This window comes from Neomonachus schauinslandi, chromosome 1 (genome assembly GCF_002201575.2).
Source record: "Neomonachus schauinslandi chromosome 1, ASM220157v2, whole genome shotgun sequence".
In the NCBI taxonomy this organism is placed as follows: Eukaryota; Metazoa; Chordata; class Mammalia; order Carnivora; family Phocidae; genus Neomonachus; species Neomonachus schauinslandi.
In genome coordinates this window covers 144453698-144525264 of record NC_058403.1, presented here as the reverse complement: position 1 = coordinate 144525264, position 71567 = coordinate 144453698, and the positions used below count along the sequence as shown (strand labels likewise).

Sequence of the window (71567 nt, the reverse complement as noted above, 5' to 3'; positions counted from 1 at the left end):
TTTCCATCCAAACCGGTCAAACTCGAAAGTGCCTGGGTACTTCTGGAAGTATAAATCCTGTGGTGGGGATTACCCGACAGAAGGAACTAGGTGCTGCCCACACCCGTATATAAGAGAGAAAGGCGAGAAACACTGCCGAATCATTTCAGCTGCTCCCAATTCTAAACCCGCGCTGTTTTCTAATCCCTAACTGGCGGGCTTAGCTTTCTTGGAAGAAATTTAAATTCCGTTACAGATGCTTTATACAGGGCCTGGGGCCTTCTTACCTTCCCAGGGTAGGAGGAAACCCGGGGTCGTGGAGAAGAGTAAGGTCGTGTGGTTTTACGCCCTCAACCTTTCGAACCGCCCCCCCTCCCGTGACCTTGTCGGGACTCCAAGGCCGGAGCGCTTGCCCTCCCAACCCTTCCCTCCTCACCCACCGCGCGGGCCCGCTCTCCGGAAGGCTCCCGGCTCCGGGTACTATCCGCGCTACCGGCTCCCTGAGGTCGGCCCCAGCCCCCTCCAAGGCTCTCTCGTTACTGCCCCCTCCGCGAGTCTTCCCTCTCGGCCACGATTCACTCCACAAGCTTCTACTTCATCCCCTCACCCAAAGGCCATCAGACCCCCCAACTTTCCCTGAACCACGAGGTCGGGCCCGAAACCCGCCAATTCCACCTCGCCCCCTTCAACCCGGGCATCTCCCCCCTCCTCCCAGCCCCGCGGACGCCACCACTCCCAAAGCGCTCTCGGCCCAGCCAAGCGCTGCCCGGCTTCTTGCCGCTCCGCGGTCGGGTGTCGTCCACTCCATGACTCCCTCAATCTTCACTTACCTACAAAGCTAAGACTTCGGCTCCAGCTGGTTTCTGGCTCTCTCCCATGCTCGTCGTCCAGCCGGCTTCTTCTAGTCCCGCCCACACCTGGCCCTAGCCAATCAGAAGCCAGCGGCCCGCAGGCGAGGGTCCCGGTGGGTGCGTGCGTGTGCGCGATGGGTAAGGCGGGTCCCGGATTGGCTGGGGCGACGAGCGCGGGCGGTGGCTCCGCGTCTCCGGCTCCCGCGTAGGGATCTCGTCATGGGTGAGAGTTCACGGGCAGGGCTTCGGGCGAGCCCTCTTCAGCGCCCCTGGCTCCGACCAGGCCGAACTTCGGATTCCCCTTGGCTCTTTCTCCTCGTGCAGCGGCGGCGAGCACCGCGAACGTTGCGTGCTCCGAGCGCGGGTGGGGCGGGGCCGGCCATGAGGGGTTTCGGCCGCAGCCGGGCCTTGGGAGAATCGAGGGAGGACGTTCCGGCCTGTTGGGGCGCCGGCGGCGGTAGGGCGACGGAGCCCTCGTTCCGTTCCGTTCCGTTCCGTTCCCCTGGTGGTTATGTGCTGCCACGAACGTGCGCTGTCGGGCCTCTCGTGGAGCCTTTCTTGGAGTTTACATTGTGGTGAGGGGCAGCCATTGGTCGCAAGCATGGGTTCGCTAGAGGAGACCTCACCCAGAATGGGGCCGGGGGTGGTTCTCTGAGGAAAGAAGTGTCAGCGGCCCCTGGTGACAGTGAACTTCCGGAGACAGAGGCCCCAGGCTCGTTGGTATGACAGATAATCATTCAGTATGGCGAACTGATGCAAAGCATCAACGACAGTGCCATAGGGAATATGTCTGCGACTAAATTACAATCCCTTAGTAGAATCGCGAATTGAGGCATATTGCCAACGCTGTATCACACAGGTTGGAACTAAGTGCCATGAGCTCCGGATTTTGAAAATCTTTTGTCTCATAATTAAGACACATGTAGAAAACATTCATGCTACACTCGATCTTAGCCAAAAGGCCGAGAAGCGATGAAAACATTCATGCTATGGATGATGAATTAAAAACCCCATACCTTGATTATATGGTATGCTTTCACCTACTTGAAGGCACATATTTTTTTCTGGTTCATGCCCATCTCTCCCAGAACACTGTCTTTGAGCTCAGTAGGAGCCCGGTGATGTTAAATGAAGAAAAGACATAACCGATGCAGTAATTGGAGGGCTGCAAAAATAAGTAGGGATGATCAGGGACTTATTTAGGATAATTAAAATGACAAAAGAGCCTAAGAGACTTGAATATGAAAGCAAGTCATTAATAAGTCCTGTGATTCTGGAAATACAAAGGCTAACAGCAGTAGTGAGCATATTCATTCCTGAAGGGGATTTCTATAAATCAAAATAATGTTAGCTAATTTGCTCATTTCCAGAGAATGAGATTTGGGATGAGGGAAACTTGGGTGTTAGCCCCAGGCTGAACACGTAGTAGTCATGACGGAGGGTTTTACTTCTCAAAACTTCACTTTCTTCATTTGTAAAACGGAGATAACAGTGATGCTGGTTAATGAGGAAATACACGTGGTGTTAGCACAGTGTCTGGCATGAAAAGTGCTTTAGAAGTGCTATTGCTTTAAAAAATTACTGTGCTGTGAATTGTATGGAAAGAGGCAGACCCTGCCCTATTTGTGTGAGAAATTATCTCTTTCTGATTGGTATATAGAAACCAAAATCTTGGTAAATTATAATGATAAATATCTGAAACAATCAGATAATGTAGAAGATTTTTTTATTTTTATTTTTTTTAGATTTTATTTATTTATCTGACAGCACACAAGCAGGGGAAGGGAGAGGGAGAAGCAGGCTCTCCACTGAGCAGGGAGCCTGACATGGGGCTCTATCCCAGGACCCTGTGGATCACCGACAGCCACCCACGTGCTCCTGTAGATTTTTTTTAATAGAAATTATTCTGCTGCACTTTATTCCATATTGTGTTACAAGAAAAGGACAGTGACAACTGACAAACCACTACATCTTTCATAATGTAGACATAATTGGTAACAAATGTACATCATGTATTATTTCATTCTCCTTACTCTGTCATTTAGAAGTATAATTGATGCAGAAGACATTAAAAAATTATTTGGTTTCTCGTGTATTAAACTAACCCACTTGTAGTTTATGGAAGGGAAGACAGCACAGAAGTATCTGCCTATTTTGTTAATTTCTCCTCTTTAAAGAGCCTTTGTAACTTCTCATGTTCCAAGTAGCAGTCTACACATGATCATATCTACTACAAGAGAAATGGGATTCTAAACTCAGATGTCTTTTTAGGCTGAGGCCCAGCTTAAAGGTACATTACCTTGTACCTTTATCCTTGTATCCTTCTTAAAACTGCTTTGTGATCTTTGTGGAATTTTGTCTAAACCAAATGTTAAACCTTTTGAGCAAATTGGTAATATCCGCAGATATTTTTAAAACCAGAGTTAAAAGTCCCCTTCAGCAATCACTGGACATGTATATTGTGTTGGGTACTATACTGGATTCGGAAGTTAAAGACTTAGTCCCTTCTCTGAGATGATTTATAATCTTTTTAGGTAGAAGGAACAGGTATAGAAAAACATCAAAGACAGTTTGTGGTAAGTGCTTTGAACGCAGCTTCAGGTAGATATCCTAGTGAGTACGCAGTTTCAGAGAAGGCTTCTTGGGACTGGGGCTTGGGTGAGTGAACTTTGAAGAATGATTAGCATGTAAATAAGTTGGGAGACTATTCCAGAAAGAGGAAACAGTGGGCAGAGGAATAGCAGTAGACTATAGGATTGTAGCTCTAGCATGGACAATGAGTGGGGAAAAGGCAAAAAAAAAATTGTGACTAAAGCAGAGTCAGAATAATGGGAAGTAGGTTTAAGCTACATGGGAGAGGACTTTAAGCGCTAATTAACTTGCACAGTATTCTATTAGGTGGCCCTTGAAGGTTTTGGAGCAGGATGTTGACAGGAATACATTTGAGGTCATTTGTAGTGAAGTAGAATGGATTAGAAAGGGAATATCAGTATTACTCAGCCAGAAAAAAACTATTCAGTATATAGTTCATTGTATTATTCATACTGAGTCCACATCCTTTGTCTCAAGGATATGGAAGGAAGGCTGCTACATGCAGGGGCGTCATCCCTCTGTCCTGGACAAGGACCACTGCTTTGAAAAAGCAATAATTCTTACAAAGCAATTCCCAGGGAGAACTGTCAAGGCCCAGACCATCATAAAATTACATGTTAGAGGACCGCCCTGCTGCGCTACTCATAATATACAGTTTTGTACCTTTACACTTTGCAGAGTCATGGAATAGTACTTAAGCTATTTGTTTTAAATAAAAACTTACCAGGCACATTAATAGCATGTTTTAAAGTTTTATTTATTGATTTTTTTTTTAAGATTCTATTTATTTATTTTGACAGAGAGAGAGAGAGCACAAGCAGGGGGAGCAGCGGAGGCAGAGGGAGAAGCAGACTCCCTGCTGAGCCGGGAGCCTGAAGACCCTGGAATCATGACCGGAGCTGAAAGCAGACACTTAACGGACTTAGCCACCCAAGTGCCCCTAAAGTTTTATTTAAAACTAGCCCACAAGGTAGGAGCTAACAAACAAAAGAATCTCCTGTGGCAAACAAACAAAAAAAGAATCTCCTGTGGCAAAAAGTGATTGGGTCCCTCCCTGGACTGCTTATGCAAGTCTTTCAAGAGTTTTGTAAGAAATACTATTTTTTTTTTCCCCAGAAGGAGCAGCTGCTGATCATGTCAGACCACCATGTTCTGCTCGGGTATGACAGTTTCTCTTGTTTACAACTTACACATTTCAGAACGTTAAGTCTGAGGTACCTAGTCCATCGCTCTGCCCTTTAGGAAGTATAGTTCTAAAATGCAATCTCAGAACTCTCCAGAGGGAGGAAAGTCACAACCACCTTTTAAATTTTATGAGAGGCAGTATAATAGTGTTTAAGACCACAGACTCTCGAGCTTGCTTTGCTGCTTACAAGCTATGTGATACTGAGCAAGTTACTTAATCATTCTATGCCTCAGTGTCTTCATTTGTACAATAATAGGACCTACATAATAGGACTCTTGGGAGGCTCAAATGATATGTAAAACTGCAACATTGCCTGGCACATATAATAAGTGCTATATATGTTAATTATTATGACATTTCTGGTTTTGTTTTTGTGTGTGAATTCCTGTCAGTTCAGCTTATCTAAGCTGTAAACACAACTAATAGTTTCACTTGTGTGTATGTGTTTGCGTGGTTTCCATTTTTTTTTTTTTTTAAAGATTTTATTTATTTATTTGACAGAGAGAGAGAGAGCACAGGTAGGCAGAGCGGCAGGCAGAGGGAGAGGAAGAAGCAGACCCCCACTGAGCAAGGAGCCCGATGTGGGGCTCGATCCCAGGACCCTGGGATCATGACCTGAGCCGAAGGCAGACGCTTAACAACTGAGCCACCCAGGTGCCCCGCGTGGTTTCCATTTTTAAAAGTCTTTTGGTTACAGAGGATTTGCATAAAAATCATAACTGGATGCACACAACCAGACTTTAGGAGAGCAGAAGCAAGGAACTATCAGACGCCTTTCATCTCTTCAGTTGACACTGTCTCCTACTTTTATATCATTGGTTTCATTCAACCATGTAAAATATTTTTCCTATTAGTAAGCAATATGGCAGTAGGATTTGTGTGTTTAGATAGTGATATTTTCTGTAGTGAACAAACATATATTATACTTTAAACATTTTAGTCTTGAATTGATTTTTCCACTAATGCACTTAGTATTATTTGTTATTGTTGTTCCAGGCAGGAACATTCTTCTTAACAAGTACCAAGGGGAAAAAAATGTGGTGGAGTGGAAGGGGGACTGGCCTGTCCCCCCAGGATTGCTACATGCATGTAGTCAAAAGACATGGATTTGAATGCTGACTTGAATGCTTCTTAACATTATGACCTTAAACAAGTTACTTAGCCTGTTGGAACCTCAACTTTTCATCAACAAAATGGAGATATTGATAGGTACCTGATAGGATTACACTGTGTGATCTAAATAACCCTATATAAGATACCAAGAACAGTGCATGAAATATAATAGACACTCATGAGTTCCCCTCTCTAAACTAGCCCCCTTCCTCTTGCTGCCATATTCCTCAGCAGTAACCAGCAAAGCATCTTAAATTACTTCTCTAGACCTCTAAGTTTCCTGAACCATGCTACTAAGTCATCCTTTTATTTATCTTTGCTCAGCCTCACCTTTCATTCCCCTACTAACCATTTCCACATAGAGCACTGAGAACTTCTCTCACCTGTCCCTTTGCCCCCACCTCTGGACTTACCTGCATCCACCTCAGTCATTTCTCCTGGTCTTGGGCGCCTTTCTCCCACTGAACACCAATCACCCCGGTACTGGATTCCATAATTTCTTGCCACCTCAGCTGTCAACTGTTTGCTCTCTCATCTGTAATTTTGCTTGTTCTCTCTTGTTACAGGCTTCTCATACCCAAGATTCTTCTACTTATAAAAAGCCTCTTCGTAGCTTCTTAATCTTTTCTGTAGTTATTGCTCTATTTTCTCTCACCCTGGCTTGGGAGAAAAAAATATATACATATTATTTCCACATCACTCTTCGCTTGACCCACTGGTTTCTATTCCTGTCACACTACTAAGACTACAATAGTGAAGGACATCATTCAGTGGATATAATTCAGTTTCTCCACGCATATATGACTTGACTACCATACTTGATACCATGAATCTTCTCTTGAACCTTTCTTTTGGTTCTTGCAATCTGGCCATTCTTTCTTAGTTCCTATCACTGAATTCACTTCCTCTGTCCCTTAAATGTTGGTGTTTTCCAGGATTCTGTTCTCACACTTTCCTTCTTACTCTCTTTTCTCCTCTTGGGATGATCTCATGTACCCTCATTGTTTTTCATTCTCATCTATATACTGATGCTCTCTTGTCCTCTCTCTGCCTGAGCTCTAGAACTCTAGATTCAATTGTGTGTTGGACGTCTCTACCTCAGTAGTCCACAGATTCCACAACATGCCCATAAATGAATTAATCATGTCTTTCCTCTCCTTCCCCCTACTCTGGACACTCCCCTCCTGATAAGCCTATACTTTCTCCTAAATTTCCTGACTTGGTTTGTGGAACAGCTATCCATCCCATTAACCAAATATGAAACCTGGATAAATCCTTTGTTGACACAACTTCCTCCTTTCTCCACATCCAGCCAGTGACATCTGAGCAGAGAACTGAATGACGAGGGGCCAGCCCTATGAAGCTCTGGGGGGGGAATATTTAAGGCAGAGATGAGACTCTGCCTTTACTGTCATAGTAATGTGCTCTGACCAAACTGGCCCAGGTTTGCCTGACTCCTGTATGCAGTGATGTTAAGAGGATTATTTATACAGGAAAGCTCTTAAACAGATCAAATAAGGAAATGCATTTACATCATCTTAGGGTAGAACACAAGACTGTTTTCACTGACAATATTTTCAAACAAAAAGCTGCGAGGTTGTCACTAAAAAATGGATCTTAGATTCATTGCAGCTCCTCAAATTCCTTTTTTGTTCTTTGGGGGAGGGAGCAGGGGAGATGGGCAGGTGGGGTGGGCAGGCACAGACCCTAACTTAGCTATATCTCTCCTGCCTGTTGGCTTTGTTTTGAAGACACTTGGATTTGGGATTAACAACACAATCATTCCTTCTTAAAAATTTATATAATTTTATATTCCATATATTTTGTTATTAAATATGCCCTTTAATAGAAAATATTCAGTTTTGTGTTTTATATCCTGATTTTTTAAATTAGAAAACTTATAATCTTATATAATCTATATAACTAAAAAGATTGCCTTATTTTTATGATCTGTATTTTGCACAGATATGGAACTAGGTTATACGAAAACACAATTGATTACTGGAAGGAAAAGCTTTCTGTTTATCATAAGCAAATAGCTCTTTCCATCAGAAAGGATAAACGTGATCTTCTCCCTGGGCTCCCTCCCTAGCTGCTTGCTGGCACTTGATACGATGTTGAGTACTGTGGTTATATGTGAACGTTGGGTTGCCAGCACCATGGCAGCAGAGCCTCTGTTACAGAGCGATCTTTGTATCGCCCATGGCGCTAGCCTAGTGGTGTCCTGCACAAAGGAGGCCTCCAGTAAGTACTGGCTGAATGACTCAAGGTTGTCTCTTTGCAGAGGTGAGTACCTGAGTTCAGTCACACGAGCTGCATTTCAGCTACTGGGGCCGCAGTAGCCAGGTGGGGCCTGTGGGCTCCTATGGCTTCTGAATTCTCTTGGTCACCCACCCTTTACACGGTCGTCCTGTCACAGCCCCCCTCGCTTCTCCCCCACTGCCTTGGATACTGATTGCCTCTCGGCTTCCCCTCACTCTGTCTCTCTCTCAACAATGATTTAGGGCTATTTTTATAGTCTGCTAATTCTGTGAGAATGAGGTGCCTCTTCTGGGAGCCACTGCCATCCTCAATGGCACTGCAAATAGGTTTTTGTTGACTGATCTCCAGGCTCTCCAAGTCATTTTGCCCTCACCCTGATTACAAGGCACCATCTGTTTGCCTCGATGGCTTAATGAATCAAGGGCTCATAAATGTATCCGATATCTAAAATGATCCAAATCACAGTGAGGACAGGATAATGGTGTCCTTCACCAGAGATGGATGGACAATTACTTTTATAGCTTTGCAGAAAAATGGATATGCAGACACTTCACCCAAATTGGTGGCCCTGAGTTACTCTCCCTGTGCTGATGCTTCTGCTCAGGGACAGGAACCTGCCTGCCCTGTTTCAGGAGACACAAGAAGAGAAAGATTATCTGTCTGACCCATGTTCACTCAGTGAATCAGCAGTCAAGTACTAGCCATAGTCCTTCTGCCACTTTGGTTTGTAAGGGTCAGAAGAATTTTTCAAGCATGAAAAATATTAGAATAACCATTAAAAACGTGAGCTAGTAACCTTGGCCTGTTGCCTAGTGTAATACGGCTGTTCAGAGGGAAATCCCGTGCAGTGAGACAGCTGATTGTGGTTGTGTGTACTACACAGTGATTTCTGTAGAAATTGGGTGGGTTGTTAGGTAGTTTTAAAAGATTTATTACCACTTCTGGCTAATTTGTTCTTACAGTTAGCTGAGATCTGGAATCCTTGTGATCCATGGGGTACAGTGAGTGAATTGTCTCTGACTCCCTATCACCTGCAACTATCTCACACCAGAAGCAAGCAGAGCTATGGTTTCACTTTGCACAATGTTTTCAAGGTTCATACATGTTGTAGCATGAATAGGTGTTTCATTACTTTTTAATGGCTAAATAATATTCCACTGCATGGATATTCCACATTTTTGTTTATCCATTCATCAATTGATGAACATTTGGATTGTTTCTTCTTTCTGGCTATTATTAATAAAGTTATTGGGAACACTCATGTACATGTTTTTTTTTTTTTTCCTCAGGACATATGATTGCAATTTTAGGGGGTATATGCCTAGGCGGATCATATGGTAACTTTATGTTTTAACTTTTTAAGGAACTGCCAAATTGTTTTCTTTTTTTTTTTTTAAGATTTTATTTATTTATTTGACAGAGAGATAGAGAGAGAGCCCAGATAGGCAGAGTGGAAGGCAGAGGGAGAAACAGGCTCTCTGCTGAGCAGAGAGCCTGATGTGGGGCTCGATCCCAGGGCCCTGGGATCATGACCTGAGCTGAAGGCAGACACTTAACCAACTGAGCCACTCAGGCGCCCCTAGGAGCTGCCAAATTGTTTCTAAAGTAGCTGCATCATTTTACATTCCCAGAAGCAATGCATGAGGGTTCCAGTTTCTTCACATCTACACCAACACATGTTATCATCCTTCTTTTGATTATAACTATCCCAGTGGGTGTGAAGTGGTATCTCATTGTGGTTTTAATTTGCATTTCCCTGATGGCTAATAATGTTGAGTTTCTTTTCATGTGTTCATTGGTCATTTGTTATTTGGGGGGGGGAAAATGTCTATCTAGTTTACTGCATATTTTTCTCATGTGTTAGAGGGTGAGGGAGGAACAGTAAAGTATCCTTCAGATTGATACTGGTAATTTGTGCCCTTCCCATACCAGCAAAAGGCCTATGTAATCTATTTGCCAGTGAGACACAGGGCATGTAATCTGCCCAGTATGCCCCGGGGGTATTGGCACAACAGCCCTTGCCTGAGGTGGCATTGGGGGCAGTTTGTCAACAACTCGTAAGTTGGAATATTTAAAAGGCCAATGTAACCTTTTTACTATTTCCCAAGTAGTTTGGGGACCTCAATGCCCTGATTTACAGTGGACCCAGGCTACTGCATCAGACAGAGTCAGCTTTCCCTCCAGCAGAAGGGCTCTTGCCCAGGCTAGCGCATCTACTTCGTGATTGCCTGGCAGTGTGGGTGGGGAGTGAGCAGACACGTGCCATACTTGGACAGCTGCATCAGGTTTAGTGTTTACACCCCAAATATCTGTCCAGAGGTCTGCTCCCCACAGGGCTCTATTTAATACAGCCCAGCTTCCTTTGTGCCATTGCAGCATCCACGTTGTCAGCCTTTTCCACACTGCCCAGCTGTCAGTAGCCAAATTGCAAATCGGTGGGCATGGGTTCATGTGTCAACACCATCCATAACACTCTCAACTCTGCCCACTGACTACTTTGTTTAGTTCCTTCTTCAAACCAAAGTACATCAGAATCTAGTTGGATGGCAGAGGAACGCCTAATAGGCAGGTTTCCCTGGCATCTGCCATTAGTATACCATGTGTCCTCTGCAGGTGAGCCTACTCCTTCCTTTGCTTGAGGGTGGGGAGGCATAATGTCAGCAACTTCTGGAAGTTGGGCTGAGTTGACATACGTGACCAGCCCTTGTAATGAGCATGGTTCATGAGATAGCGGGCCGGTATTTTAAGTGCTCCTATGCTGTAGGTAAGTGTGCCATTTTTGTAAGGTGCTTACCTGGGCACAGGCACACTTATATTAGCTGAACATGTCCTTAATCCATCCTCCTATCAGCAGAGAGGTTCATATCACCTCTGGCAGGTCAGCAGTCAGTCCTTTCCTGTGTTGTGGCACAAGATAGACAGCATCTGGTTTCTTTTAAATTTCTTGAGACTTGTTTTATGGCCTAACATGGTCTGTCCTGGAGAATGCTTCATGTGCACTTGAGAAGAATATGCATTCTGCAGTCATTGAGTGGAGTGTTCTACTTATCTGAGTTTTTAGTTATTCACTTTTCACCTGTTAAAACACTAATCATCCTTTGAGTCCCAGTCCAAGGGATCTCATCTGTCAAGTCTTCCTTAATACATCTTACCAGCTAAAAATGTACAGTTTCCTTGTTTGAACTTCTGTCACCCATAACTGTGGTATATGGGTAGGCCAACACCCATAACAGTGTTATAAATTCTGTTATTACAAGTCAGTCTTGCTAAACTCTGATGTTTGGGTTTCTTTTGTGTAGGGACCATGTCTTAACTTTATCTCCATATCCCTGAAACCTTACTTCTAATAGTAACTTTAAAGCATGCCATTGAAAGGATGAAATAATATGGTGGCTATTGAACCCCTCTTAAATGCTAAGCTCTAGGCTATATACTGTAGAGACTAGAGCAGAAGAAATGTAGTGTGCTCTGCCTCTGGAGAACCTGAAGCTTAGTTAAGAAGACTGCACCTACACGAGAAACCTTTAACACAGAATCTGACCAAGTGCCAAGACAAGGGCTCTAGGAGTTTGGGCTTGTCCTCTTTGTCTCTCTCCATGCATAGGAAAGAGTCTCATAGAGTTTTGAGGTTGGAACAACCATCCGGACTGCTGATTTCCAGCCATCGGTCAGCGTAGAATCCTCAGGCAGCTGATCATCCAGCTTAGACATGCCTCCACTTAGACACTCTCACCCACAGAGAGAGGCCTCTACACTCCCCACTCAGGACTTGATGATGGTTGTTTGCCAACTTTGGGCAGTGAGAGAAAATCAGATTGCTTTTTAGTTAGATGTATGTACCTTTCCATCTTTGCCATAGAAGAAACTATAAGCCTGAAAGAAGGCATGTAAAGTCAACAAGGAAAGGAAAGAGCTCTCATCAAAAGCTTGAATCCCCCATCCAAGTACTAACCAGGCTTGATCCTGCTTAGCTTCCGAGATCAGACGAGATCAGGCGCGTTCAGGGTGGTATGGCCTTGGGGACGGTATGTGCTATGGTGAGCGCTGTGAATTGTGTAAGACTACTGAATCACAGACCTGTACCTCTGAAACAAATAATACATTATATGTTAAAAAAAAAAAAAGAAGAAGATAGCAGGAGGGGAAGAATGAAGGAGAGGAAATCGGAGGGGGAGATGAACCATGAGAGACTATGGACTCTGAAAAACAAACTGAGGGTTCTAGAGGGGAGGAGGGCGGGGGGATGGGTTAGCCTGGCAATGGGTATTAAGGAGGGCACGTTCTGCATGGAGCACTGGGTGTTATATGCAAACAATGAATCATGGAACACTACATCAAAAACTAATGATGTAATGTATGGTGATTAACATAACATAATAATAAAAAAGAAGATTTAATGAGCTAAAAATGATCTTGAAAAAAAAAAGCTTGAATCCCAGTAGGATAGGTCAAAGGATACTTACATGCTGACTTAGCTAAGGAAAGTCAGATCAAGTTCATCCTGAGAGGATCACTTTTGGGGGGAACAAAATGAATTATTTTGAGGCCTGTTATCCTCCTAGAGCCCACGTGTATGTGAATGTTCTGGGAAGGTCTGATGGTATGAGATTTGGAGAGGTGAATTCATTCCACATACCAGTTAGACATTTTATTCTATCTAATTCAGGATAAAGACTGATAATTTCTGGGGCTAAGCAGATATTCCTGGAGGTTTCTTGTCAGGAATGCAGTGTGATAAAGAAGGTTTTCAAGCCAGAATGTAAAACTCTTCTCTAGTAATCTTTGAAAATAGAATTCTATTAGGAGATAAAAGTATATTATGAAGTACAATACTTGCAGTTTTGGTGGAGCAAGTTAAATAAAGCAGGAGGATAATACAAGGGCTGGCCTACAGTTGTATATAATAGTGGACAAAATGAATGGTATCTTTATCACAGTCATGGTCCCATTGATTGACAGCCACTGAACCATCTGATGTTGGAAAGTTAGAGAAGGGACAGAGCAGGTCTTCTGGTGGGTAACAGACGTGGACAGGGTAGAAGAGAAGAGATGAGGTCAGTGAGAGAACCATAGGGGTTAGAATGTATAAGATATACTGTGACCGATGCAAAGTACCCAGAAAGCTGCGAACCTGGGCTTTGGTAGAGGCAACACACAGAAAATTGCTGTCTCTGTGTCCACCTAGGTGTGTCAGGACTCTTTATAGCTTTCAAACAGATTAGCTCACTACGTGCAAATAAATCACCCACATGACTCCTTGTGCTCCAGGCAATAGCTCCTATTGAACTGATGACTAAGGCAATCCATCTGTGACTTACCAGAAATTCTCTTCCCAAGGAGGCCAGGGGAGAAAATGGGTGTGGGGGCCAGGAATGATGGGCAATTCTGGGTGGCAATTCTGGGTGGGCCAGAGTGAGTCACCTTCCCCAGGGATAATAATACTAGAGACCAGGCCAAAGGCTTTTGCCTTTGCTGCTCGTTCTCTTCACCTTTTCCCCAAATCCTGACCCGGTCAGCTCTTTGACTTTTTTGATTCAGCCCTGGAGCTGCAACCGCTTTAACTTTATAGATAGGGACCTTGAGGCCCAGAGAGGAGAAGGGATTTACCCTAATACCCTAATACCCTAATACATAACACATGGATTTCAGAGTTGAGAGTAGAGGGCCTCCTGACTACCAGCCCCTTGCACTCTGTCCGCTGCCACATGACTTACCTCTTTGAGTCTTTTCCCCATTGTGCCAACTGAGAAGCAAAAAGGACATAGACAAGATATGGCAGAAACTTGAAGGGGTTATCCCTCAACCGTAGTGTCCCATGGAACAGGAGGAGTTTGGGAGCAGAGGCTCATCTTCTGTGACCCTATTCTCAAGGGAACAGCTGGTTTCAAGTCACATTTTCTAAAATTTAAACTCTGGAAAAAAATAAAATGTAGACTCTGAACTAACAAACTCTGTGATGCTTTCATCGATTCTAATATTTTTCTGAACAAATATTGGGATCTCTTTCCAAAATTTTGTTTTCAGTACTCCCCCAAATAGCTTTTTAAAAAATAATAACTTTTTTATCCAGGTATAATTAACGTACAGTGTTTATCAGTTTCAAGTGCACAATATAGTGATTCAACAATTCTATACTAACTGCTCATCATGATAAGTGTACTCTTAATCCCCTTCACCTGTTTCACCCATCCTCCCACCCCCCTCCCCTCTGGCGACCACCCATTCTCGGTATTCAAGTTTTTTCAAGTTTGGTATCTTACAACAAGGTCCATATTGCTCTCCCCTGATAAATGTCATCTTTCCTGCCTGAACGTCCCCAAGGCCTCTCTTCCTCCAGTGACCACAGAGCAACCCTGGAGGGGCCTTAGGTTGAATCCAGCATCAGAGGAAGCATGTAATTTCCATATGTAAAGAACTGGAGGTGCTGGTCTCACTCTGGCTGATGAGTGAGACCACACTCCTCTGCAGTGAGGTCCCTACAAAATCTTGCCTTTAAATCTTTTCCGTACCCCCTTCCCCCAATAATCTGGCATAGTCCACAAGGTATGGAGCAACACAGACTCCAAGAGGAGCTGAGGTGTAATGCAGGATGAGACAAGTGCCCGCTAGTGAGACCCCTTAATGTCTTAGTGTCGTTTCCTCCTCTGGGCCTCTCGGAGCCTTCCACTCCGGGGGATGCTGCGTCTAAGTTCTATCTCTGGGCTGGGTTTCTTTTCAGAAAGGCATTGTTGTTTCAGGCAAGCATCATAAGCTAAACCTGGCTATGTATCTGTTTGACTATCTGGCCTTTGTTGTACCCTTCAGCTCTCAGACCCCTCAAAATCAGGTGTACCTATTTCTCTCCGTAGGCTAGATAATTGTTCTATGGATGCTCTTATCTGGGTCAGGAAGGGAACTCCAACTTCCCCCATATCAGTTAATTTTAAACACTTTGGTTCCTCTTATGTATAATTAAGGATTGGTGTACCAGAGATGACCCAAAACTTCCAAGATTGATCCTGGGACCATAATTTCCTGAAATGTTTAAGGAAAAAAAAAAGATATTCTCATCATGGCCAGATTGAGTCAGAGATCTGTGAGAAAAGGAGGCTTAAAAAGTAAAAGCCTAAATCCTTAATTGCCACCCAGAAGTTACAACACCTCATTAAGGATATTGGTAAAAGTCTTCTCTGGAAAGTCTTTTATGTACCTGAACAAAGTGATAGCAAAAGATCAAGCTCTCCTACCCTTAGAGGAGGTGTGCCAGTTATCACTTAATACCTCCTCATTCCAGATCCATCCTTCATTGCCTTGCTTTGGATACTAGGACATTTCTTCACCAGGAGGCTCAACGCTGAGCTTTATCAGTAGGGCGTGCTGGAGGGCAAATTTCATCTACATAAGCAGGTGGTTTCTAGGTTCTGCCTACTAGCACGCCAGCTGTGGGGGCATCCTGCTTGCCAGCCAAGGCCCACAGTTTACTGCCTGTCGGCCTCAGCTGCTGACTGTGTACCAGTTCTGGCCCAGACAATCCAGTGAACTTCTCTGCCATAGGGTGGCCAGTGGCCCCAGTCATACCCTCTCCATGAGGTCTGTGTCCTAGCCTTAGGGAGGGGCTCCCACCTCTTCCAAGTTGGTTCCTTTGGTTACCCTCCCTCTACTTTAGGGTATTCTTTGAAGTTCTCTTCTATTCCTTCCTAGTAGTTAGTTCCCCTTTATAGTTAATAATTCTTTATATTAAACTGTCCCTGCTCAAATTACTGTGGTTATTGTCTCCTGAATGTCCTTTCATGGGCCTTGATGCTGAAAATGTAATTACTAGTAAACAACAGTACCCACTTAGGTCAAGATTTTGATAAATTCAAAGTTAACTGAACATGTGAAAATACATGGGTCCTAATATTACTAGAAACTACACAAAATGGGTCAGAATGAGTTTTATTCAGCCAGAAATCATATCTATGAGTATTACACTTAGAATTCGTATTAAATAATTATGTGGTTTAATGGTAGTGAAATAAAGCTCTTACAAAACTTTGGAGACGATGATTTCTGGAATAAGAGAGCAGATTCTCCCTTTTCCTTGAGTAGCATTGGCACCTAGAACATTCAAATAGCAGAAAGCCTCCATCTCTTAAGACCTTAGGACAGTTAACTGTTAGATATCCAGTGCCATCAAATTGGAAAAAACCTCACCAATCCGTCTGTCAGATAAAGGAATTCCGTTGCCACCCACAGAACGTGTATGAGTGACTCTAGACCAGGACTGTCCAATGAAATAGATGGTGGACCACAAAAGTAATTTAAAATTTTCTAATGGTCACATTAAAAAAAAAAGAGAGAGAAACGGGTGAAATTAAATTTAATTATATACTCAACCCAAAATATTGAAAATATTGTCAAGATAATAATCATTATTAAATTATTAATTAATATTAAATTGTTAATAAGATATTGACATTCTTTTTTTTGTACCAAGTCTTTGAAATCTGATGCGTGCTTTATACTGGGAGCACTTCTCAGTGTAGACTATTCAGATTCCAAGGACTCAATAGCTGCATACGACTAGTGGCCTCTCTCTTGGACAGTGTAACTCCAGAACATGGTTTGACCATCATGGGAGGTCATGGGAGCAACTTCATGGGAGCAACTCTTTGGGACACAGTTTTTTTTTTTTTTTTTTCTAAATAGGGGCTCCTGGGTAGTTCAGTTGGTTAAGTGTGATACTCTTGATTTCAGCTCAAGTCATGATCTCAGCAGAACACAGATTTTTTTATTTTAAGATGAAATCTTGCTAAATTATTCTTAATATTAAAACATCTAAGATACCTTTGGATTCCTAGTATTTATACATCTAGGGTATTGGATTTACAAGTATGAATTTCTACCCAGAAAGTTTTGTTTATTTAAAGTCAAAGCAGTTGAAGTGCATAAAGGGAAATGCTTGAGATGAAGCAGTCCACTATGTAAAGTGGAAGCACCCTCTTCCAGTCCCTAGCCCCTTGTCACTTTCCATTGTAAGAACAACCACAGAGCCTACAAAATGGGGCCCCAATAAAGAAAAGCTGCCTGGACACTAACAGGTTGCAATCCTGTCTTATCTATTTATAGCTTCCACCGAGACTGGCGACTTATGTTTCCCAAGTCCCTCCTCCCCTCCCTGCTCATCAGAGCCAGCATCTTAGCATACAATTGGATGAAGGAGCATGACAGAATAAAAAATGCAGGCATGCACCTGGGTTTTGCAATGTATTGATTTTTCACTGTGTGCACTGCCTTTCTTCTGCCACTAGTAATGCGGGAAAGCACCCTAGAAGCCATGTCCCAGCGTTCGGCACATCCACTGGGTGAGAGCTGTTATGCTTATTCTTTGGGTAGCCTTGTGGCGACCCCTACTGGAAGGCAGATGCTACCACAATCAGAACTCCAAAAATGCATTACTTCCTGGGGAAAAGATACTCATATCTAAACTCAGACTAATGTTCTCATTTTATGGGACAACTTTTCCAACATATGTATAAATTACGAACTACACATCCCTCCCAACTTCCAAAGCTCTGATGAATAGAAGCAAAACTATGGCCCTAAGCAAAACTATATAAAACTTTCAACAAGTGGGCTCTATGTGGCCTGAGGCTCTACTAAGGATCAAGGTTAAGGGGGTCTGGGTGGCTCTGTCGGTTAAGCATCTGCCTGCGGCTCATGTCATGGTCCCAGGGTTCTGGGATCGAGCCCCATATCAGGCTCCTTGCTCAGTGGGAAGCCTTCTTCTTCCTCTCCCTCTGCCTGCCGCTCCCCTGCTTGTGCTCACCTGCGCTCTCTCTCTCCGTCAGATAAATAAATAAAATCTTAAAAAAAAAAAAAAGATGAACTCAAATGCTACAATTCTACAATCCACCAGATTTTGGGACTCAGCCCATTTCAATATTATTATCTAGCTGGCATTCCAATGGTGTCATTCCAACCCTGAGGACTTTCTTAGTTGTCTTTTGCTTCCTTATTATCAAGTACTCATGTCCTGGGTTCCTTTGCAGCCCAGGCCACCCTGGACTCCATATAGTGCATATGTTCTAGCAGGATATGAAAAGGAATTTCAAGAAAGAACCCAGTTGGAAGGAGACCTATGACATCTTCTTGACCATCCCCACAGCTGCGTGGGGCTCTAGATGATCCTTGAGGATACAAGAGTGACAAGCCACAACTATATCAAAATTGGTAGCAAACAAGGTAAATCTGTTTAATAGAGACCCCAGAGCCCTGTGGAAGCTTTATCCTAGAAAGGAAAAGGGTTGCTGGGTGGCATCCAAGATGGACTAAGTGAAGACCACAAAGAAGTTTTGTAGGACATATGGAGAGGCCAGATAAACAACCTCAAGTCTAGTCCATAAAGTGGGAGACTGCTGGTCTAATATTAGGATTCGTAAGTCCTCACCTTGCTTACCACCATAGTTTACTGCTGCATATCAGGAAGATCCTTCTTCCCTGTCCCTTTCCACCATAGCTCTCTCCTTCAAATGTCTCTTGCAGTGGTGACCCATGGCCACCAGTAGTTGGTACACACAGATTTTAGCATTGTCTGTAAAGTTCTTGGCTATATCTTTGGGACGCAATGTGCTAGATACTAAAAATCCCCCCACCTAAAGACTAACTACCTAAGACATGGATCCTCCCTGACATAGTATGTGTGTGTTGGTCAGCTGCTTTGGAAAATAGAGAACTCCTCATCTTTTTGGAACATTTGGTTTTATATCCTTTTTCTAGCTCTGATCCTTGGAGCTGGGATTTTTGAACTAGAGAGGCCCATTGTAAAACCTGTGGGGATTCTAGAACAAGGCCTACTGCAACTAAGGATGCCACTGGGGCTCTACAAACCAAGGAGTTGTCTCTTGCCTCTGTAAAGGAAGAATAAAATAGCTCAGGAATTTTAACTGTGACTCAAAGTAGATAGAAAAAGATACCCATAAAATTAAAGAAGTATTCCAGTTTCTTCACTTTATAAGAGAGGAATAGTACATCAGTTGGTTCAGGTAGATCCTGGACATTGGTGGACAATTATTAAAAGTTATTAAGTACAAATGAATTATCCTGATTGCAAGATGAACTTTTATGTATTTGTTATGCTACTTAGGATTTGCTTGTCATATTACATTAAATAAACCTCACTCCCACTTCTTAATTTTTGAAAGATGAAACACATGAGCCTCTGAGGAGCAGAGGAACAAAGCCAAGATTAAATGAAATTATTTATAGTCTAAAAGGACATATTTATGACCTATTAAATATATACTGTGGATGTACATCTATCAAAGGGAGGATGCAAAAAGGAAAGCAGCTCCCATCATCTCCAGAATCTCATGTCATTTATTCTGAAAGATAAATTCTGAATCAGCATGAATCTTTAGCACTGACTCCATGCACAGAAAATATGACCCTCCTTATATAGCTTAAATGTTTTACTACCAGTAAACTATGACCTTTTTCAAAATGTACATTATCAGAGCCCCCTTGTAAATAGCCTTCTGAAGTTTGCTAATATAGGTTTATCAATAATAGGCCTAAATATAAAACTAAAAATTATAAAATTTCTAGAAGAAAACACAAGAGAAAATCTTTGTGACTTTAGGGTAAGCAAAGATTTCTTAGGTAAGACACAAAAAGTACAATCTATAAAAGAAAAAAATAAATTCTTTGGACTTTACAAAAATTAAGAACTCTGCTCTTCAGAAGATACTGTTAAGACAATGGAAACTAGGAAAAAATATTTACAAATCATATACCTGATAAAGGACTTGTATCCATGATATATAAAGAGCCCTGCAGGGGTGCCTGCATGGCTCAGTTGGTTAAGCATCTGACTCTTGATCTCAGCTCACATCTTCATCTCAGGGTCATGAGTTCAAGCCCTGTGTTGATCTACACCCAGTGTGGAGCCTACTTAAAAAAAATTTTTTTTTAAAGAGCCCTCTATAGCAAGAATAAGAAGACAAACAGCTCAAATTTTTTTCTAATGTTAAAAAAATTTGAAAAGACACTTCACCAAAGAAGTTATATGAATGGTAAGTAAGCATATGAAAATATGTTCAATATCATTAGTTTTTAAGGAAATGCAAATTAAAACCACAATGAAATACTACTTCACATTTACTGGAATGGCTAAAAGTAAAGACTGACCATACCAAGTACTTGGGAGGATGTAGAACAATTGGGACTCTCATATATTGCTGGTGGAAATTCAAAATGGTACAGCCACTTTTGGAAAACAGATTTCCTGGTTTCTTACACAGTTAAACATATACTTACCATATAACCCAGCCATTCCATTCCTAGTATTTACCCAAGTGAAATGAAACAAAACCCCGCATAATATTGTTTATAGAATCTTTATTTGTAATCACACACACACACAAAAACTGGAAACAAACCAAATGTCCTTCAGCTGTGGAGTGGATAAACATCCGTAAGTGCATCCATAAGTGTTGTTAGAGAGAATGTGATTTGGTACAATCACTTTGAAAAACTGTTCCACAGTGTTTACCAAAGTCAAACGTATATCGCAGCAATTGCACTGCTAGAGACCCAATAGAAATGCATAATATGTTTGCCAAAAGGCTTATACCAGGATGTTCATGGCAGTACTACCTGTAATAACCCTGTGATAGCCTAACTCCATTTTTTATGTTTGACCACTGATAGCCTTCAAGCCCATCACTCTCTTTTTCCTTCCTGCTCCACACCTGAACATGCTGCTAAGAAAAAACCAGGTTTCCTAGGTGTGGGTGGGAATCCAAGCCACACAAACCCCAGCCTGTGGAAGAGGGAGTCTTCATCCGGAACTCCTCCACCCCAAACCACTATGAAAACCAGAGCCACTTGCCCCTTCTACTCAAGCCAAACAGACTGGCTTGAGTGTTGTCTGTGCTCTCCCCCGAAAGCCTCACTATGTGAGTAATAAATCTCTCAGACCCTCTGGGTGAGTGTATTGTGTCACCAGTCTCCAGCTCCAAACAAACTTTGGGTGGGTGGATACCGCCCTCCATGGAGCAACAACAAAGCAAAGCTCAAAGTAGAAACTATTCAAATGCCCAGTGACCAGATAAACGGATAAATAAATTATTGCATAATCACCCAATGGAACTTATATGGCAATGAGAATAAATGAACTATTTCATGTAATCTTATAAACATAATGTTTAACAAAAGAAACCAACACAAAAGTAATTTGGTGCAGCCACTATGGAAAACTATATAGAGTCTACTCTTATAAACATAATGTTTAACAAAAGAAACCAACACAAATGTAAATTGGTGCAGCCACTATGGAAAACTATATAGAGTCTCCTCAAAAAATTAAAATAGAGGGACGCCTGGGTGGCTCAGTTGATTAAGTGTCTGTCTTCAGCTCAGGTCATGATCTCGGGGTCCTGGGATACAGCCCCGCACTGGGCTCCCTGCTCAGCAGGGAGTCTGCTTCTCCCTCTCCCTTTTCCTCTGCTCCCCCACTCATGCTCTCTTTCTCAAATAAATAAATAAAATCTTTTTTAAAAATTAAAATAGAAATACCATATGATCGGGCGCCTGGGTGGCTCAGTTGGTTAAGCGACTGCCTTCAGCTCAGGTCATGATCCCAGGGTCCTGGGATCGAGTCCCGCATCGGGCTCCCTGCTCTGCGGGGAGCCTGCTTCTCCCTCTCCCATTCCCCCTGCTTGTGTTCCCTCTCTCGCTGTGTCTCTCTCTGTCAAATAAATAAATAAAATCTTAAAAAAAAAAAAAAAGAAATACCATATGATCCAGTAATTCCACTACTGAGCATTTACTCAAAGAAAATGAAAACACTAATTTGAAAAGCTTTATGCAGCATTATTATTGCAGCATTATTTACAATAGCCTTAATATGGAAATAATCTAATTGTGCATGATAGACAAATGGATAGAAAGATATGGTATGTGTTTATACATGTATACACACACAATAGAATATTAGGTAGCCATAAAGAAGGATGAGATATTGCCATTTGTGAGAACATGGATGGATCTAGAGGGTATTATGCTAAATGAAATAAGTCAGACTGAGAAAGACAAATATCATATGATTTCACTCATATGTGGAATCTAGAAAATGAAACAAATGAATAAACAAACAAAAAGCAGAATCAGACGTATAAATACAGAGAACTGATGGTTGCCAGAGAGCAGGGGAGTGGAGGATGGGCAAAATGGGTGAAGAGGAGGGGGAGATCCAGTTTTCCAGTCTTATGGAATGAGTAAGTCACAGAAATAAGAGGCGCAGCATAGGGAATAAAGTCAATGGTACTGTGATAGTGTTGTATGGTGACAGAAAGTAGCTATATTTGTAGTTAGCATAGCATAATGTAGAGAGAAGTTGAACTTTCAATACATGTTTTACACTTGAAAATAATGTAACATTGTGTCAACTACACTCAAATTAAAAAATTATAATTAAAATAATACAATAATATATTCTTTTGTATTATATTGGGACTCTCATATATTGCTGGTGGAAATTCAAAATGGTACAGCCACTTTTGGAAAACAGATTTCCTGGTTTCTTACACAGTTAAACATATACTTACCATATAACCCAGCCATTCCATTCCTAGTATTTACCCAAGTGAAATGAAACAAAACAACAAAACAAAAATCATATGGTATTTCTATTTTAATTTTTTAAAAAGATTTTATTTATTTATTTGAGAAAGAGAGCATGAGTGGGGGAGCAGAGGAAAAGGGAGAGGGAGAAGCAGACTCCCTGCTGAGCAGGGAGCCCAGTGCGGGGCTCTATCCCAGGACCCCGAGATCATGACCTGAGCTGAAGACAGACACTTAATCAACTGAGCCACCCAGGCGTCCCTCTATTTTAATTTTTTGAGGAGACTCTATATAGTTTTCCATAGTGGCTGCACCAATTTACATTCCAACCAACAGTGCATGAGGGTTCCTTTTTCTCCACATCGTTGCAACACTTGTTATTTCTTGTCTTTTTTATTTTAGCCTTTCTGCCTGGTATGAGGGGATACCTCACTGGGTTTTGACTTGCATTTCCCTGATGACGAGTGATGCTGAGCATCTTTTCTATTGGCTATTTGTATGTCTTCTTTGGAAAAATATCTATTCAGTAGCTTGCCTTTTTGTTTTGTTGATAGTTTCCCTTGCTGTGCAAAAGCTTTTTATTTTGATGCAGTCCTAACAGTTTATTTTTGCTTTTGTTTCCCTTGCCTCAGAAGACATATGTAGAAAAATGTTGCTACAGCCAATGTCAGAGAAATTACTGCCTGTGCTCTCTTCTAGGATTTTTATGGTTTCAGGTCTCACTTTTAGGTCTTTAATCCATTTTGAGTTTATTTATGTGAATAGTGTTAGAAAGTGGTTTGGTTTCATTCTTTTGCTTGGAGCTCTCCAGTTTTCCCAGCACCATTTATTGAAGAGACTGTCTTTCCCCCATTGTATATTCTTGCCTCCTTTGTCATACTTCAATTGACCATGTAATTGTGGGTTTATTTCTGGGCTCTCTATTCTATTGTTCTCTGTTCTGTTGAGCTGTGTGTCTGTTTTTGTGCCAGTACCATACTGTCTTGATTACTACAGCTTTGTAGTATATCTTGAAAGCTGGCATTGTGATACCTCCAGCTTTGTTCTGCTTTCTCAAGATTTCTTAAGCTACTTGGGGTGTTTGTGGTTCTATACAAATTTTAGGTTATTTGTCCTAGTTCTGTGAGAAATGCTATTGGTATTTTGATAAGGAATCTGTTGATTGCTTTGCGCAGTATGGACACTTTAACAATATTCACTCTTCCAATCATGAGCATGGAATATCTTTCCATTTGTGTCATCTTCAATTTCTAAGAATATATTCTTTATGACTACATTTAAATAAAGTGTAAGAGAAGGGAAAGTTAACCTATGTTAAAAGTCAGGATATGCCTGTGTGGCTCAGTCGGTTAAGCGACTGCCTTCGGCTCAGGTCATGATCCCATGGCACCCTGCTCAACGGAGGGCCTGCTTCTCCCTCTCCCTCTGCAGCTCCCCCTGCCTGTACTCTCCTGCTCTCTCTCTGTCAAATAAATAAATAAAATCTTTAAAAAATAAATAAAAAATATAAAAGGATAGTCACCACCATTCTTAGAGTAGTAGATTACTGGAAAGGAGCACAAAGTGGGTGCTTTTCTGAATGTCAGGCTCAATTTGAAAAAGAAAAAAAAAAAAGCAGGTTGAGGTGAGGGAATGTTCTCAGCTGAATGAAGGGTTCTGTCTCTGCCCCTTGGGCTGAAGGCTTAAGAGTGTGAACCAGCCCCACCCAGTGGACAAATGTGGATATGCATGTCAATGCTTAAAAGAGGGAGATGACAGGCCTCTCCTGGGCGCGTCATTGTGTCAGCCAATTTTGGGAGTGCGATGAAGAATTTGGGCTCAGAAATGGGATAGAGTATGTCATAAGAGTCTGAAGTCAGCCTTTCTGTCCTGCTACAGAAATCTTAGCTCAGCCAGTCTGAGGGGGACAAATGACTTCTCTGATGGAAGAGGTAGGAAACCCAGGGAAAGGTAGACCCTATCCCAGCTGAGGGCTCTCCTATCCCCAGGCTTTGTCTGCCCCACCAGGCAGTCGGCGCTGGGTTTGGACATCAGCTTTACTCAGGTACGAGATGCTAATCCAGTAAGATAGGTAGTGATCCCCATTCTAGAAGTGAGGGAGCTGAGGCCCAGGTAATTTGGCTTGTAAATGGTAGAATTAAGGTTTGAACCCAGGTCTGTCTGGCTCCAAACCCAGCCCTAAATCATGATTCTCTATGTAGTGACTTAACCTCCTTTGTGCCATGGCTCCCTCTGGCAGTCTGGTGAAGCCTACGGGCCCATCTCAGAATAATGTTTTAAAAATCATAAAATGAGGGTGCCTGGGTGGCTCAGATGGTTGAGCGTCTGCCTTCAGCTCAGGTCATGATCCCAGGGTCCTGGGATTGAGTCCTGCATCGGGCTCCTGGCTCAGTGGAGAGCCTGCTTCTCCCTCTGCCTCTCCCCCTGCTAATGCTCTCTCTGTCTCTCTCTCTGTATCTCTGTGTCTCAAATGAATAAGTAAAATCTTTTAAAAAAATACAAAGAAAAATCATAAAATGAAGTACATAAGGGGGATGGGGAGGGAAAAAAAGAAAAAACTACGTAAGATTAACAATCCTATTGAAATTTCTAGGAGCTTCTGATCCTGTTAAAATACAGATACCATGATATTTTTTAGATTGTGGCATGGTATGTGCTATCTATGTGTTTCTTTATTAATGTCTTAAATTACAAGTGGGTCTGCAACAACCAGAATTTCCAGAAAGTGATGAGTGTAAATATTTTGAGTTGTCTGCTCCACCACTGGTGATGTGAAATAAAACTATCAATGGCTTTACTAGTGACAAGTCATGCGTCACATTCCATTTGAAGGAAATGCTGAATTTCCATCAGAGGTCAATGAAAATAAGGATCTAATCTTGTTCTTATCTAGGTACATGGACCTCCTGCATACTAGGCTGAGTCCCCTGGGGATCTGTGGATCGCAGGTTAAGACTACCTGATCCTGTTGCCTCTGATTCATCTCCCCTTCCCCCTGACTATTCCCAGGGCTTCATTGGAAACCAGCCTATGAGCTGATAACTCATGAAGCAAAGATCACAGGGCCTAACAGACACTTACTGAAGGCCTGCAACGCCTCAAACAGGTTGCTGGATGCAGAAACACACAGGGAATAAGATGCAGCCTTCCCTTTAAGAAGCCCCCAGCCTGGTGGAGGCAGTATCCCCAAGGAGTTTATGATTAACCCCCAAATGAGTTAAACAGGCAGGAATTGAAAGCTTTGGGGACAGAGGAAGAACAATCCTATGGACTGAGCAGTCCAGAAAGTTCTGGAAGAGGCAACAGTACAACAGTCAGGCACACAGGCTCTGTTGTCTGGTGGCCTGGGTTCAAAACCTGGCTCCATCACTTCCTAGCTATGGGCAAGTCTACTTGATCTCTCCATACCTCAATTTCCTCATCTGTAAAATGGGGTGAGCTTAATACTTCCTAGAGCTGGTGTGAAGATCAATGAGTTCAAATGCTGTTAGCCATGATAATAGCACTGATTATCGTTGGATAGGTGGACAGACGGAAGGGATGAAACCTTTCTGGGGTTAGGGACAGCTTGAGCTATACAGAGGCTAAGAGTTTTTTCTGGTGAAAGGAGCAAGCCAGGGAGGGCTACTGGCTGAATGATTTAAGGTGAAACACAGAAGACATGTTTTATTTTCATAATTGTGTTTTTGTTTTATTTTGCACTGTGGAATAGCATCAAAGCTTTGATTTTACCAATAGTACTCCATAAGATAGGGCTAGGGTGAGAATTTAAGCTTCAAAAAAGTGATGAATTGATTTACAGAGAATATTCATACAATAATACATAGTCCAGGTGGTACAGGGATATGGCAAAAAAAAGGGAATATGGTGGCAAAAAATGTGAAAGTGCCTGGTTTGAATCACTGGATTGGGAAATAGGAATCACTTTCCATTTGAGAGGCTGTCCTGGTTCAGCCCAGCAATCCCTGTAGCCCTGAATGGGACACAGGGGCTGATGGTAAATACACAGTATTTAGGAAAAGCTCAGCAGTACTGTCCACACCCTTGTATTTCTGGATACACTTAAGGGCAATATTTCATATCGTAGGTTATCACCCAGAAGCAGGTTGTGAAATCAGCTAATGGGTCATGTCCAGCATTTAGAAAATATGAAACAGAACAGAATAGAAAATATCAAAGCACATTGTGGGTAGTTTGGGTGATTATTATTTTGTGAAGCTTATGCAATGGACTTCCAGGTAAAATTCATTTCCTCCAGTGGGTTATAGGCAAAAGCATCTGCTCAGTGGAAACAGGCCTGGCTTCTAGACCAAGTTCTGCTCCTGCCCTGCTGTCTAGATAGGCGTTTCCCTACCCTCAGAGCCTTGGAAGCAGATTAACTTCGTCGGGTGGTTAACTGAGATGTGAAAGTGCTATTTATTCTCGGGGTTCTGTTTTAGCCACAGTGTTCTTGAGCCTATCTATATGTCCAGAGCCCTCTACTTCGGAGGGATTGAGTTCTCCGGGAGGGAGGACTGGGATCAGGCCAAATAGACCCCTAGGGTTTTCAATGTCACCTTCCTGATCTCAGCCAGATGTTCCTCTTTTCAGATTTTCAGCTCACACCCAGGTCTTCTGCTTCCAAACATTCCATCACATTTCCAGTTACAGCATTTCCTTATCTCCCATGGTTTCCTCATTTTGTGGCCACACTTCCCACTCTAATGTGCAATATCTGGGTGGAGCGTGTATTCATCCTGAAACAGCCTCTGCTGTTGTCCTGGCCTGCCTCTTCCAGGACCAGCTGTCCTGCGGAACCAGAAGAGGCAGAGGGTCCTCTGTAGATCTCCAGCAGTTCAGCTCCCAGATTTGGTTTCGCAGTTTTCTCCCATTGACGCTCCCTAAGAGTAGCTGGGTGGTGATTCGAGAGGGCAATCCTTAGATAGAGTAGGTAGATAACTGTGTTAGCAGCCCCTGAAACAAAGATTGGAATGTAAATTTTAGTTTGGTCTACATGAAATTGCCATTTTTATAAGTCAAAGAAGTCAACCATTGACAATGTCATGTGGTATAAGTAGGACTTTATTTCAGAGACACAGGAAGGCGAGTGGGGAAGTGAGGTTAGGTGGGGGAGGGAAGGCCGCCAATAAAGAGTGTGTTACTCCTTTTACCCTGTGGGTACTGGAGCTCCATCCCACTGAGAAACTCGGGGTAGTATAGAGCACACACCTCAGACTTATTCCACTTTAGGGGCTAGGGAGGTGGGGGTAGTTCTGTACCAACTCACGCCAGTCATTTGTTGAGGAGGCTTGAGGGGCTGGGGGCCACACTGCTGGGCAGGGGCCAAACAGGCTTTGTTAGCCAGAGCAGGCCCTCTGACGAAGCAGGGTGGGTATTGCCAGTGGGAAGTCAGCAGCGTATGCTGAGCAGGGGAGGGAGAGTATAGGATGACCTCCACCAGAGCCTGCTGCAGAAGCTATGCCCCTGGACTCTCAAAGTGCCACTAGCTCTTGGCCACATACTCAAGTATACAAGAAAACATGGTCATATTTTTCTAGAACAACTTATTTTCTGTTTTGAGGCCCTAATCCACAGAATATTGAAAAACAAGTCTCTGTCACTGTGAGGGTCACCCATTTCCCAGAATAACATCAGTTCTATGATTCAGTCAGTGCCAAGGTTCAAGCAGGCATTGTGCCACCTGGTCTTTGGTGGCATCTGTCCATGTGGACATTCACTTAGACATCATTTCCTGCCTTCCTGTTGCTCACCAGCTGCATCTGTCCACACTCAGTATGACCCACTGGTACCGTCAGCCCCAGCAGGACATTGATTATGTCACTTGATTGCGTCTGTGCCAGGTGAGGGCCTGGGCCTGTGGCCCTACTCATCTTGGACTCACCATTACCATATATTTCTGCCTTGGACCCCATAAATCCCAGGACTCTGGCTGGGAGGCAGAGCACAGAGTCTCCTAATGTCTCGACTGACTTGCTTCTCTCAGACCTCTCTTCTCCCCAGCCTGGGAAATAATGTTTTAGATGGATATAGGATAGAAAGGGAGGCTTAATGTCCTTGAACTCCTGTACTCAAATACAAGGAAAAATTGGAAGACCTTTTCTGAGGTCTGGCTATTTGAGTGGAGGGAAGGTCAATATGGGGAAGCATCAATTAACATTTCAGAAATGCCCCACCCCCATGACCAATGCAGTGTGATCACTGCCTCTTCCATACCCGCTCCCTCTACTACTCATCTCCCTTTATGTTCATTATAGCTGTGTAATCGAGGAGGGAAAGTTGCCATTTTTTTAAAAGGTATAATTTATTTATTTGAGAGAGAGAGAGAGCAAGCAGGGGGAGGGTCAGAGGCAGAAGGAGAAGCAGACTCCCCACTGAGCAGGGAGCCCAACGCGGGGCTGGATCCCAGGACCCTGAAATCACGACCTAAGCCAAAGGCAGATGCTTAACCGACTGAGCTACTCAGGCACCCCAGAAAGTTACCATTTTAAACAAGGCAGGGGTTCTTAACTTGAAGGTCCATGATCTAATTCAGGGAACCGTAAATTTGGGTAGGAAGAAAATTTACATTTTTATTTTCATTTACCTCTAACAAAATTGACATCTCCTTCAATCGTGAATGTAGGCATAATAGTATTAGCAGGACTTCATCACAGGTATCTTGAAACACTGTTTATACTCACCACTGTCATCAGAGTTGTAAGATCCCCTGCTAGTTCTTTTGAAATGTGTTAATAACAATATATTCCTGTATCATAAATGTGTTTTTAAAAATATTTTAATAATTGTATTTCAGAATAATGTTTTAACTTTTTATTTTAAGGCAAAATTATCTTAATTACAAACATGAATTTTAAGAAATAATTCAGACAGGTCCTGTATACCTTTCACCCAGTTTCTCCCCACGTAACATCTTGCAAAACTATAGTACAATATCACAACCAGGAAACTGACACTGATACAGTCCCCCTCCTTGATTCTGATCTCACCAGTTTTATGTGCACTCATGTGTGTGTGTGTGGGGGGTGTATTTAGTTCTGATCTCACCAGTTTTATGTGCACTCGTGTGTGTGTGTGTGGGGGAGTGTATTTAGTTCCATGTGGTTTTATCTCATGTGTAGATTTGTGTGACTATGACAACAGTTCTATCACCACAAGGATCCCTCATGCTGTTCTTTCATAGTCAGACACTTACCATCCTCTCCCTCCCCTAAACCCTGGCATCCACGAATCTGTTCTCCCTCTCTATAATTTTTGTCATTGCAAAAATGTTATGTAAAGGAATCTATACCTTTTTGAGGTTTGCATACTTTCAAAAGTAGATAACCTTTTGAGATTGGCTTGTTTTCATTCTGTATAATTCTCTTAAGATCAATCCAAATTGTCGTGTAGATAATAGCTTGTTCCTTTTTGTTCTTGAGTAGTGTTCCACAGTAAGCATGTACCTAATTTATTTAACCACTTCCCCCAAATGTCCCCCAGACACTTGGATTGTTTCCAATTCTGAGGTATAATTGGTTTTTAACATTTTGTTTTATGTTTTTAAAAATATTATTCTGAGAGAGAGTCTAAGGCTTTGCTACACTGCCCAAGGGGCCCACTGGCACAAAAATGTAGTTCTAAGGGGGAGGAGGACTATGTATTTCCACATTATCCTTCTCCCCATAGGGACTGGGTGGGAATGGGGCATGGGTGGGGGAGGTGTTTCAACAATCTGTGCTGCTGGGTGAAACCTGAGGCAGGTGGTGTCTGTCACCGCAGTGAGTCACTGAGCTGATCTTCACTGTAATGAAGGGAGTGCCTCTGTGGGAAGGAGACTCAGCGACTGAGAAGGGACCGGAAGAGAGGGGCCCAGGCACAGGGCAACTTGAAACCCAACCAGGGCCCCAAACCTAAGGAATATCTGTCATGCTCATAAAGGACTTGTGCGTGATCCTGAGGAGACAAGGTCCCCGGGCTGAGTCCCATACCTGGATCTGCAGGTTTAAGGAACAGCTGGGGGAGATGAGCTGTAAGTGGGCTGGAGAGTTCAAAGATGCAAAGACTCAGAGCTAGAATGACTGTGACAGTACAAGCTGCTGGGAGTTTTAGTGGGGGCAGCCTCCTGCTAGGCACAAGCCCATTTCATTCCTTTTCAAAGAACCAGGTGACCTCAGCTGGCCCTGAGCTACACTTGACTTCACCTGTGAGAATCTTTCTTTGGTTGGAGGAGTCAGGTCACACACTCTGATGACCACCGAACCTCCTTTCCCCCAAGAGTAGCCCCCTAACTGGGGTGTTTGGGTAGAATTTGTGCTATCTCCTGATTTTTATGCCCAGTTCTGTGTGACCTTGACAGGAGTCTGGTAACTAAGTGCCAAGGAATGCTAGTAGCTAAGAACCCGTTCAGGAGGAAGATGCTGCAGAAAGATCAGGGGTGCACCAGAGTCTGTAGGAGGAGACCATAAGTCATCAAAGGTAAACCAGCCACCGTTGGACAACCACTAAAGAATGAATGGGCCTTGGTGCTGAGCATCAGTGGCTGCTCACCTCACAAGAAGGGCAACAACCTGAAAGTACGTGCCCCTTGAGGGATGAACAGCACCACCTGTGAAGTATCAAAGCTGAATTGATCAGACCTCCAACTTCCAATTTACAGAAAAACACGAGGGCAGAGAAACGTGCTCAACACCACCACAAGGATGCAATCAGCACAATCCAGACCATGGGAAACCTGACATACAGGGCAAACAACCAGTTTCTTCAATAAATAAGTTTTGAGGAAAAGCAAAAAGATGGAGGTGGAGAAGGAACCTATAGGTTTAAAAAGACAATATACATCAGCCATTCACAGTGTGTGGACCTTATTTGGATCCTGGTCCAAACAAATAAACTGTAAAGGGAAAAAGTTACGAGATTAGTGACTGGATACTTGATGATATTAAAGAATTAGTGTTAACTTTTTACAATGATCAAAGTCCTTATCTTTTAAAGGCACATATCAAATATTTATGGATTACCTGACATGACGTCTGATGTTTGCTTCAAAATAATAGAGGAAGGGATAAGTGGGTGGTTGTGTACATGAAAAAGACTGGCCACTGGTTGGTAATTGAAGCTGGATGATGGTCGCATGGGAGCTCATTATACTATCTTGGTATTTTGGGGGGACTGTTTGAAAAATACCATAATAAACAACTTAGCAAGGAGGGGAGAACATCTGGATTCAGAAGGGAGATGTGGTCAACCAACTGGCTGGGGGCCAAGGTTGAGAGTGGGGAGTCATGCTGCCTGGCCCTGGGACAGACACTTAGGGAGGGCCCCCTGGGTGGACACAGATGGGATGAAAAGGTGAAGGAGGGGCGCCTGGGTGGCTCAGTCGGTTAGGCGTCTGCCTTCGGCTCAGGTCATGATCCCGGGGTCCTGGGATCGAGCCCCGCATCCGGCTCCCGGCTCAGCGGGAGGCCTGCTTCTCCCTCTCCCTCTGCCTCTCCCCCTGTTCATGCACTCTCTCTCTCTCTGTATCTCTGTGTCTCAAATGAATAAATTTAAAAAAAAAAAAGAAAAAGAAAAGGTGAAGGAATAGTCAGGCAAGCCTCTCTCTCATTTCTCAACTATTGATTAGCAGTCAGCTTTCCAAGACCTTTGAAAAGGAATGAAATGGGTTTGTGCCTAGCAGTTTAAAAGAAAGTAATATCAGAACGTGGGAAGATGGCAGAGTAGCAGGGAGACCCTGAACTTGCCTTGTCCTTCTCATATAGCTAGATCAACATTCAACTACTTTTTAATGACTAGGAAGATGATCCGAGAATTAAAGAAACCATCTGCACAGTTGGAGGGAGAGAACATGGCAAATGTGACGCTTATCTTGACAAACAAAGCACACCTACTTAAAGGTCCAAACACTCCACACTACAAGCAAGGAGGAACTTTGTAGAAGAAGGCCTAGTGGGAAGGAGCAGCCAAAACACAATAGCAGAGTGTACACAGCATGCACCAGAAACACTTCTTGAAGTTTTTGTTATTGTTGTTGTTACTGCTATTTTTGCTGGGTTTTTTTTTCCTCCTTTCTTTTCTGGAAATAATGACTAGACAGGGAAATTCACCCCAAAAGAAAGAACAGGAGGTAATACCCACTACCAGGGATTTAATCAATATGGTTATAAGTGAAATGTCTGAACTAGAATTTAAAACAACAATTATAAAGATATTAGCTGGGCTTGAAAAAAAAAACATAGAAGACACTAGAGAATCCCTTACTGTAGAAATAAAAGAACTAAAATCTAATCAGGCTGAAATTAAAAATGCTATTACTGAGATGAAGTCACAAATGGGCTTTAACAGCAAGGATAAATGAGGCAGAAGAGAGAGTCAGTGATATAGAACACAAAATAATGGAAAATAAGGAAGCTGAAAAGGATAAAGACAACTACTAGATCACGAAGGGAGACTTTGAGAACTCAGCAATTCCATAAAACAAAATAATATCTGGATAATGAGGGTCCCAGAAGATGAATAATGGCAGAGAGGGACAGAAGGTTTATTTGAACAAATTATAGCTGAGAACTTCCCTATTTGGGGAGGAAACAGGTATTTAAGTCCACAGAGAATCCCCCTGTCAAAATCAATTAAAATAGGTCAACATCTTGACATGTAAACAGTGAAACTTGCAAATTTCAAAAATAAAGAGAAAATCCTGAAAGCAGCTCAGGACAAGAGGTCCTTAACGTACAAGTGTAGAAACATAAGGCTGGCAGGAGATCTGTCCACAGAGCCCTGGTAGGCCAGAAAAGACTGGCATGATATATTTAATGTGCTGAATGGGAAAAATATGCAGCCCAGAATACTTTAGCCAGCAAGGCTGTCATTCAGAATAGAAGGAGAGATAAAGAATTTCCAGGACAAACAAAAAGTAAAGGAATTTGTGAACACTAAACCAGCCCTGCAAGAAATGTTAAAGGGGATCATTTGAGCAAAGAGAGAGCCCAAACAAAGACCAAAAATGTCAGAGACAATCTACAGGAACAGTGAGTTTACAGGTAATACAATGGCACTAATTTCAGATCTTTCAATAATTACTCTGAATGTAAACGGACTAAATGCTCCAATCAAAAGACATAGGGTATCAGAATGGATAAAAAATCAAGACCCATTGATATGCTGCTTACAACAGATGCATTTTAGACCCAAAGACACCTCGAGATTGAAAGTGAGGGGGTGGAGAACTATTTATCATGCCAATGGACATCAAAAGAAAGCTGAAGTAGCCATCCTTATATCAGACAAACTAGAATTTAAACCAAAGACTATACTAAGAAATGAAGAAGGAGGGGCGCCTGGGTGGCTCAGTTGGTTAAGCGACTGCCTTCAGCTCAGGTCATGATCCTGGAGTCCCTGGATCGAGTCCCACATCGGGCTCCCTGCTCGGCAGGGAGCCTGCTTCTCCCTCTGACCCTCCCCCCTCTCATGTGCTCTCTGTCTCTCTCATTCTCTCTGTCTCAAATAAATAAATAAAATCTTTAAAAAAAAAAAAGAAATGAAGAAGGACACTATGTCATAATAAAAGGGTCTATCCCTTTTATTTATAAATATTATAAATATTTATGCCCCTAACTTGGGAGCAGCCAAATATATAAACCAATTAATAACAAAATTAAAGAAACACATTGAGGGGTGCCTGGGTGGCTCAGTCAGCTGAGTATCTGCCTTCGGTTCAGGTCATGACCCCAAGGTCCTGGGGTGCAGCCCTGTGTGGTGGACTCCCTGGTCAGTGGGGAATCTGCTTCTCCTTCATCCCTCTGCTCTTCCCCACCTCCCCATCTTGTGCTCTCTCTCTTGCTCCCTCTTTCTTTCTCAAATAAATAAATCTTTAAAAAAATAAAGAAAAACATTGATAATAATACAATAATAGTAGGGGACTTTAACATCCCAGGCACACCAATGGACAGAACATGTAAACAGAAGATCAATACGGAAACAAGGACTTTGAATAACACACTGGATCAGATGGACTTAACAGATATATTCAGAGCATTTCATCCTAAAGCAGCAGAATACACATTCTTTCGAATGCATGGAACATTCTCCAGAATAGATCACATACTGGGTCACAAATCAGGTCTCAACTGGTACAAAAAGATTGAGATTAGTCCATGCATATTTTCAGATCACAGTGCTTAAAACTTGAAGTCAACTACAAGGAAAAAATCTGGAAGGACCACAAATACATGGAGGTTAAAGAGCATCCTACTAAAGAATGAGTGGGTCAACCAGGACATTAAAGAAGAATTTTAAAAATACATGAAGCAAATGAAAATGAAAACACGACAGTTCAGAACCTTTGAGATGAAGCAAAGGTGGTCCTAAGAGGGAAGTATATAGCAATACAGGTCTTTCTCAAGAAACCAGAAAAGTCTCAAATACACAACTTAACCTTACACCTAATGGAGCTGGAAAAAGAACAGCAAATAAAGCCTAAATCCAGCAGAAGAGAAATAATAAAGATTAGAGCAGAAATCAATGATCTAGAAATCAAAAAAACAGATCAATGAAACTAGGAGCTTCTTCTTTGAAAGAATTAATAAGATCAATAAACCACTAACCAGACTTATCAAAAAGAAAAGAGAAAGGACCCAAATAAATGACATCATGAACAAGAGAGGAGAGATCACAACCAACACTGAAGAAATACAAAGAATTATAAGAGGATATTATGAGCAATTATATGCCAACAACTTAGGCAATCTGGAAGAAATGGATGCATTCCTAGAAACATATAAACTACCAAAACTGAAACAGGAAGAAACAGAAACCCTGAACAGACCCATAATCAGCAAAGAAATTGAATCAGTAATCAAAAAAATCTCCCAACAAACAAGAGTCCAGGGCCGAATGGCTTCCCAGTGGAATTCTATCAAACATTTAAAGAAGAATTAATACCTATCCTTCTGTAACTGTTTCAAAAAAATAGAAATGGGAGGAAAACTTCCAAACTCATTCTATGAGGCCAGCATTAACAAACCAGACAAAAAACCCCACTAAAAAGAATTACAGATCAATATCCCTATGAACATGGATGCAAAAATTCTCACTAAGATACTAGCTGATAGGATCCAAACAGTATATTAAAAGGATTATTCACCACAACCAAGTGGGATTTATTCCTGGGCTGCAAGGGTGGTTCAGTATCTATAATCAATCAGTGTGATACCCCACATTAATAAAAGAAAGGACAAAAACCATATGATCCTCTCAATAGATGCAGAAAAAGCATTTGACAAAATATAGCATCCTTTCTTGATAAAAACTCTCTACCATGTAGGGATAGAGGAACATACCTCAATATCATAAAAGCCATATATGAAAAACCCACAGCGAATATCATCTTCAACAGGGAAAAACTGAGAGCATTCCCCCTAAGGTTAAGAACACAACAGGGATGTCCACTCTCACCACTGTTTTTCAACATAGTACTGGAAGTCCTAGCCTCAGCAGTCAGACAACATGAAGAAATAAAAGAATCCAAATCAGCAAAGAAGTCAAACTTTAACTCTTCACAGATAACATGATATTCTATGTAGAAAACCCAAAAGACTCCAGCAAAAAATTGCTAGAACTGATACAGGAATTCAGCAAAATGGCAAGATATAAAGTCAATGCACAGAAGTCAGTTGCATTTCTATACACTAGCGATGAAGCAGAAGAAAGAGAAATCAAGGAATTGATCCCATTTACAATTGCACCAAAAACCACAAGATACCTAGGAATAAACCTAACCAAAGAAGTAAAAGATCTGTACTCTGAAAACTATAGAACACTTATGAAAGAAATTGAGGAAGACACAAAGAAATGCAAAAACATTCCATGCTCATGGATTGGAAGGACAAATATTGTGAAAATGTCTATGCTACCCAAAGCAGTCTACACATTCAATGCATCCCAATCAAAATACCATTTACATTTTTCACACAGCTGAAACAAACAATCCTAAAATTTGTATGGAACCAGAAAAGACCCCGAATGGTCAAAGGAATGTTGAAAAAGAAAACCAAAACTGGAGGCATCACAATTCTGGACATCAAGCTGTATTACAAAGCTGTAATCATCAAGACAGTATGGTACTGGCAAAAAAAACAGACACATAGATCAATGGAACAGAACAGAGAACCCAGAAATGGACCCACAACTGTATGGTCAACTAATCTTTGACAAAGCAGGAAATAATATCCAATGGAAAAAAGACAATCTCTTCAACAAATGGTGTTGGGAAAATTGGATATCCACATGCAGAAGAATGAAACTGGACCACTTTCTTATACCATACACAAGAATAAACTCAAAATGGATGATAGACCTAAGTGTGAGACAGGAATCCATCAAAATCCTAGAGGACAATGCAGGCAACAACCTCTTTGACCTTGGCCACAGCAACTTCTTGCTAGACACGTCTCCAAAGGCAAGAAAAACAAAAGCAAAAATGAACTATTGGGACTTCATCAGGATAAAAATATTTTGCACAGCAAAGGAAAGAGTCAATAAAACTAAAAGGCAACCTATAGAATGGGAGAAGATATTTGCAAATGACATATCAGATAAAGGGCTAGTATCCAAAATCTATAAAGAACTTACCAAATTCAACACCCAAAAAACAAAAAGTCCAATCAAGAAATGGGCAGAAGACATAAATAGACTTTTCTCCAAAGAAGATATACAAATGACCAACAGAACACATGAGAAAATGCTCAATATCACTTGGCATCAGGGAAATACAAATCAAAACCACGATGAGATACCACCTCACACCAGTCAGAATGGCTAAAATTAACAACTCAAGAAACAACAGATATTGGTGAGGATGTGGAGAAAAGAGAACCCTCTTACCCTGTTGGTGGGAATGCAAACTGGTGCAATCCCTCTGGAAAACAGTATGGAGCTTCCTCAAAAAGTTAAAAGTAGAGCTACCCTATGACCCAACAATTGCACCAACTGGGTATTTATCCAAAGGTTACAAACATAGTGATTCGAAGGGGCACTTGCACCCCAATGTTTATAGCAGCAATGTCCACAATAGCCAAAATATGGAAAGAGTCCAGATGTCCATCGACAGATGAATGGATAAAGAGGATGTGGTATAGATATACAATGGAATAATCCTCAGCCATCTAAAAGAATGAAATCTTGCCATTTGCAACGACGTGGAACTAGAGCGTATTATGCTAAGCCAAATAAGTTAGTCAGAGAAATACAAATACCATATGCTTTCACTCATATGTGGAATTTAAGAAACAAAACAGATGATTATAGGGGAAGGGAAGGAAAAATAAAGTAAGACAAAAACAGAGCAGGCAAACCATAAGAGACTCTAAACTATAGGGAACAAACTTAGGGTGGCTGGAGGGAAGGAGGGTGGGGGATGGGATAATGGGGTGATGGGCATTAAGGAGGGCACTTGATGGAATGAGCACTGGGTATTATACGCAACTGATGAATCACTGAATTCTATCCCTGAAACTAATAATACAGTATATGTTAATTAAATTGAATTTAAATAAAAAAATTTTAAAAAGAAAGGTATATCAGAGGAATGGAATTGACTGCAGAGAGCTGACAGCTCAGCCTGTTCATGCCACCCACTTACTTCCAGGCACAGCTGTAAGCACCAATTGCCATATGTTGTCTTTTTTACCTGACAGTGTGCCCAGCTGCTTCTATTTGCTGTCCCTGATCTCAGGCTGGCTGGGCATCATGTGTTCCCAGTAGCACAGACATCTGTCCTCCTGGGCAGAGTCCCAGAGCCAACAACAGAGTGTCAAAGCTTAAGGAATATGGACGTCATCCAGGCCAACCCTGTACAACTGCTCTACAGATGGGGAAACTGAGCCCCAGAGAAACCCCAGGGACAGGAGTCTGTGTACAAAAAGCACTGGGACCAGTCTTAGATAAGAGTAGGTGATTCTTGGGAAGGCTTTCTACATAGAAACATGCATTCCCTCAATACATTTTTACTCAGTGTCTGCTGTGTTAACCACCGGCTGGGCTATGGTGTGAGAGATCCTCAGATGAATGAAAAATAACTTCTGTCCTGGAATAGCTAACTGAGATCTGAGTTGGAGGGGTTGGGGAGCAGGAAGGAGAAAAGAATTAAAGAGAATATTCACATACATTGTGGACAAGAGAGCACTGGTATGCGAGCAAGAAGGCCCTGGTGACTCCTATCAGCTATGTGTTTCCGGGCCAGTGACTTGCCCTCTCTGAGCCTTGGCAACCTTGTCTACAAAATGGGTATGATAACCTCAGCTTTGCCTAACCCACAGAGAAGACATCTGGAGAACTCTAACGTGTAATATGTGGTTGAAGATATTTTAATAAATGAATAAATACATTGATTGCAAACAAATATATTTGTACCAAGGCAAGGGACTGGTACATGGTGGGAAGGTTACACATGCCCTCCCTCCCTCTGCTGAAAGCAGCCCCCTCCCAAAGCCCTGAACACAACACACTGGGCAGAGGTACAAAAGGAGAGACAGGCTGGGTGGCTAGAAGGGATCAGCCGGTGGGGGCGGCACAGAAAGAGGAAATGGAAGAGGTGAGATGAGCAAAATTTCCTTCCTGTTGTGCCGTCAATGGAGCATGATAGGAAGAATTTGGTCTGGCGCGAGACTGTGGCACGACATCTAATCAACGTGAGTAAACATGGACTTTACCAGAACTTCTAAATTGGGGGGCAAGTTTGTAGCTTAGAAATTCCAACTTGGAGAGCCTAGAGAGAGTCCAGACTGACCCTGTCATGGGCTTGGCCCAAAAGGGGATGAAGTTTGCCCAAGGAAGACAGAGAAATAGAGAGAAAGAGATGGAGAGTGAGGCAGAGTGGGAGGCAGGGCCAAACTGGCGCTCTTCCATGAGAACGCCAGCTTGTCAAGTGCTGGCCGGGCTATGCCAACAAATCACCTGCCCGGCCCTCCGGCTTGGGCTCCGTGTGAGTAGTGCCAGGCACTCTGCGTGCAGGTGAACAAAACCTCTGGCTATGAGGAATTTGCAGTCTAGTAGGGAGACAGACTTGCCCCTGAACAATATTTCCCCTACGGACTCAGGAAGCTCAAAGCAGGGCATCACGGAGGCCTGGAGAGACTGGGGAAGCTTCTGGGGGGAGATGGGCCTGGAGTGGCTGGTGGAGGACAGGAAGGGTCAGGCTGCCAGCAAAAGCTTCACAGATTCAAGTCCTTGGCTGACAATAGAAGCAGGTGTTTTGAAAATGTGATGTCACTTTTTGCTGTAATAGTAGATGTGTCCAACGTGTTATAATTGTGTGTTAGGAGCATGTGAGAGCAGTATGTATTTTAGGATCTCTATTCTGAAGTTGAAGCAACATGGCATCCTGTAGGAGAGGGCCCTGTGCATCCTGGCTGCCTGGCTTCAGGGGCTGGGGTCTGCACCCTTCCCAGGGCGAATTATCCTTGCACATCTTAAAGAGCAAGAAGATGAGTTCAGAGCCTTCTCCTCCCGGCCCACGTCAACATGGGCAAGTCCCTCTTGTCCCTAAGTAGTCTCTCTTGCTGCGGTGCCCTGCTCTCTCTGCTTTGGCTACTCTTGGGACCCGTGGAGAACAGCTGGGAACTAAACCCCAGGAGGAGGATGCTTCTTCTGCATCAAAGAATATGGTCAAGTGCTGCCCAGCTGTCTGCCGCCTGACTTCTCGGCTACTATCCCGGCAGCCGGGCAGAGAAGAGCGGGTCAAGAAGGAAAAACGCAGGACACATGAGGTGGTCGGCTGGTGCTGCTACTGGGTCACGACTGGGGTGGGTCTATGGAAGGCAGGCTCAGCCCTTCCTGGAACCCCCTGCCAATTCCAGGAGGATCCAGCCTTTGCTGGGAAAATGCCTCAGTGAATTCCCCAGAAACCTGGCCATCGGTGCAAGGGCTGTGAACCTCCACAACCTGCCCTGCACACCAGGGAGTAGGTGTCTGAGGGGCTGTGGCTGGAAATTCAGCTCAAGAGGAAGCAGATGGGCTGAGGTATTTCAAAAGAGGATGAGACAATTTGAACAGCAAAATCAATGATGATAATAATGGAATAAAATTAATACTCATGAGTCCATACCGATATACATAAATAAATTGAGAGAAGGGCCAACTCTTTTTTATGGTAAAGCCCAATTAGTAAACGTAAAAAGAATGATGGAAGTTGTGAGAGTGATTTGCTGGGGTAAGAGGTTTTAGCTCCCTGAGCTGGAATTTTTGACGTAGGCATAAAAACTGGTGTCATTTTGTAAAGTTTCTGGATAAAAGACTGGGGAGGAGAGTCTCGCAGGTTTTGGCATAGCTCCACAGAGTAATTGTTACTGGTCCTGGCAGAGGCGAAGCCAGTGTTCCAGCCCTGCCAGGGTTACCACTCGGGCAACTAGTTTGAGCAACACACAGTGGTTCCTCCCTTTCTGGCTCCAAGTGTGGCTGTGCAGCAGATGGAAATGCACACAACTTTTCTGTGCACGGGACCTCTGGACGCCTGGCTGCAACTGTGGTCACGCCTGAGGAAAGCACAGCTCTGGCAGAAAAGCAAGATGAAGACCCACTGGAAGATCCAAAACTTCATTTGAATATTGAGGAATTAAACAAGGACTTTATGGTGAAAAGCAAGGAACTCTACAACTCTCTCATGAGTTGCCATTGGCAGCCCTTGGATATAGTTCACTCTAAAATCCCAGATGAGCCCCCAAGAAGCATGAGGTTCATTAAGCTACCCAACTGTCATATTAGTTACCTCTTGTTTTGTTTTTAAAGATTTTATTTGTTTTCTCAAGACAGAGAGAGAGAGAGAGAGCACGCGCTTGCGCGGGTGCACGTGCGAGTGTGGGGAGGGGCAGAGGGAGGGGAAGAAGCAGGCTCCCAGCTGAGCAGGGACCTCCATGCAGGGCTCCATCCCATGACCCTGAGATCAAGACCTGAGCCAAAGGCAGACACTTAACCGGCTAAGCCACCCAGGCACCCCTGTTTTTGTTTTTGAAAAAAAAAAAAAAATCTCCCAGGGGCGCCTGGGTGGCTCAGCTGTTTAGCGTCTGCCTTAGGCTCAGGTCATGATCCCAGGGTCCTGGGATCGAGCCCCGCATCAGGTTCTTTGCTTGGCAGGGAAGCCTGCTTCTCCCTCTCCCACTCCCCCTGCTTGTGTTCCCTCTCTCGCTGTCTCTCTCTCTCTGTCAAAAAATAAATAAAAATCTTTAATTAAAAAAAAATCTCCCAGGAATGTACTGGATTCTCTATGTAAATAAATACAAGTCTTCAGGACTTAAATGTGACTGATGTGATAAAATGCAATGTAAATAAACTTTACCAGCACACACACACACACACACACACACAAGAATTATGGAAATAGAAAATCACTGTTTGGCAAACAATACAGTAAAAATTGTCCGCATCATCAATGAATGTTAATATTAGTGGGCAAAAGTTGATAAGAACGAGTATTTGCATAATCTCAAAGTACCTCCCCACAAGGAATAAATAGTAATTTTACAGTGGAAAAACCTGGCAGACACCATCTTACCAGGTGATTAAAGTTAACATCGCCAGTAATGAGATGTATTGAAATCATATACCTCTGGTATAATGCACTGAGAAGGACACAACATCACTTCTGTGGTGCTCCTGCCTAAAATACATAACTGTAATTTAATCTTGAAGAAGCATCAAACCAAAAGTTAGGGATATTCTACATTCCTCTTCAAAACTATCAAGGTCATGAAAGACAAAGCAATACTGAGGAACTGCCCCAGAAATGGAGAGACTAAGGAGCCACAACAATCAAATGCAATGTGGGAGTCTGCTTCAGATCTTGGACCAGAGCAAGGACGTTAGTGAGACAGTTGGTGACATTTGAATAAGGTCTGTAGAATGGTATTGAGTCAATGTTACTTTCTTGGTTTAGATCATTATACTGTGGTTCTGTGGTTCACATTAGGGGAAACTGGCTGACAGGTGTATAGAAATTCTGTGCACAATTTTTGCAAGTCTAAAAATTATCTTAAAATAAAAAGTTTGAACAAGGTGGGGGGGGGGGATGGGGAAAAAACCCAAGTTTTTGAACTTTGGTTTTTTAATTCTCTCGAGAGACTTAATACAGAATGGAAGACAAGCCAATCTTAAAAGGTTATCCATCCCCAGGATGGAACCAGGGCTCTATGGCTTCTGTTGGGCATCTCCTTATTCTTTATCCTCCCTGTTGATAACCAGCATCTGGCCTGGAGAGACTTGGAGACCCACCCACTTGGAAGGTCCTCTGCTCCCCTCTCTTGGAGTGAGAACCCATCACAGCTTGACCTCCACGCTAGGTGGCCTGTGGACCCCAGGGAAAGGCAGATGTTGAAGTCCGTGTCCACCTCTCTGGGGACATTTAGTTCTCATGGTGGCTGTCTGAGGAAGGCAGCGTCCCCACCCCCAATACAGATCTGAACACCAAGGTGCAGAGAGGTGAAGCCACCTTCTCTAGATCACACATAGGTACGCACAGAGTCAGAGTTAAGCCCAGCACTGTGTGACTACAATGCCGGGGCCTGTGACCACCTGGCATTATTCTGTTACTGCTTAATTCAGGTACAGACAGCAGGCATTGACCAAGCACCTGCTGTGTATCAGGCTGGTAGTGGGGTTGGAGGGGGAGGTGGCCAAGACATTGCCCCCAGACCACAGGTGCTGTCCTGGCAGAGAAGTACCCTCATACTGGCAAGCATATGGCAAGCAGAATGTCACACACACACACACACACACACACACACACACACACACAGAGTCAGTCAGTTTCTGCTCTTGCCTGGCCCTAGGTTCAGGCTGGTGGGTCAAGTATGGTCCTTGCCCTGGGAGTTCCTGACCCAGGAGGAGAGCAGACAAATAATCAGGCAGAGATACATGCTGCGATGCAGGTGGCAGAGGGAGAAGGGTGGGGGAAGGGGGAAGATGGTTTGGAAAGTCTAGGAGATGAGAATCGTGCTGACACTCTGGGGAGGCAGACACAGCTCTGCTTGGTGGGAGTTATGGCCAGAGGAGATGTGGGGGAGGATGGTAGTAAGATCATGCTGGAGAGGTGTCTGAGATCGATGCAGCTGGCTGGAGTTGGGAAAAGCTGCCTAGCAAAGGCCTGAAGGTCCAGACTGGAGCTGTTCATCTCCTTGGCCCAGCTGCCCGGGAACTGGTCCAGAGAGGTGTGGTTGGGGACGCGTGTTTTCCGAAGTCAGTAGATTGTCTTTGGGTGGGGGGGGAGTTGCTCCTTAATGAGGGGCGGTCGTTTGGGCTTGACTCATTTCCAGGGAGGGAAATAGGCTGGGGCAGGCGCAAAGGGATGCTTTGTTCCGGAATAAAGCGGGATGTGTGCAGGGCTGATCCAGAGCGGGCGAAAGACTCATACTCTCTCTGCACTTCTCTGAGGAAGCAGGATCCAGAAGCTGCTGCTCTCCTCCTGGGTGAGGTTGGACACCCCTTGGCAAGTGGGTCTGGCTCTGGGAGGTTATGGCCATGGCTGGAGTGGGGTGGGCCCTACCCACGGGCTGCAGGGAGAGACTGGGTCCGGTGGCTTAGAGAGTGGCCACAGGTGTGGGGAGAGGGAAGTGTGAATGGGTCAGGGTGGAGCATTCTCTTTAGGGCAACTCTTGGAGCAGTTGCCTCAGCAGCTGGGGAGTGAGGCTGTCTGCTGACCACATCCCCCTTGACTCCTGCTCTGAGAATCTGCTCTGTGGATTCTGAAAGTCCCTGAGAGTTGGTATCAGACAACTGAGTACCTCAGGCATTCCCTTTCCTCCCTGGGCCTCGGGTTCCCCAGCGGAGACAGATGAGATGGTCTTTAAACCACCCCCCCAGCTCTGTGGTCTTCTTTTGCACACATCCACATGCTCTCCTTGTGCCCCCTGGTCCTCTCTTGTTACTCCCTGCTCAGGTCCTCAGCTCCCTCCTTCTGCCCCAGACAGTCTCAGGATTTTCTCTTATCTATCCCGGGCTAAGCCAAGTGTTATTTATGGGCCTGGAAGGGAACCGATAGTTATGGCACTCATTCAATTATTAGAAAAACTTCAGGAAGGAGACATTTTATAGGTAAGGCTCAGAGAGGTTAGGCAATTTGCCCAGGGTGACTCAGCCATTAAGAAGTGGACTAATCTATTCTGTCTATTCTTCCATGCTGCACCATGCTGAGTGTCCCACCCTCCCTGAGGGTAGTGGAGGTGATGACTGTATTTCATTTTGAGCCAAGCATAATGCTGAAATATAAATGCAAGGAGCTCTCGTGGTAAGAGTTCAGGCAACAATGAGAGAGACAAAACTGAGATAAAAGCAAAAACGATTTAGGAAAGACATGACATGACAATCATACCTGCTTCTGCAGCAGCTCCTTCAAGAGTTGGGCTCTAAAACCACTTCGTTTTTATTAACTGAAATAAGCTTTGGGAGGAGGGGTTGCCTTGTGATTTTATCAATGTCGCAAACATCCCCAGTCCCTGATAAGAGCCAGGAAACATTAAGTAATGTGGGTCCCAGGGAGCATGGGGAGCAGGCGGGCCTCACATCTCCCAGGGAGCAGGAGGAAACTTCAAATGCCCTCTTGCCCTGCAGGGAACTGAACAAACCACTCTTCCAGCCAGGCTCTGTGATTCCACAAATCCAGGGGGGTTTAGTGCAATGGGCGGAGCTCTGGACATGAAAACGGACAAGATACACCAAAACATTCCCAAAGATTATTCCTGGAGGCAATTAGCCTCTTTTCTATTTTTTTCCCCTTATTTTTCCGCATTTTACATTGCGCACATATTATTTTTGTAATCAGGAAAAATACATGTTAAAAAAAGTAAAGAGAGGGCGCCTGGGTGGCTCAGTTGGTTAAGCGACTGCCTTCGGCTCAGGTCATGATCCTGGAGTCCCGGGATCGAGTCCCGCATCGGGCTCCCTGCTCGGCGGGGAGCCTGCTTCTCCCTCTGACCCTCCCCCCTCTCATGTGCTCTCTCTCAAATAAATAAAATCTTAAAAAAAAAAAAAAAGTAAAGAGAAAAGGAGAGTGTGCCACGGTCCAGGGCTCTGCAGTTCGAGGCTCTAAGGTCAGCTCTGCCTGATTTGTGGTGTGGCTCTGGGCTTCCTGAGAAACCATGGAGGTAACACCTGCTGCCTCTAACAAGGGACCCAGGAGGACTTGCAAGGACCAGGCTATAAGAGTCTGGGGAAGCATGGAGCCCTGTGTAAATGTCAGGACCAGTTACTATTGTTTTCATTGTGTTTTATACATCACAATGAGTCCAAATGCAAGGCTTCTCATAGTGGACCATGAAGAGGGTAGCTGTCCATCCCGTGAGTCTGAGGTCAGGGCTCCCAGCAGTGGAGCTCCCAGCATATGGTCCAGGGCTCTGGCCCTGGATCCGCTGCAGGGACTCCGTTTCTGACCCTGTAGCACACTTGCTGAGTGGCCTTGGGCAGATTAGTCCGCCTCTCTGAGCCTCAGTTCCTCATTTGTAAAATGGGAGTGGAATAGTGCTTGTCTCACAAGGTTGTTGTGAGCAGTGAGTACATGAATACACAGAAAGCTTGGCAGAGGGGACTACAACTGGCTTGTTATTTTCTCTGAGAGGCAGTATGACTCAGTGTTTAAGAGCATGGACTCTGGGAGGGGCGCCTGGGGGGGCGCATTCGGTTAAGCGTCCAACTCTTGGTTTCGGCTCAGGTCATAATTTCAGGGTTGTGAGATTGAGCCAGGCCCCATGGTGGGTCCCACGCTCAGCGTGGAGTCTGCTTGAGATTCTCTCCCTCTCCCTCTCCTTCTGCCCCTCTCCCTGTGCTCGCTCTCTCTCTCTCTCTCAAAATAAATACATAGATAGATAAAATCTTTAAAAAAAAATCTGGATTTCAATTCCTGGATCTACTAGTCACTTGCTGTGTGATCTTGGGATCACACAGGATCTGTGTGATCTTCCCTAACCTCTCTGTGCTTCAGTGTTGTCAGCTATAAAATGGGGCTGATAATAGTATTTAACTTCTATAACTTCTGTAAGGTAAATGTGAGGATTGAGTAAGTCAATACATGTAAAACTCCTTGCCCCAGCACCCAGCACACCGTCAGGGCTCTATGATGTTAGCTGTTAAAATGATTGCCCGCGATTTACTCCTCACAAAATTCTTTGCTGTGAGTGCTATTTATTTTATGGGCGAGAAGACAGGCTTGTGCAAGTCAAGATCTCCAGGACGGAAGCCTTGACTTTGTATTAGGGCTGGCAGGGCCCGAAGTTCAAGCCCAAGGGCATCCCAAACCAAGCAGTGAAGCAGAGACCCGGTTCTGCCCCGAGTAGGTTGTTCATGAGTTCTCTCCCAGTGTGCTATTCCTGAGGCACCAAACTTCTTCCTTCAGGGCCTCCTTGTGTGGCTCGCCTTTCCTTTCCCTGTTTTTCTTTCACATACCATCCGCCCCCCAGCCTCTTCCATTCAGGCACCCCAAGCAACAACTGCAGCCTGGTCTCCTGTCACTTCATCTCTAGTCCCCATCCTTCACCCTTGTCTTTTAATGAGCTAGCTCAGACTCAGCCTGCGTTCAAATCCCAGCTCTGTGACTTACTAGCTGTGTGGCCTCGGGCAAGTTCCTTAGCCTCTCTGTGACGAATTTTCCTCCTATATAAAATGGAGATGATAATAGCACCTGCATCAGGGTGGGATTGCCAAGATGAAATGAACGGATGCATGCCGAGTTCTGAGAACAGAGCCTGGCCCAACCTAAGTGCTATGGAAGTGGTGGGTGTTTGTCACCGTTGTTGCTGTAATTGTCATATATATGCAGTAGAGTTGAACATCTGGTGTTTTCTCAAACCCCGGGGCGGTGGGGGAATAGAGTGATCCCCAGCTGTTACCAGTTCACCCAAAGGCAAGTATTCTTCTACCTATGTCCCAAGGCCAGAGCACTTTCCACAGCCAGACACTGCAGTCAGAGAGGGCGTCACTTCAGAGCTCCTTGCTTCAATTTTTCCAGCCACAGCGAGGCCAGAAACGCAGAATGGTCAAACCAGATTTATAGGCAGAGGGGGCCCATCCCAAGCTGAGCCAGGGTGGAGTCCAGGCGTTGGGACTCCATCTCCACCCCAGTCCTCCCAGAGCCTCCTGGGGAGGGGAGCCTCCCGAGGGAGGAAGCTGGGGGTGGCCAGAGGGCACATCCTGTGACATTGGTCCAGGGAGGCTGTGCCAACTGGAGGCAGCACTTGAACATGGCTCCAGGAGAGCAGTGGGCTGGACGTGCTCCATGGCTCGGGGCTCCCAAGGCCCAGCGGCACGCTGGCCTGGGCTGGGGAGAGGCCCCACACAAGGAGGGTCTTGGCTCTGCTGTGTCCAGGGCACAAGTGGGGGGCAGGCAGAAAACCAGGCAAGGGAAAAATGAGGCGTGAGAAGAAGGGATGAAGAGAGGTGACAGTGCTGATTGAGTCCATGGTCACTTGTTGAATTCCTCTCAGATGCCAGCCCTGTGCTAATGAGTTCCAACCTCTGCCTCGCAGAGGGGGCGAGCCACTCTCAAAAGGTGACTCCGCCCAAGGAGCCAGGCTCCACGACTGAGGAGTGACCTTCTGCAAGTGCTGGGGGTTGGGGCAGGAGTTACACCAGGCTAGCAGCCTGGGTAGCCTTCTGGGAAGGGAGAATTTGGGTTGCATTTTAAAGGGTATGATTTCCAAATTGTAAGGAGGCCAGCATAATTTTTGTTCACTAGAAGTGATCTCAGATGTTATTCTTGATTTTACATTTTGAAAGCTGGTGTGGCTTTTTGGGGTAACATTTGAGCTTGTTTATTTGTTCACTAGTCACAGCTGCACTGTGGACAGCACGCTCAGTATGGCCAGGCCACGGGGAACCTGCATGGGCCCCTGTCCCCAAGGGCTCTTGGCTGGGGAGGAGGGCAGCTACGGCACCGATGTGGCAGGTCGAGGAGGAAAGGTGATGGAGACACAGATAAGGACAGAGGGAAATGGGCAGGGGTCGGTCAGGCTTCATGGGGTCTTGATCAGGGGTATGCCAGTAAAGGTTTAATAACCAGCTCTCAGGGCTGGGGGTGGGGGTGGGGAGCACATGCAAGAAGGAGAGGAAGCTCCAATTGTAGCATTTGCCATGGTGTAAATATCCCCACCATGACCAGTTTCAAGCTACCAACTTAACATCCCCAAATGCAGAACTGGTTAATATCATGAGTGTTTGTTGGATGCCTCCCAGATGTTGCATAACTGGCTCTCACAAGCCTGTGGGAGCTGCTTCAGCATATTAATGACTTTGGATATTTTCTCCACTGGTTACTAAGGTCAGAAGTCCCGCTACCAGAGGCTCATTCTTCAACTTCAGGTTTGGCCATACCGAAAAGGGGAGCTAGAGGAAAAGGGTCACCAGTGCTACCTTATATCGTTGGGGCCATCCAATCCTGGGTCCCTCATTTGCTGATCTTGAAGCTGGGGGCAATGGAACTCCACCGATTCCAAGCCTCAGTCTCCTCATCTAGAAAATGGGAATCATAATAGTATTGCTTCCCAGAACTATGGTGAGGATTAAAGGAGAAAATTACACCTGTGTGGTCAGCTCATGGAAGGAGCTCAACTAACATGGCTGCCTTCCTGCCTAGATGGACATAGTGATATCCTCTCCCTTGTTGCCTCCACTGTGACTTCTCTGAGAGGCCTAGGGAGGCGAGCCCTAGATCCTCAGATGGGGGCATTACTCTTCGGCCAGAGATTCTTGCTGAGTCAAAGCTGGAGCCAGCCCAGGCCAGCAGCTTCAGGAAGTCACAAAGAGGATGATGTTACTGCTCCAGAGACAAGCTGTAGTTTGCATTTGTGCCCTTGGCTTCATTGTCGGGGAAGCTCTGCTCACCTCACCCTTGTTTTCCCTCCTCTTTAAATCCTCCCTCTCCGTATAGTTCCCTAGATTCCCCCAAAGGTTCCACTGCAGAACTTCATACTGCTAATTCGTACTAGCATGTAAATAGCTGATACTCTCATTTATTCCTCTCAAGGTATTGCTGGATAAACCAAATGAATTCGGGCATAAGGAAAAGTGAACACAAAAAAGAAAAACCCGAGTGAGTCCAGAGGGACAGGTAGGTGTGAGTTGACAGGGACCTGAAGGGCAGTCAGGAGCATGGGGTTCATGGTCTCAGAGTTCAAAGTGACCTGGAAAGATTCCCAGAGTGAACGGTCAGGAGGCCAGAGGCCCCAAGAGGGAAGGGAACAGTGTTCCAGGTGGAAGGAGCCTTGTAAAGGTGACCTGGGCCAGCCTGGACCCTAACCTCTGGCTTTGATCAAAACGATCATCAGACTTGGTTGTTTGTTAAAGCAGGGACTTTGAGAACCCAGGTCAGAATCAATGTCAGTAATGCTGGACCAGAAGAGCCGGTGTTAAATTAGTGATAACTTCTGATTAATAATCCCTAATCGGGTCCAAGTGCAGAAGAGCACTCCCTCCTCCCAACCCCAGTAGCTCATGGACTCTAACACCAGCCAGGCCCCTTACTGTTGCCCAGGAAAGGGAGGGGCTCAGGGAAAGGAGACCCCAGATGCACAGGAGGGGAATGGAGGACCAGGAAAGGAAGGCACAGGCAAAGTTCCTGAGGCCAGTCCAGAGCCCAACCCTAGATAAAGCCACCCAGGCTGAGCTCCTAGGTAGGGCTAAAGCATGTGTGTGATTTTCCCCAACATTTGGCAGATGCCATTTAATAGGAGTCCAAGGGTGGTACAGAGGCTCAATGAGTAGGAAGACTCTGGGGTTTCCCTGGGAGATGTTCTGTCTCAGCAGCATTGTATATTTCCATCAGCTGTGAGGTCCCAGTGTCATGGATATAGGATGGGTCCGCTGAAGGCCTGAGTCAACATTTCTTTCAGAGTTCTACCTGGGGAAAAAAAGAGACAAAACTTCTACCAGGAAGGATTGGGGCAAATGTTTGCAATGTAAGAGCTAAATCCTTACCATATAAAACCACTTATAAAATGAGAATCCCATCCATTAAAACAATGAACTATTCACAGAAGAAATACAAATAGGCATTGAATATACTAAAAAGTTCAATCTCTCTTGAATCAAAGAATAAAAAATAAAACACAGAGGTGCAAAGTGGGCTTGATTTGTATTTCTTGGTTTATGAACCATGATCACCAGCCTATAGGCCCCACTCCAGAGGCCATGCATGAGTGCTTCCTTGAGTGACGCATTCTTTTTTATCTCCTACTCTCTCCTCCAAAACCCTCTTCTTCATTGGTGAACAATCTAATGTGTTGAACATGAAGTCTCTCTCCTGGAACACAAAACAAGATTAAGCATAATCCTTGGTTCATGACAGATTCTTATCACTGGTGCATGTGAGTCTCTCTCTTAAAAATCATTTTTATTTTATTTTTTAAGATTTTATCTATTTATTTGAGAGAGAGAGAGAGAACACGAGCAGGGGGAGGGGCAGAGGGAGAGGGAGAAGCAGGCTCCCTGCTGAGCAAGGAGCCTGATGTGGGACTTGATCCCAGGACCCTGGGATCATGACCTGAGCCGAAGGCAGACACTTAACTGACTGAGCCACCCAGGTGCCCTTAAAAAGCATTTTTAAAAATACAATTAAAACCTGGGAAACCACTGCCCCAGAGGGAACTAACTGGACCACAGACAGTGACCTGCTCTCATCCCATGCCTCTGGCTTCTGCCCAGGCAGCCACCATCTCAAATGCTGTGCCTATCATCCTGCTTTCCCTTTCATCTCTTTGAACTCCTTCAAAGTATTTTTGTTTCATTTGTTTTAATTCTATTAAACAAGTATCATGCATATATTTTTATGGGACTTAGAAATGTTGGACATATTCAAATGGCAGTAAGGAGGTAGAGATTCGCAGGTGGTGGGGGGTGGTGAGGAAGGAATCCGGAATGTCTCCCACATTTCAGTCCTAGGTGACTGAGTAGTTGGTGGTGCCATTCAATTAGAGAGATGCAGGAGAGAAGACACTGGTGGGAAGATGATGGACTCAGTTCTCAACAAAGCAATAATTTAAGCTAACATTCAATGAGTGCCTACTATGTTCTGGGCACTCTTTTCGTAGAGTGTGAAGTGCTCTACGTGAATGATCACATTTAAGCTTCACAAGAACCCCATGAAGTAGGTACTATTATTAGTAGTATCATTTTAAAGATGGAAAAACTGAGGGATGGAAAGGTTTAGTAGGTTCTGAGTCTCTCAGCATGATGGATCACACCTTTCTGCTATAAACCTAGATACACTGGATAAAATATTTTTATTTTTAAAATATTTTTAAAATATTAAATATTTATAAATAAAAATATTGATGTAAAACTAAATATTTATAAATAAAATATTTTTAAAATAACAAAAATAAGGGAAATCCGTAGGTGATAGAAGTCAAGAAAATTGAAAGCCAGAGTGGACACACTAGACATTTATGGATAAAAGAAGTCCCACTGAAGAGAAGTGCTTGTTGAAAAAAAAAAAAAAACAAAACATAAGCCACACAAAGAAGAATAATTGTAAGGCACACATGAGGAAGAGTATGGAGACCCAATACACAGGTGAATGGGTACCCCTAAATAATAAAGAAAAATCTGAAAGACATTATCAATTATTTCAAACGATGAAGGAGAAAATAAAGAAGAGAAGCCATAATGAAAGAAGGGAGTACTATGAAAACACCTGAGGTTAAGCCACCCACCTAAGGTAACAGCTATAAGTGGTAGGCTCGGGCTCCCCACACTTGTGCTCTTCCTCGCTAGCCTACAGGTACTGATGTTGATGTGAAGAGTCTGTGGGGCCTCCCAGAGCAGTAGCAAAAGTGGGTTTGGAGAATGGTAGAGAATGTCTGGTTTCACTATTTCTCTCCCACTGTACTCTGGTCTACAGAGCTCCAGAACTGGACGTGTCCTCCCAACATGGCCTCCACCGCCTCCCCTCTGCTGCCCACCACCAAGGTCGCCAGTTCTGAGAACAGCAGCTCTTTCTATGACTATGATTACTACCTGGACCAGGTGACCTTCATGCTCTGCAGGAAGGACGAGGTGCTGGCCTTTGGCAGGATCTTCCTGCCAATCTTCTACAGCCTGATCTTTGTGCTGGGTTTGGGCGGGAACCTCCTTCTTCTAGTGGTCTTGCTTCGGTATATACCTCGCAGGCGGATGACTGAGGTCTATCTGCTGAACCTGGCCATCTCCAACCTCCTGTTTGTGGTGACACTGCCTTTCTGGGGCATTTCTGTGGCCTGGCATTGGGTCTTTGGGAGTTTCTTGTGCAAGATGGTGAGCACCCTCTATACCATCAACTTCTACAGTGGCATCTTCTTCATTAGCTGCATGAGCCTGGACAAGTACCTGGAGATCGTCCACACTCAGCCCCATCACAGGCTGAGAACCCGGGCGAAAAGCCTGCTCCTGGCTGCCATAGTATGGGCTGTGGCCCTGGCTGTCTCCATCCCTGACATGGTCTTTGTGCAGACACATGAAAACCCCACAGGTGTGTGGAACTGCTATGCAGATTTTGGGGGTCATGCGACCATCTGGAAGCTCTTCCTCCGTTTCCAGCAGAACCTCCTGGGGTTTCTCCTTCCACTCCTTGTCATGGTCTTTTTCTACTCCCGCATTGGCTGTGTGCTGGTCAGGCTGAGGCCCCCGGGCCAGGGCCGGGCTCTAAGGATAGTCGTAGCCCTGGTGGTAGCCTTCTTTGTGCTGTGGTTCCCGTACAACCTCACCTTGTTTCTGCACTCACTGCTGGACCTGCAAGTCTTTGGGGAATGCAAGGTTACCAAGCACCTGGACTATGCACTGCAGGTGACAGAGAGCATCGCCTTCCTTCACTGCTGCTTCACCCCCATTCTCTATGCTTTCTCCAGCCGCCACTTCCGCCAGTACCTGAAGGCTTTCCTCGTCACTGTGCTCAGGCGGCCCCAGGCACCTGGCCGTGCACAGGCCCCTCTGTCCAGCAGCTCTGAGAGTAGCAGGCTCACTGCCCAAGAAGAAATGACTGGCATGCATGACCTCAGGGAGAGGCAGGCTGAGCGCTCACCCAACAAGGGTGATATGGGGGAAAATCAAGCCTAAGTGGCCATACCACAGTCCGGTGAGAGTGGATGGGACCTAGCTCAGTTGGGCATCCACCCAAACTCCTCTCTCCAAAGGCCTCAGGGACCATGTTGCCACGTCCCGTGGTTGGCTCTCAGTGCTCCACCATCAGCGGCACCTGCCTACTCTTGCCTCCTTCCTCCACTTTCTTTACTGCCTTCCAGGAAACCATACTCTCTTGCATGAATTGCTAGAGTAGTTTCCCAACTGACCTCTGTGCTTCTTGTCATCATGCTCTCCTGTCATCTAATCCGTACCCACCAGCCAGAACGATCACCTCACCCTCAGCCATCACTTCCATCTTCCTCAGAGTAGCCCAAGGCTTGCCACCCACCAGTCGGCTCCCTTCCCTGGAGCTCAGCTGGGGAAATATTGCTGCAATATTGTTTAATGTCACAGCGTTGATGGTGGCTCCAAGAGGCTGGCGAGCAGGAGGGGCTGGAAGTGCCCCACATGGGGAACTTCCCCGGAACGTGAGAGTTGGCAGGTGGAAGGCGGAGTGAACACATGTTCCCAACAGTCCAGGAGGCTCATCCTCCCTCTGCTTCCCATGCCCCCTCCCTGGAGCCTTCGGGGGTCCCTGGGGCCTGCACAATCAAGTCCAAAGTCTGTCCAGCTTTGAGCCTGGAGCTTTCACAAGGAGAATCCCATACACCAGCTTACCCTTATACCCTTCGTTACTTTTCATTTCCTGGACACCAGGCACCCCCTGTTTCTTGCGCATTCCCACCTCCATGTTTTGTGCTTGCCCACTGTCTTGTGTAACAGGGGTCACTTTTCAGCCAGCTGTCCATTCATCTTTGTCGTGTCATGGAATTCTGCTTGCTCTGGGAAACCACTCGTTGTTCACTCTGCCCTGTGCTTTGGGTGGAGCTCAGGAAGAGCACAGGACTTGGGCCAGTTACAGCCTCACCTTTTCCTGGCATGGTGATTCATTTAGGATGGGCACAGGACCCAGGTAGAGCTTGTGAAATGCGGCAACTAGAACATGCTAGAACAGAGGCATGAGACTGAAGCCAAGAGGATGTGCAGTGTGGGGGTGCTCCTTCATCAACTCGAACTTCAGAGGGTGAGGTGATAGCACTGTGAATGAGCAGACCCCGAGGGCAGTGTGGAAGTCCCAGAATCTAGGTGGAAGCTCATCCCAGTCGTGGACTTGACGGTTACACGAACCAATATATTCCTTCACATGGTGATGTTCTGTTACTTGCAATCCAAGGATTCCTGGCTGATATACCCTGCCTGGGTGCTTCCCTCTTCATGTCTCCAATGGTTAGCATCCTCCCTGGCTACTGAAAACCTTTCCCCAGGGAGCTCCTGGCACACAGTGACATCTCTCTTTCCTGAGTTTCTAAAGCACTCACTGCTTTTCCCCACCTACCAAAACCACCTGGTATAACCTGCCAACATCCTGCTGTGCTGGTCCTGAAAAACCCAGCACAGAGCCTAGCAGACAGTAATGCATGGAAGGAAACTTATAGGTGGATAGACTGGAGGACAAGAGAACACAGGGCTGGGTATATGCAAGCTCCAGGAGAGCAGGGACTTTGCCATGTATTAAATCGATATCCCCTGTGCTTAAGTCAGTGCTTAGAATATAGCGGAGGCTCATTAAGTATATTTTTTAATGAATGACTAGATCAATAGAGAATGGAGCAGGTGGTCAATATTCTGCCATTCTTTCTTTGCTTCCCCCGAGTTTCAGATGCTCTAGTCACAGCCCGTGTGTCACAAGCAGGGCTGTCCCTGAATGTTGCCAGAGTTGACTGTGCTGATTTTTCACTCTTTGTTTCCCCTGCCTCCATCTTGTTCAGCTCTTGTGCCTTTAATTCTCTCTCCCAAGGCCCCAGACTCCCACTGTCATGAAGGACTCTGAGCTCCCGTGGTGCCCTAGGCAATGAAGCTTTGGCTCTGAAGGTGGTGATTTGCTTGAGGATGTGGGGGTGGGGTTCTATTTTAGAGCTCCTGAAATCTGCCCCACTGGGGACCTCAGTCCTGCCCAACGAGCAGCCTGACTATACCAACAGGGTCTAGGGACCGAGAGTCTCTGACTTTGTATCCATGATGCACAGATGGGATGGGACAAGCTATGCCAGCCGAGGGACACCTGGCAGGGCTTGTCCCCAGCACTGGTGCATTTATGTGTGTGTGTGTGTGTGTGTGTGTGTGTTGCCATGTGGGCTGTGCATAGTACATATGGCTGTGTATGTGGGTCCGACATGAACATGTCACTGTATCCACATGGGTCTGGGTCTGTGCCCACAGGTTTTCTGTGTGTTCCTGTGTATCTTTTTCTAGCTGTGTGAGTGTGGGTATGTGCTCTCTGCAAACAGCAGGTGTATAAGAAGGGCCCTGAAGCCTGTGCCCAAGGGGGAGGAGAAGGGCTGGCCACAGGTGACCCATTGATCCCTTCCACTGTCCTCATTGCCACTGACTGCATTGCTGACCATATCGAGGGCTCTGACTAGAGCACAGAAGGCACTGGTCAGGGAGAGAATTGGAGGTGGGCTCTCACAGCCCGGGCCAGGACAGAGCCCCCTCCATCCTGCCCTTATTTCCCAGCCTGGATGTTGGTCCCTCCTGCTGCTCTGCATCTGCCCAAAGGCCTGGCTCCCTGGCTGCACTGCTCAGACCTTTCCAGGAAAGCTCCCAGGATTCTCTTGGTCCTCAGATTCTGAGGCAAGCTGGACTTTTCCCCTGGCTGACCCAGGGAGAAGGACAGGCATGGCTCTACTCTGTGAAGGTTTGAGGGTTTACAGCTGTTACTACCTATGGAAAAAAAGAAAAACAACAAACCGAAACAAAACAAACCACTCTCCCCCCCTCCCAGCCCTGGTAAGCATGCTTGGCAATGGGATTGTCTCCATCTCACATGCCGGAAAGCTGAGTGAGGCCAGGGTGGGGAAGGAAATGATTTGAGGACATGAAGTAAAACAGCTGAGATGGAGTCAATTTTCTATCATTTAATCTCCATTTAGGGAATTGGGGGTCAGAGATGGAGCAATAAGATACCAAGCCCTATGAGCTCCAGTCGGAGGGAGGGGCCGGGAGGAAGAGAGCAGGACACAGAAAGCAATGACACATAACAGATGTGCTATGATGTGAACAGGGCTAGGGGAACCTCAGGGGATGGAGTCCGTTCTGGGGCAGGGGATGGAAGAGGGGAGATCCAGGAAGGTTTCCAGGAGTAGCCAGCACCAGGGGTGGCCATTACAGCAAGCCACTCTACTTTACAGACCATTCTGTTAGACAAAGTTGGCAATGTTGAATTGCACTGGGTTGAAAATTTGGGGACCGACTGTGGCAAAATTTAAATGTTAGGTGTGTGGAGGGATGGGGAGCCAGAAAAATGAGAGAAGGACAATCAGAGGCGAAAGGTTTGGAGAAAGGTCGGGGTGAACAGAGGGCCAGACAGGCCTGGTGGCGGAGAGACGCAGAGTGCTGAACTCTAGGAACGGCAGTGGGGGTGGGGAAAAGGGGACAGTTTCAGAGACACTGCAGGGGCTTGAACTGACAGAACTGGGGCATGACTGTGGGTGAGAGTGGGGGAGGTGAGGGTGTCTCCTCTGTATCTGTCTTGGGGGGATGGGGTGGGTGGTGGTGTCCTGAGCAGAGACAGGCAGGGAAATCCGGAGAAGGGCGTGATTCAGGGCAGAGGTGGGGGACAGATGCTGAGTTCTACGTGAGCCAAACTGAGTCAGAGGGGCTGTGGGACCCCGGTGGGGAGGATGAGGGTCTGGAAGTAGGAGGGGCTCCAAGCTCAGCAATGGTTGTGGAAACCAGAGGAGGGGATGAGATCACCCTGGGGCGGGGGTGTGGAGGGGGGGACAACGGCACGGAGCAGGGACCTCGAATAACTCCTACGTGAAAGGCACCATGTCTCCAGACCTGCTCTATGAATTCGGGAGCCAATAGCCACTTGTGACTGTTGAGTACTTAGAATGCGGCTGGTCTGAAATGAGACATGCTGCGAGGGGAAAAAGTACACGCCAGATTTTGAAGGCAACACAAGAAAAAGAAACGTAAAATTATTTCACTAATATTCTTTTATTGATGACATAATGAAATGCTAATATTTTGGATATATTAGGCTCAGTTAAATATATTATAAACATGAACTTCACCTGTTTCTTTTTGCTTTTTTAAAAATGTGTCAACTAGGAAATGAAAAATTACACACGAGGCTTGCCTTGTATTGCTCTGGACGAACCTGAATTCCACGGGGTGTGGAATAGGCGTCGAGGAAAATAATAAAGTGAGGTGGGAGGATGGAGGGTAACATTTGCAAGACACTCCGTTACTCACGATAACCAGTTTCTGTACTGCAGGACTTGTCAAGGTACACGTTATTTCCCAAACTAAGTTTGGGAAAAGTCAGAGAGCTAAGGAAGGCGACCAGGACAGAGGAAGGCGATGCCACAGAACCCGAGGGAAAGGTGGGCCTTCAGAGGGGCTGGAGGAGGTGGAGACTCCCAAGGGACGTCTTGAGGCTAGGCTCGCGGCCACCTTGGCAGAGCTCAGTGGGTAGGTCGCAGGCAGTAACGGAAGCGCACCTCGTGGCTGGGCTGGGTGGTGCCAAAGCCCCAGCGGTGGGGGTCCATGGGTGGCACAGATGTGTCAGGGTCCACGAGCTCCAGGTCAAAGTATGTGACCATGAGCAGGACAAAGAGCTTCATCTCACTGATGGCGAAGAACCTCCCAGGGCAGATGGAGACACCTGAGCCCCACGGCATGGTATAGTGGTGGATCTTCTGGCCTGCCTTGCAGAAGTGCACTTTTCGGCTACCATTGGGGTTGAGGAAGCGATCATACTTGAAGGCAGTGGGTTCCGGGTGGATGTCAGGGTCCATGTGCACTGAAAGATAGGGGAAGAGGGCCACGATGTCTCCACTTCGGAGCAGGTACTCCTGTCCATTGGCCATCTTCAGGACATGGTCACTGTGCACCACCCTGAGGAGGGTGGGTGCAGTCCCCAGCCGCAGCGTCTCCTCCATCACACTGTCCAGCACTGGAGTGCGGTGCAGGGCGCTGATGTCAAGGTCAAAGGACTGCCTGGCCTTCAGCCTGGCCTCCCCCAGGACTTGGGTGGCCTCCTCCCTCACAGCCCGCATGGCTTCTGGGTGCTTTAGCAGGAACAAGAGGGCCCAGAAAGAGGTTGGGCCCGTGTTCCCCTGGGAGGCCCAGAGCATCATGAAGTTGAACTTGTCCTGCATGGCTGGGGCTACTCCCTGCTCCCTCAGATACTGAAGCATGTAGGATATCCAGTTGCTGATGCCATTCTTTTCCAAGTTGTGCTGCACAGAGAGTATCTTGTGGAACAGACTCTGGAGCCGGCCCACTTCTAGCCACTCCCGGGGCCCCAGCAAGGAATAAACAAACCTGGGGAACAAGTTGTCAAACTTGCGGAACTGGACAAATAACTCCTCTGCCTGTTGCAGGTCCTGCTCCTGGTCCTTTGTATGGCCGAATAAGCTCAGGTAGCCCGCCTTGAACAAGACATTGTAGCAGAAGTGGAAGAGGCCATCTTCACGCCAGCAACTAGAACCCAGACTCTGGCCCGTGGGCCCCAGCATAACGAGGGCCAGGTTGTCCAGCATGGTTTTGTTGAGATCTGCCAGGCCGTCCCCCATGAGGTACTTGGTGCTGGCAGAGTGTATCATCCGGTAGTCTCCTTGCACCGACTGGTATCCAAATACCTTTAGCACCAGTTTTTCTGCATACTCCACGAAGTCTAGTTTTCTCTGTGCATCCCTGAGGATGGGGCCAAAGGAGAGGGGGTCCATGACAAAGGTAAAGTACTTGCCCCCTAGCTGCACTGTGAACACATCTCCATGCTTGGCCCGCATGTGCTTCAGGAATTCAAGCATGTTCTTCCGGAAAGCCATGGCATGGCCCAGCCAGGGTATGGAGCCCTTATCCAGAGGGGGCTCCTGGGGCCTGCGTCGCCGGAGCAGCCCCAGCAGACACAGGCACCCCACGGTGACCACCAGCAGGGCTCCCAGCATCAGACCCCATAGCACCATGGCTATGCTCTTCTGGGTTGAGCTCTGGACACACTGTTCTCTGGGTGCCAGAGAGCTTTTGAGAGGCTGTGACAAGTTGGGGATGAAAAGGTCTGTCCACCTGGACCTTGCCCTGTAGCTGTAAGTTCTATTAAGTAACCCTGGCGAGACAGTATCTGGGGGCAAAGTGTTCTCTTAGATTTAGCGCTTGCTTCAACCTGGTGGGAGGAGGGGGGTGGGACCAGAAGGAAGCCCAGAAAGAAGCCTCTAGCTATGGTCACAGTCCCCTCACCAGCTTAGGATTTGCTCTGATCTTTTCAGACTCAGCTCCAGCATGAGTCTACAAAGCTTTCTTTGATCCCACTCCACCCGCATGGTTTACTGACCATTCACACCTTTATTTTCTCATACATTCATTTATTCATTAATTTGTTAGCTCATTCAGCAGAAATGCACCAAGCACTTATTAAGTTTCATATCTCTCCCTTCCTCATCTTTAAATGATCCTCAGAGCCTCCCAGATTGGCGACACTTCAAGCAGAGGTTCAGACTCCAGTCCCTGAACCTCGGGCCTCCTGGCCCCATTGGCTTGCACACTTGTCCAGCAAGGGCAGATTGGGAGTCTTACAAATACGAAATGTCAGAGATGATAAGGACTTCAAACCAATTGCTTTATTTCATGATGAGGATGTAGGTTCACAGTGTAGTGGGGACTTTCTCTCACAGCTGTCCTGGCTTCGGTGAGGTGAGCTGACCATTTACTGGGGACCTTCTGTGAGGTGTCACGCCAGGTCCCTGCCAGCAGGCCCAAGAAGGAGAAAGCTGTGCCTTTGACTCTAAGGCCATTGTTGCCATAACGTGAGGTTCAGTCTCAATTCAACTAGTTCTGATAACCCCCAGGTTACTCTTTAACTTCCTAAGTGACCCACAAATAGGGACTCTGTTTCCTCAGATTTCCACGTGTCCTCTAGAGTGAATTCCCTTTGCCTTGTGCAGCTCCCCTTTGTGGGGAGCTGGAAATGTCCACACTCTGCCTCCAGGAAGTCCTCTCTGATTGCTTAGGGCAACCACAGCAAGTCATCAGTATCTCCTCCGCCTTAGAATCTACAGTCAGAAATTGTGGGCCAATTTCCATGAGTTGAACTTTGTTCCCCAGTTTTTACCTTACATTTTCACCTTACATTCATTCTCACCTATACTTATTCATTCCCTCCTTCCTTGGAACAGCCCCATCTATCCATTAACAGATATTTACTGGGCACTTACGGCCAGAACTTCTGCTATAACCAACCTCGAATCAGAGAGCACGGTCCCTTGCCCTCTTGGAGTGTATGGTCTAAGGAAGGGGAAAATATATTAAATCACTGCCTAAACAACTCTCTAATTACAATTGTGTTAAGTGTTGCAAGTGAGAGGAACAGAGCGGGAAGTGGGGTGGGGAGTCAGGAAAGCCACACTGATTAGGTGGTGATTAAGTGGAGGCCTGGAGGAAGACAAAGCCAGGTCGGTGCGTGCTGTGTGGTGGTGGGGCTAGACGTGGAGGTCGGGGAGCATGCGGGACGTGCTGCTCAGTGTAGGTGGCAGGCCGTTCAAGGAACGGGTGCAGATCCACTCAGGCGCCAATGTGGCTGGAGGGCTCGAAGGAGGGGGAAGCGTTTTCAGCACAGCGCAGGGTCGGCCGGCTCAGGGCGAATTGGAGCTCTGACCTATTGCGCTGCACTGGTCCAGTCCACCTGGAGCCACTGAGCACGGACTGATGCGGGGGCAGTCCTTACTGGCTCTTACGGGGCGGAGGCTAGCTTGCCCCGGGGAAATTGGCCTATGCGGCTGCCCGGCCAGCCCTCCCGAGTGGCCAGCGACCCAGAGCGAGCCCCGGGAGCCCTGCGGCATGCCTCAGCCTTCCCAACTAGGGCCGCAGCTCCATAGGAGGGGGGCACAGAGCTCCAAGCGAGACTGAGAGGCTCGGAAGGACCAACGACACGCAGAGACGGCCTCCGGGCGTGCTAGAGCGGGCGCGGGTTCGAGGGCCGGAAAGGCGATGACGCACTTCCGCCCCTGCAACCTCCGCCGCGGCGTCTGCAGGCAGGTGCTGCGGGAAGTCCGTTGTGCAGAGGTGCCCGCTGTCCGTCGGTCGGTTAGGCTTCGCACCGAGGCACTGTGTGTCTGTCCGTTTGTCTGCGGAGCAGTCAGTTTAAGGGCGTGGGGCTGGGGAAGGACGCCCGCTTCACTGCCACCGCCGCTGTTTTCAAGGAGCGCGCTGAGCGTAGCCACCGCTCCGGACCGTATTCCTGAGAGTTCTCACCTCGTAAGCCTGGCGGGAGCATTGTTTCGGCCGTCCTTAAACATTTTTTTGTGCCCCTTTCCTGCACACCTCATTTGCACATTTCATGGTGAGCGGGGGTGGGCCATGGTTTGAGGCCTCCAGACAGGGCTCAAGCGGGTCTCTGGTCCCGTCTGGTGTCTTCTCATTTCACATATGGCCCAGAATTTTGAGCAATTGTGCACCGATAGGAGGGTTCCATTTACCTGGTCCGGTTTCTATATCGGGGTTCTCTAGTCCAGATGTACTGGCTATCCCCTGCATCTTGTTTGCCCTTTGTTCCAATGCTGGATGATAGTGACTGCTCGCTTAGCGCCTGCCGCTTCCTGCCCACGGCCTCACCCCCAGAAGTCAACAATGGTAATGTCGAAATGGAGAGGCAGGGGAGAAATTGTTTTACTCTGCCTTTAGATCAGATAATAGTCTCATTTAATTTAGCGCTGGACTTATTTATGCCTTCCTTTCCTTCCTAGTTTTTAAGGTTCTGCCTCCATGGCAGCTTGGTTCTTGACAGCCTAGCCCCAGGTTAATTATTTTACTCCTCGTCTGCATCACATGTACCAGGTGACAGTGAAGTCAGTATAGAACTTAAAGGGCAAACTTGGGTTCTTGTTTCAACTTTGTCACCAACTCATGACATGACCCAGGACATTTCAGTTTACCTCTCTGGGCCCTGCTGTTCTGCTGTGTCAAACAGGAAGCTGAACTTGAGGTACTTGCCAGCACTGAGATGCCATTATAAAGGTATTGGGCTGAGGCTTAGATATGAGTGCATATAGAGGGAGAGGATGGAGGGAAGGATGGGAATTGGATTGATTGACCTTGAGCACCTGTTCTGTTCATGGCTGTGTGCTGGTCATCCCCATTGTCACTATAATCATCACTATTCTTATTTTGAGAATTTACCATGAGCCAAGTATTGTGCTAAATGCTTTACGTGTATTAAGCAATCTAATCCTGATATCAGTCTGCGGGAATCCCCAAGACCACCCTCGCATTCAGAGATTCCCTAGAAGAACTAATGGGACTCAGCATGTAGTTGTACTCATGGCTAAGATTTATTACAGTGGTGTATAAGGATATATAGCCAGATCATAAGGGAAAAAGACACACATGGAGTCTGAAAGAATCCACGTGCAAGCTTCCTAATGCTTTCTTCTTCAAAGAAGAAATCACAAGAGAAATTAGAAAACACCTTGTGATGGATGAAAATTCAAACCAACATACCAAAACTTATAGTGAAAGCAGTGTTCAGAGGTAAAATTATAGCTGTAAATGCTTACATTAAAAAAGAATATCTCAAACCAATAACCTAAGTTTACACCTTAAGGAATTAGAGAAGAAGAGCAAGCCAAATACAAAGCCAGCAGAAAGAAGGAAAGTGTAAAGATTAGAACTGAGATAAATGAAACGGAGAATAGAAAAACTCAGTGAAATCAAAATTGGCTATTTGAAAAGTTCAAAATTGACAAAACTTGAGCTAGATTGACTAAGAAAAAAAGGAGAGAAGATGCAAACAACTAAAGTCAGGAATAGAAGTGGAGACGTAACTGTTGACCTCACAGAGATAGAAAGGATTATACAAGAACACTTTTGAATAATTGTATGTCAACACTGTCAATAATTATACATAAACAAATTAGATTACCTAGAAGAAATGGACAAATTCCCTGAAATACAAATTACCTAAACTGACTTAAGAAGAAATAGAATCAACAGATCTGTAACAAGTAAAGAGAGATTAAATCACTAATTAAAAGCCTCCCAACAAAGAGAAGTCCTAAACCAGTTGGCTTCCCTGGTGAATTCTACCAAATATTTATTTTTTAAAGTTTATTTTTTTAGTAATCTCTACATGAGATTAGTAATCTAATGAGCCCCAATGTGGGGCTCAAACCCACAACCCCAAGATCAAAGTCAATCTATCAGTAGTACCATGATGCCAAAGTCAGATAAGAACATCACCTGAAAGAAAATTTCAGGCCAGTATCTCTTACGAATTTAGATGTAAAAGTCCTCGACAAAATATTAGCAAATCAAATCCAACAGCCTATTAAAAGGATAATTCACCATAACCAAGTGGGTGTATATCAGAAATATAAGGGTGATTGAACACAAAATCAATATAATACTATAATAGAATGAAAGAAAAAAACCTACATGATCATCTCAATGCAGACAATGCATTTGACAAAATTGAACATCCTTTCATAATAAAGTCTTTTAGAAAACTAGAACTAGAGGGAAAGTTCCTTAATATGATAAAGGGCATTTATGAAAAACCCATAGCTAATATACTCAATGGTGAAAGACTGAAGAGTTTCCCTTTAAAATCAGAAGGCCTGAGACAAGGATACCCACTTTCACTGCTGCTGTTCAACAGTGTACTGGAAGTTCTAGCTAGAGCTATTAGATAAGAAATTGAAAGATCCAAATTGGAAAGGGAGAGAGAAAACTCTATTTGCAGATGACATGATCCTATATATAGAAAATCCCAAAGAATCCACAAGAGAACTACTGGCATTAATAAATTCAGCAAAGTTGCAGGGTACAAGATCAACATAAAAATGAGCTGTGTTTTTATACACCAGCAGTGAACAATCCAAAAAGGAAATTAAAAGAATTAAATACTGAGGAAAAAATCTAGCCAAGTTGATGAAAGACTTGCATGTTGAAAATACAAAACATGGATGGGGTGGGGGTGGCTCAGTCGTTAAGCGCCTGCCTTCGGCTCAGGTCATGATCGCAGGGTCCTGGGATCCAGCCCAGCATCGGGCTCCCTGCTCAGCGGGAAGCCTGCTTCTCCCTCTCCCTCTGCCTGCTGCTCCCCCTGCTTGTGCTCTCTCTCTCTCTCTCTCTGTCAAATAAATAAAAATAAAAATCTTAAAAAAAAAAGAAAATACAAAACATTGCTGAAAGAAATTAGACTTAACATAAATGGAAAGACATTCCATGTTCATAGATGGGGAAGGCATAACATTGTTTGAGAGGTTAATACTACCCAAAGTGATATGTAGATTCAACACAATCCCTTTCAAAATTCCAAAGATTTTTTTTCACAGTATTGGAAAAGCTGATCCTCAAATTCATATGGAATTGCAAGGGGACCCAAAGAGACAAAACAATCTTGAGAAATAATAAAATTGGGGGGGTCCACTCCTCCAACTTTGAAAAAGTACAAAACTACTGTAAATATAACATCATAGACATATAAACCAATGGAATAGAATAGAGTCCAGAAATAACCCTCACTTATATGGTCAATTGATTTTCAACAAGGATTTCAAGACCAAAGGGGAAAGGAAGCCATTTCAACAAGTGGTGGGGGAAAAACTGGGTATCACTTACAAAAGAATGAAATTACCTTATACCACATACAAAAATTAACTCAAAGTATATCAAAGACCTAAACAAAATCTAAAACTATGAAACTCTTAAAAGCAACCATTGAAGAAAATCTTTATGACATTGAATTTGGCAAAATTTCTTGTATATGACATCAAAATCACAGGCAACAAAAGAAAAATAGGTAAATTGGATTTCATCAAAATTAGCTGTACAAACCCAAAGAAATTCAAGTCCAGACACAATGTAATCAAACTTGAAAAGTCTAAAGACAGGGAAAAATGTTTTGAAAGCAGCTAGAGAGAAACAGCATATCACCTAGAGAAACAACTCAAATGACCATGGATTTCTTATCAGAAACCATGGAAGTCATTTGCAAATGGCACAACTTTTATCAAGTGATGAAAGAAAAAGAACTGTCAATTCAGAATTCTACACCTGTAACAATATCCTTTAGAAATGAAGGTTAAATCAACATGTTCTCAAATGAAGGAAAATTAAGAGAAATTGTCACTAGCACACCTACCCTAAAATGATGGCTAAAGTTCTACAAACAGAAGAGAAATAGTAACAGCAAACTCTTAGAACATCCATACAGAAAGAAGCATACAGAAGCTTGACAAATGTGACCGGACTGCCAGCCACACAACTGAGTAGCAAAGGAAACTGGAGCACGTAAGTAGGGGTACTGGACCTGGTGAATCCTGGCAAACAGACTGTATGGATTCCCCACCTTCATATGGAGAATACTGCTGGGCATGGACTACAGTAGACACCCTTTCAGGGTATGGCGCTACTAGCTTCCACACAGCATGTGTGGACAATACTGCTCAAGGATTCTTAGGTCACCTATGTTACATATTTAGCTTCCCCTAACACACCCAATAAGATAATAGTGCTATTTTTATAGCTGAAAGTACCAAGAGTGGACAGTGACCTGGGATACTAGCTGGGCCTTTCATAACCTGTATCATCCCCCAAGAAGGAGGTGCTATTAAGAGAGAGTGTGAACTCTTAAAAAACTGAAAAAGATAATTGGACAACCTGTCAATAAGCTGTCAGTGGTGTACAAATTAAGATAATTTGTTTGGGCTCCAAATGTGATAATTACCTAAAAGTGTACCTCCCATTTAAGTATGATGTCTATTTATGAGGTTCAGGAGTGGGAGAAAGCCCTAACTGGCTGCAGGAAACACAAACCACATAATTAACCCTTATCACTCTCTTTTTTCCCCCTCCTATGCCTATCCCTGGAAAACTGGACTACTAGAATTTGCAAGTAGGAAAAAAGAACTGGGGCCTGGGAGACTGAAACTTAGTGTATCTCCCCACCCCAGTCATGCTTGCTGGATTTGGGCAATTATAGATAATGATTATAATGATCATGAATTATGAGGTGAAAACTAAGGTGGTCTTGGCATGACCCACATGTCAGAGGGTAGGAGATATTTTAGGATGTTCTAAATTATAGAAGAAAGGAACTTCTGAGCTAACCAGGGATGAGTCTAAGCCTATCGTGTGGGTTAGACATGGAGAGGACGGGGAAAAGGTGAGAGACTAGTCATAATGGTCATGTGGCTGTGAAAGAAGAGGAAGAACAATCCTGGTTGGTAAGAATTAGACCCTGGGAAGTCAGGGGCAGAGGGAGGGACCATTACCCTCTTAGCTTTTGTCACCACCCTCAAATTTACAACTAGCCAATAAAAAATCTTAATTTAAAAACTCTCAGAATCTTCCCAATAGCCACTGACTCCAGAAAGAAACAGTCTCAGCAAGAAACAACAGAATAAGATTAACTTCCTGGACATTGAAATTATTCCCTTTAGCCTCATGCTGTTATTATTGGACTTCTTGTACATTTTTCACAGACCCAGCGATTGTTCTAAATTCTCTAGCATGGGTGGTAATGGACAATCGTACTGCCCTGGATCTTTTGCGGGCCAGTTTAGGTGGGGTATGGGTCATTGCCAGTATCTCTTGCCTCACTTGGATTAATGACCTATTTACCTGGATTGGCTTTGGATGAGGAGCCTGACTATGGTCCAGTCTCCAGTGGGCCTGGTTATACTACAGCATGTCACTATCGTAGTCACTTTTTTTTTTTTTTAAGATTTTATTTATTTATTTGACAGAGAGCGAGAGCAGGAACACAAGCAGGGGGAGTGGGAGAGGGAGAAACAGGCTTCCTGCCGAGCGGGGAGCCCGATGCGGGACTGAATCCCAGGACCCTGGGATCATGACCTGAGCCGAAGGCAGACGCTTAACAACTGAGCCACCCAGGCACCCTATCGTAGTCACTTTTGTCTGATGTTGCCTAAGACACATGGAATGTATTTGACCCAAGCCTCTATCAGTACAACTAGAGTATCTGATGACCTATGTGGCGGTTCGTTCCTGAGAATCTTTATGTGTAAACATTTGGGAGGTCTTGTAGGGGAATGACTTCACCATGGTGTCCTGGCAAGTTTGCACATATATAGGCTGTGCAGGCAAAAGCTTGAACAACAGCTACTCTGAGTCATGGCAGATCACCTTGTGATCCTTCTAGAACATGAGAGGATGAGAGGAGCTTTACAGGCCTTCAAGCCCATCTCCCACTCCCTTCCCTATTTCTTGTGGGAGGCGGTCATGAGACAGTTTCTCATTGCCTCTCAGATTCTGAAGAGGTATGAGGCTTTCTGGATATAACTGCAGACTGTAACACTGCTTAGCTACAGTCTAAAATCGGCTCCTCACCAAGGACGTTGCAGTCCTTGAGTCCCCTTTTGTTTTGGTGTCATTGTTTTTGGTGTGTGGGACAAGGATCTGGGGACTGGCATGTTTGGATACTCTTACTTGTGCTGTTTACATAAGTAATACATTGTATGAATCTAAAAATGAATTGTTTTATCTTTACTGGTCAAGTCAGTTAGGACATGGCCTTGACCTTGCCTGCTGCTGTGTGTTTAATAGGAAGAAGAATGGAAAGAGTAAAAATATATGAGTGAATATGGGTAAAAATAGATTATCTCTTTCCTCTTTAGTTTTGAACCAAAACACTGGTCAGAACCATAAGAGACCTTCCTTCTGGTGGACCATGACTTAATAATCAGGCATCTGAGGGCTCCTTATTCTGAGCTAAAACTCCCATAATTATTTTGCACTGAGTGCAGTTTTCTCCATCTTGTCCCTAAGATCATGGGAGCATTTATTTATTTATTTATTTATTTATTTATTTATTTATTTATTTATTTAAAGATTTTATTTATTTATTTGACAGAGAGATAGGCAGAGCTGTAGGCAGAGGGAGAAGGAAAAGCAGGCTCTCCGCTGAGCAGGAAGCTGGATGCAGGGCTCGATCCCAGGACCCCGAGATCATGACCTGAGCCCAAGGCAGCTGCTTAACCGACTGAGCCACCCAGGTGCCCCATGGGAGCATTTATTTATTTTCAAGATTTTTTTTTTTTTTTTTTGAGACAGAGAGAATGAGAGACAGAGAGCATGAGAGGGAGGAGGGTCAGAGGGAGAAGCAGACTCCCTGCCGAGCAGGGAGCCCGATGCGGGACTTGATCCCGGGACTCCAGGATCATGACCTGAGCCGAAGGCAGTCGCTTAACCAACTGAGCCACCCAGGCGCCCGGGAGCATTTATTTTTATTTTTATTTTATTTTATTTTTTAAAGCTCTTTTATTTATTTGACAGAGAGAGAGACAGTGAAGAGAGGGACCACAAGCAGGGGGAGTGGGAGAGGGAGAAGCAGGCTTCCCGCTGAGCAGGGAGCCCGATGTGGGGCTGGATCCCAGGACCCTGGGATCGTGACCTGAACCGAAGGCAGACGCGTAACAACTGAGCCACCCAGGCGCCCCATGGGAGCATTTGTTGTGTGTTTGTCCTTCCTAGTGATCTTTCTTCCCAGGGTAAGTCTCATTGCTTCCTTCTCAGTGCTCACAGCCTATTCACTAGGGTCCATTTATGAGCTTCTCCAGTATCCTCTTAGAAACAAACAAGCCAACAAATCAGGAATCTCACCTGAGGTCTCCTTTGTTCTGTGATTTTTCACGGGTGTAGTATCTGTAAGCTCTCAATACCTGGGGACCTAAAAGGAATCTGAGCCTCTGGACTGGAATTTCTGTGAAGTGGACATCTTCTTACTTTGTTCATCCCAAGAGACTATATATACAAATGGAAAATGACCAGACCATATAGGAAAATAGAACTCTGACCTACAGTCTGTAGTAACCAGTCCAGGAAGCCAAAAGAAACCCTGTAGCAGTCAGCCCCAAACAACCAGAATTTGATTAATATCCTCCCCCAACCACTCACCTAAGATGCCTTGCTTCTAGTTAGCTCCCCCATGCCAACAATCTCCAATCAGAGCATATGTGAAGTCTCCGCACCCCCCCTTTTTTTTTTTTTTAACTATAAAGCTTTCCCACTCCTCTGCCCGACTTAGAGTCTCTGCCAAATGCAAGTGATGGTGGTTGTCTCCCTTGCTTCTAGCAAGCCCTAAATAAATAGCCTTTGCTTGTTCTCATTTTGGTGGTCTACTTTTATTTCCACAATTTCGTTTAAAGGTTTAGCTTCCCGGCATGTTGTGTGATGTGAGATAAGCCATTTCCTCTCTCTGAGCCTTACTTTCTTCAACTGAAAATCTAGTTCAACATTCCTTCCTTCCTTTATTCAACAAGTAAGTCTTGGCACTTAAAGAAACCGGGCCATAAGAGGTGCTAGACGTTGGGTGGATATTAGAGGCACAAAGATTATCAAGGCCATTAGCTGCTCTCTGGGAATGCAGAGCCCAGGAAAGGGATGGAGATCTATGAACAGGCATGTCAAGAGAAGTGTGCGCTGTTTCATACCAGCATCCATCCTACGAGTGCAGTGCGGCAGAGAGGGGTGGTCAGTGGGAAGAAGAGGGCTGGGAGAGGATTCCCAGAGGAAGCCTTCTCCCCAACAGCCCGCTCCCCCGCATTCCCACAGCGGCGCCCCGAGGCGGTTGGTGTGTCTGGGAGAGCGGGACGCGCTCTCGGCTCCCTGTTTCTTCGCAGGCCAAGAAGGGAGGACCACAGAGACGTGGCACCCGCCCTCCGCCGTCCTAGAGAAGCCGGAGTGGCGGGAGTGCGGCCGCCTCCACCTCTCCGATGCGGAGCTCTGGCTCGCGCCAAGCGTAGGGAGCTGGCGCGGGGCGCGGCCGACCCGGCCCGCGGGGCGTGGAGTGCGGGACTCGCGCGGCGGGCTCCCGGGCGAGGGGCCGCGGTAGCAGACGCGCCCCGGGCCGGAGCGTCCCTCCCCGACCCCGGGCAGCCCCCGGTCGGGTCCGGCGCGCGCTCGCTTCCCGGGAGGGCGGCCCGGGCCATGGCGGCTACGGCCCTGGCGAGCGGGGCCCCCTTCGGCCCTGCACTCGAGCTGCTACCGGGACAGCCCGCGCCGGCCCGGGCGCGCCCGGTGAGTGCGGGGCCGGCGCCACGGAGCTGGCTCGGCTCTGCCCCGGGCTCTAGGCCCACAGGAGGGGCGGAGGGGGCAGTGCGGCGACCGGGAAATCGGGGTGCAGCCCAGAGTGGAGGGGCCGGAGGAAGAGGCAGGGAGCGGAATGGATTCGACATCCCCCAGACTTGCGCCGGCAGGGGAAACACACGCGCAGCTGCACAGGCTTGAGCCGAGCTCTGGGGCGGAGGTGTTCACGGAGCGCTGTGCGCCGCGACGAGTGTCCAGCATTTCCGTGTCACTGGTTTTTACAGTGCTGGTTATGTTTGAGGTGGGTCTTGAGATGAATCTGAGTTTGCCGGCGCAGGAGGGAGGAACTGCATCTCCAGGCAGGGGGAGCTGCAGGTGCAAGGACACAGATTTGGGCAAGGAAAGGATTTGGGTTCCTAAGAGGATGGTGACAGGATAGGGGATGAGGGTGGTGGTGCAGGAGATGATCCTTGGCCGGTAAGCTGGGTCTCTGAATAGTCAATGGAATTGTCCCCGGTGCAGAGGATTTGGACGTTTTGAGGCAGGCAAGGGTGAGCCAGCCAGAGTCTTTGAGCCCTGGGGTGCTGCGTCAGTCGCTGTGGGGATTTTCTAAGCCAGGACCGATGTGCAATGCAGCAGAATCAGCCTCTCCGTAGTATGGAGATTGAGAGCTGAATGAGACAGTAGCTGGGATGATAAGCCTTGATTGCTCTGCGGAAGCACTGTTGGTGTTTCTTAAGGAAGAAGGTAAGAGAAGGTGCAGAAGCTTGGGCTCCCAGAGATACAGGAAAGGGGGACATTAAAACTGGCAAGTGGGGAAGGAAGAGTAGGGCGGGGCATTT

At 45.3% G+C, this 71567-nt stretch overlaps 4 protein-coding genes and 1 pseudogene across 5 annotated transcripts in view; 3 read left to right on the top strand and 2 right to left on the bottom strand.

Moving 5' to 3' along the window:
• HIGD1A (HIG1 hypoxia inducible domain family member 1A) overlaps nt 1–949 on the bottom strand; it is an 8305-nt gene extending 7356 nt beyond the window's left edge. Inside the window, exon 1 of one of the 2 annotated variants that reach the window (XM_021678933.2) lies at nt 810–949. The gene's annotated coding sequence lies outside the window, so the exon portion shown is untranslated. The remainder of the gene's footprint in view (nt 1–809) is intronic. The other variant, XM_021678931.1, reaches the window with a different exon arrangement.
• A 39253-nt stretch (nt 950–40202) lies between these two features.
• Nucleotides 40203–41323, top strand: LOC123324035 (annotated as a pseudogene).
• An 11120-nt stretch (nt 41324–52443) lies between these two features.
• ACKR2 (atypical chemokine receptor 2) lies at nt 52444–53604 on the top strand. Its single transcript, XM_021678847.1, has one exon. It carries the CDS (start codon nt 52444–52446, stop codon nt 53602–53604), a length of 1161 nt encoding a protein of 386 aa, XP_021534522.1.
• A 4464-nt stretch (nt 53605–58068) lies between these two features.
• LOC110570803 (5-beta-cholestane-3-alpha,7-alpha-diol 12-alpha-hydroxylase) lies at nt 58069–59685 on the bottom strand. The gene has a single exon (XM_021678846.1). It carries the CDS (start codon nt 59646–59648, stop codon nt 58143–58145), a length of 1506 nt encoding a protein of 501 aa, XP_021534521.1. The 5' UTR covers nt 59649–59685; the 3' UTR covers nt 58069–58142.
• Nucleotides 59686–70626: 10941 nt separating this feature from the next.
• Nucleotides 70627–71567, top strand: part of ZNF662 (zinc finger protein 662) — a 7447-nt gene continuing 6506 nt past the window's right edge. Inside the window, exon 1 of the mRNA XM_044915841.1 lies at nt 70627–70716. Within this exon, the coding sequence (XP_044771776.1) occupies nt 70627–70716 (90 nt within the window). The remainder of the gene's footprint in view (nt 70717–71567) is intronic.

Bases quoted from the DNA above. Each gene is read 5' to 3' on its own strand.
- ACKR2 (XM_021678847.1), top strand. From the start codon at position 52,444: ATGGCCTCCACCGCCTCCCCTCTGCTGCCCACCACCAAGGTCGCCAGT.
- LOC110570803 (XM_021678846.1), bottom strand. From the start codon at position 59,648: ATGGTGCTATGGGGTCTGATGCTGGGAGCCCTGCTGGTGGTCACCGTG.